We start from the raw sequence: 72,089 nt of genomic DNA on the forward strand, positions 1-72,089 counted from the left end.
ATAAACAGACTTTAGGTTTTAAAAATGTAAGTTTTCTATAGCATGAAAATGGCAATGCTCATGGAACACAGAAAACATTTTTAAAACTATGGCAATGGAATAGCTCTTTGGCTTTATGGCAAAGCATATGCATTTAAATTTACACATAAAAGCATTCATCAAATGTGCTTCAGTTATACATATGCATATTTATGTTTTATATATATAATGAAATGAGATAAAGAATGAGAGATGCTACTAATCAAACTACTACTAAATAAATAAATAATAACCATCCTTGCATAAGCCTCTGAGTGTGTTTTATTTTGATGTTCTGTGATTTTGGCAATATGCAAGAAATCCATCCATGGCTTTTTAAAAAACAGAAAAAAATATGTAAACAATTAAAAAAAAAATTGTTCTGAATGATTTTTTAGTCACTGTAAACTACTTTATTTCCTTTGAAGAATTATCTCTGTTATTAATTACTCTACAGTTATAATTTCTTAGCAGAATTTTAATTTATTCCAAATCACCTGATGTGTAGTCTTCACTAGGTTTATTAACTATCTGCACCTTGCTTTTCAAACTTTTAAGTTCCATATAAAATATTTGTTGCACTTTTCTTGTTCACCAGGATAATAATTTTTACATATGGTAACAGGTACATAGTGTTTGTCTTTTAGGTGATTGTCAGAAATAAATTACATAGAGCTACTACTCTGCTTGCCTTGTGTTAAACCCACAGTAAATGCTAACACTCAATTTGGCCTATGGGATTAAATGAGATAACACACTTAAAACACCATATATAATGCACAGCACAAGATCCATGAAGTAATAGCTTTATTATCATTATTATTATAAGGATTTAAAAATCAGAACTATAATATAAGGATAAATTATGTTTTAATCTTCGTTTACTCTAGTTGCAGAAACCATGTAAATAATACTCCACACAATAGTGAAAGAACTTGTAAATTTTAGCCTAAAACTTCTTCTAGACATATGGTAAACCTCAGAGATGAGATCAAGCAACTGGAATAAAGGTGTTTGTCAAAAATATCTGAGTGGCAGTGGAGAGTTCAGTGGGAGCATATGAAGAAACAAAAGTATCACAGTTGCAATTATCTAATGAAAACTTTAAGAATTATTTAACTTAAATACTTAGCATAATTCAGTATTTGCATAATTGACTCATTAAATTATGCTACCTATAACCCCGCTATAGTACTTGCTAAACACATATTCTTTTTATTCTTTAGAAGTCACTGAATTTGTAATTCACCAAAACACCTAAAAATTAATGAGCTATAATCACTATGTCACTTTCCAACAAGTTTGAAAATGGAGTTCTGGGGAAAACTAATAAGTTTCCATGCTCAATAACATGAGAACATTAAAAGAGCTAATATGTATTCAGTGCTTACTATGTTCCAGACTATGGGTTAAGCATATTCAAGTCTTGCCTAATTTATTTATCTACAAACTTATAAGTTAAGTGTTAGTGTATTTTTTTACCTATAAACTGTTAAGTAATCATATCCCTGGAATCATAGAGCTACGACTTGGATGTAGAATTGAGTCTAAATATTTTTCCAACCCTAAAAACTTCATTATACTGCCCTTCATTATAGTATTTGTAAATGTATATATAATGTATATGTATTTTCTGAAATAATATTGAGTATAAATTCAGAACTTTAAATTCCAATGTATTTACAGGATTATATTTCCTTAATCAAAAATTAGGCATTATATAAACTGATCATGGATAAAGATGATTGAACTCAAAAGGAGATAAATTTGTAAATTTCCAGGTGCAGATCACAGCTACTATTTTAGTTTTTTTCCATGAGGTGGGCTAGAATTCTACTATAGTGATGCATCATTATCAATTAAGTCATGCACCAGAATCATATAATATAAAAATAATCTCTTGTTTCTTATATTCCATTTTACAGAATATTAAAAGAAATAAGAACCTAGTAACAGTAAATAAAGTCAGAATGGCAATATTCCTTCTTTTCTACCTTTCTTCAATAAGGAATATTTGCTATATTGGTGTTTTCAGTTCAATCACATTTTCCTTTGATTTATTTTCTTATCACCTCTCTACAAATTTTCACATATAGAAAATAAGGAAATATAATAAATAAATTTAATAAAGAAATCATGTTTCTACCAGATATAATTATTTGTATATCTTAAATTTATTGTTTTGGATATAGAAAATAAACTTAAATATTCTATATGCTCATTTCTTATCTCAAAGTAATGATGTATCTGAACGCTTATATTTCTAAACACATATGAGATATTAACATGAGAAAAAATGTTCACAAAACAAATGAATTATTGATTACACATTGAGTTCTTTTGATTTCTTAACTAGGAAACATTCTTTCACAATATTCTTGAAATTAAATCAAGCTATTCAACATTTGGAGAAACATTGCCATGTGGGTAAAACGTTTTCTATATATTTGTATTGCCCTCATTAAAGACCCATTTGTAAATGTTTTTACATCATGAAGAAATAAGCTCAATGTTTATTTGCTAATGTAGGTCAAAATGCATATGGAGGCTTCCCTGGTGGAGCAGTGGTTGAGAGTCCACCTGCCAATGCAGGGGACGCAGGTTTGTGTCCTGGCCCGGGAGGATCCCACATACCACAGAGTGGCTGGGCCCGTGAGCCATGGCCACTGAGTCTGAGGGTCTGGAGCCTGTGCTCTGCAAAGGGAGAGACCACAACTGTGAGAGGCCCATGTACTGCAAAAAAAAAAAAAAAAAAAAAAAAGCATAAATGATTCTACCAGGCAAGAATGGAAGGAAGAAAATTTTTGAATGAGTCATTTGAAGATCAACTTGCCCTACTTTGTTGCCTTAGGAAAGTCATGCTATTCTTCTGAAGTATTAACTTGTATTTACTCTTGATTTTGTTCTCAAAGTATATCAATTGGCAGAATTCAATTAAAAACTTGCATTTCCCTTGATTCCTAGAGGTCATAGTAAGAAAAATAAAGCTATTTAACTCATTTTCTACTTTAGAGGTATAAATCATTTTCAGATATTACTATCTACAATGGCTTATTTCAGTGTAATTTTTATCCAAAAGCAAGCAGTGCCCAAGGCCTACTACATAATTTTCAGTAATTTTAGCAAACCTTTGTCATTTTAAAAGATATGCTTTGCTATACTATAAAGACATGTTTTAACAGCACATTCTAGAACTGTCATAATTATGAGGTATGTGGGATTCTAATACAAATCATGCTTGGCAGCCTCTCATTTTTTAAGAAATGGAAATGAGTTTCTGGGTAAAGTATACATGGAATAAAGCATAATATTTAAAAATCTTCCCATGTAAAATAGAAATTTGATTAGTTGATGTTATGTTTAATGTTTGTTGCTATGCAAATTAGCAAAACATAGCCTGCTAATTAAGAAAACGATTTTAAATAAGGTAACCAAGTTGTCAGTTGTCTCAGAGTGAGAATAATTTGGCAAAATTTTTAGCAAACAATAAACTTCACTTTATCTAGTAAACTTGTAGCTGTCTAGGGAATGAGCCTGGTGGATACACAGTAGATCCAATTAACATCAGATAGCAAGTCTATAATATAAGCAAGAATTGTGTCATAAAATTTACATTTATGAGTCTTGCTAGGAGTGGAATGTGTTAAGAATGAAAACACAAAGCCAAATAACAGGGGTGGAATTAGGACTCAGAATTACACTCACAGATATTGTGGTCTGAAGGAAACAGTGCTAAGAAACTTAAAATAGTTAATGCTTTGGCCATGGCTCACTGTTTTAAATTGGTGTTTTGTTTAATTCTGTTTTTCACTGCCTGTGTCTGAGGCAAGTAACTTTGTTTCTTGAAAATATTTAATGTTTATTTTAATAATGCAGGTAACTTTCTTGGATTTGGTGTTTTGGGGAACTGAAATATTGGTTTTCTTCCTGACCTCTAAATTAGTCAAGCTATGAAAATAATCCAGAACAACATGATCATGAGACATGGTAGATACATGGAAACAGTAGTCTAATAATTTACATTGAGAAATATGGACTAGAATATTCCTATTGATTAATTAAGGTACCCCAGGCCCTACATTGATTTTTGTGTGAAGTTACAGTTATAGTGAGGTGATAGATGTCCAGTAGCTCTAGAGCACATCTTATGACCCATCCAAGCAGGGGAGCAAATTCACAGTCCCACCCAACTGTTGAGTATAAGCTCCAGTCCCACTCCATTGAGAAGCATGGACATAGATGCCTAGCAGTAACATAACACATTCTTTTTTTTTTTTTTTTTTTTGGTAAAGGGACCTCTCACTGTTGTGGCCTCTCCCATTGCAGAGCAGAGGCTCCAGATGTGCAGGCCCAGCGGCCATGGCTCACGCGTCCAACCGCTCCACGGCATGCAGGATCCTACAAGACTAGGGCAAGAACCCACATCCCCTGCATCAGCAGGCAGACCCCCAACCACTGCGCCACCAGGAAGCCCAACATAACACATTCTATGGCTCACAGAGGCAAGGAGCCAAGCAAGCAGCCCTGCCCAACAGTTGAGCATGTCCTTTGGCTCCACAAAAACATGAAACCTGAATAGTGACACTGAGCAGCTGTGGAACCCAACCTACAAACCTGCCTATCAGCAGACCCCAACTTATGGCCCTGACAAATTGCTGAATACAGCCTACAGCCTCACCCGGCTAGGGAGCCCATCCAGTGACCCAATTCAGTCTTGCAGCATAGTCTGTGGCCCCACCTGACCAGAAAAAATTTCAGATCACAGTCTGCAAGTCTGCCCAATGACAATATTCAACCAGTGGCCCTGCCCTTTCAGGAAACACAGCCTGTGACCCCTCCTGACCATAAGTGATTTTGGAGCCCTGTTAGTGGCCCCACCTGAACTTAGAACACAGCCGGCAGCCTCACTTGAGTAGGGAGACCAACCAGTGGCCCCACATGAATGCAGAGCCAAGTAGCAAATGCACCTAACTGTGGAGTCCAATAAGAACAACCCCCCAACTTCAGAGCACAGCAGCAGTCTCACCCAACTAGAAACACAAATAGAAAGGCCTGCCTGCCTACACTACTAGCTGACCTGTCCAATATCCCAAGATGAGCTGACTGTTGAAGGTCTTTCCCTGCCAAAGCAAACTAGCAATATCTGGAAGAGATACCACTTACTTTATACATAGATACACAAATACAAGGAGACAAAGGTCATGAAGAGTCAGGTAAAAATAACACCAACAAAGGAAACTAATTAAAGCTCTAATAATTGAGTTTAAAAAAATGTAGATCTATGAACTATTTGCCAAAACATTCAGAATAATCCTCTTAAAGTAGTTCAGTGAACACACAGAAAACTAATGAAATTAGGGAAAAAAGTCTGGGAAGGAAACAAGAATTTCACAACAGAAATGAAACTATCAGAAATACCAAACAGAAAACCTAGAACTTAAGAATACAATGATTATATTGAATTATTCAAGAAAGCTTCAAGAGCAGACTAAAGCCAGGAAGAAAAAAATATATATATGATTCTTAGGACAGGTCATTTGAAATTAACCAGTCAGAGGATCAAAAGAAAATAAAAATGAAGAAGAGTGAAGAAAGCCTAAGTGAAGAAAGCCTACAGAACTTATGGGATACTAACAAGACAAAACATATAGGCATCATGGGAATCCTGGAATAAGAAAAAAAAGTAACATATTTTTTTAAAAAAGAAATAATGGCTAAAAACTTTCCAAATATGGGGTGAAGGTGGTCAAAAGTTACACACTTCCATTTATAAGATAACTAAATTCTGGTGATGTAATGTATAGAATGGTAATGATAGTTAAAAATACTGAATAATATATTTGAAAGTTGCTAAGAGTTCTTATCACAAGAAAAAAAAAATTAACACTGTGAGGTAATTTATGTTAACTAAAATTACTTTTATAATCATTTTGCAATGTATATATATATATATATATATATATATATATATATACATATATCAAATAATTATGTTTTGACCTTAAACTAGCAAATGTTATATGTTAATTACATCCCAATAAAACTAGAGAAGAAAAGAATAGAGTTGGAAGCATCACATTTTCTGATTTCAAACAATATTACAAAATAGTATCAAAATCAGTAGTAATCAAAACAGTATGTAAAATACTGGCACAAAAAACTGGCACAGAGATCAACAGAACAGAATCAAGAGCTCAGAAATAAACCTACACGTGCCAACTAATATTTGATGAGGGCGCCATGAATAACAAATACGGAAGAGATAGTCTTTTCCATAAATGGTGTTTAGAAAACAGCCTATTCTTATACAAAAGAATTAAACTGAACAACTGTCTAACTAAAATTAACTTGAAGTGGATTACAGTTAAAAGTTTAAATTTGAAACCATAAAATTCCTACAACAAAACATCAGGAAAAGCACCTTGATATGGGTCTTGGTAATGATATTTTGGATATGATACCTAAAGCACAAGCAACAAAAGCAAAAATAAGCAATTGGGACTACAGCAAACTAAAAAGCTTCTGCCAAGCAAAAGAAATAATTTTTAAAAATTAAAAGAAATCTATTTGATGGAAGAAAATATTCACAAATTATATATCTGGTAATGAATAATTATTCAAAATATATTGGAACTCACAACTCAATAGCAGTAAACAAATAATCCAATTAAAAACGGGCAGAGGACTTAAATATACATTTTCCCAAAAAATATGTACAAGATACTAACAGGTACATGAAAGAATGCTTAACATCTCTAATTATCAGGGAAATGCAAATCAAAACCATAATGAGATATCACCTTCCACTTGTTAGAATTGCTATTATCAAAAAGGCAGTAAATAACAAGTTCTAAAAAGGATGTGGATAAAAGTGAACACTTGTGCACTCTTAATGGGAAAGTAATTTGGTACAGCCACCTTGTAAAACAGTATAGAGGTTCTTCAAAAATAAAAAATAAACTATTATTTGTTCCAGCAATACTACTTCTGGTTATATGCACAAAGGAAATAAAATCAAAGAGGTATATGCTCTCTCATGCTTTGGCAGCATTATTTATAATAGCTAAGACATGAAAACAACTTAAGCATCCATCAATGCATAGACGGATAAAGAAAATGTGACATATATGTATATATATATATATGTGTGAGTATATATATCAGTACATACATACACACACACACACACACACACACACATATATATATATATATATATATAATGGAATATTATTCAACCATAAAAATAGAAGGAATATTGTCATTTGCAGCAACATGAATGAACTTGAGGGTATTATGCTAAGTGATGTAAGTCAGATAGAGAAAAAATGTACTATATGATGTCAATTATATGTGAAACCTAAAAAAAATCCTGAACTCATTGAAGTAAAGAGTTGACTGGTGGTTGCCAGGGGTGGGGAGTTGGGGAAAGTTAGTTAAGGTGGTCAAATGGTACAAACTTCCAGCTTTAAAATAAATAAATTCTAGAACTTACAGTATGGTGACTGTAGTTTAAAATGCTGTATTGTATACGTAAATGTTGCTAAGAGAGTAGGTCTTATAAGTTCTCACCAAAAAAAAGTCAACTATGTGAGGATGGAAGAGTTACCTAACCTTATTGTGGTAATCATTTTGCAACATAATGGTTTATCAAATCATCACATTTTACATATTAAACTTATATAATGTTATATGTCAATTATATCTCAATAATCTTAGAAAATAATGAAAACAAATGTGACAGACAAGTTAAAATTATCTGACAAAGATTAAAACATTCATCAGAAAATTGTTTCAATGAGCAATTAGAACATCTTAAAATGAATGAAAAAAGTAGTACTGTGGGGCTTCCATGGTGGTCCAGTTGTTAAGGTGCTGTGTTTCCACTGCAGGTGGTGTGGGTTTGATCCCTGTTCTGGGAACTAAGATCCCACATGCTGTGGGGTGTAGCCAAAAAATGGAAAAAAATAAAAGCAGTACTTGCAAAGAAATAAAAGCTGTAAAGAAAAAATATAAATTTTAGAACTAAAAATTGCAGTTACTAAAACAACAGAAAAATAGATGAATGACTTTGACAGCAGAATGGAGGAAAGGCTCTCTGAATGTAAGATAGAACAACAGAAATTACCCAATCTAAACAACAATGAGAAAATAGACTATATATATAGTTGATTGATAGATAGATAGATAAATAGATAGATGATAGATAGATGATAAATAGATAGAGCATTGTTTTCAGGGACTTGTGTGACTACAACAAAATATCTAACGCTCATGTCATCAGAATTTTGAAAAGACTTTAGCAAAGAAGCCTAAGGTAATCTAATTAATTTGTACATTTTTTTTCCCTAAGATACACTCTTTTTCACTCACCTCCATGATAATGTGATGCTATCTTTCTTGCCTAGATCACTCTGAGCTCCCCAGGTTCCATTTCTTTTCTCTTCTCTTCTTTTCATTTTTCTTTTCTTCTCTTTGCTTTCCTTTTTTATTCTCCTCTCCTCTCCTCCCCTCTCCTCTCCTCTCCTCTCCTTGTCTCTTCTCTTCCCTTCTCTTCTTTCCCTCTTCTCTCTCTCCCTTCTCCCCTCTTTTTCTCCTGCTGTCTTATCTTTCTCTCTCTTTCCTTTCCACAATAAGTTCTAATATCTCTACTCCTCACTCTTTATGATTCATTCTAAACACCTTTCTCTAAGAAGTTTGTTTTGTTTCTTGTTTCTTTTGTTTTTTTTTTTTAGGGAGGAAGCGTTGTTCAATAAGGAAGAAATTATAAAAATGATCTACTTTGTTTAAGAAACTATATCTAAAGACAATTCCAAAAAGTCTACCTGTTACAATTGGGTTTGGCTGAATGAAACAGAAAGGCTAAATGACAGCAGTTTGTTTCTTCCTCACATAAAAGAAGTCTAGATGTAGTAAGACCAGGGTCAGTATGGCAACTTTAAGTTATCAAAAATCCAGGCTTCTCTTTTTGTTTTGCTATCTAGTACTGGCTCTTTTGCCTCATTATTACTTCATGATGGATGTTAGTGGTTCAGCCATCTTGTCCGAGTCCCAGGTAACTGAAAAGTAGGGGAAAAGGCAAAAGAAAGGGTTGTGTCAGTGGACTGTGCTCATTTCCTCATATTCAGAAGTATTCTGATAAGTCTCATCCCACATTTAGCCATACTTAGCTACAAAGAAAGATGGGAAATGTACTCTTTTAGCTGGGGATGGGTAGGGTGGAGGGGGGGAGGTTGGTAGAAATAATGCATCTGGTTAGGCAATAACCAGTCTTTGTTACAGGAGGTTTCAAAAATGTTTTGGAACACAAAACATTAATAAAATAATTGAATCATGTCTCAAGTTGAGAGCATACATCAGTACATATTATTACATTTACTCAAATGGATTAGATTTGAGACATCAGTATGAATTCACTCTTTATCAATATGTGTTTATACAGAGGTTAATAAACGCATGTATATCTCCTTTCTCTGTCATCTGAGATGGACTAGAAGCAATGATACTTCGTAGCAATGAGCATACCTAATGATTTGTGTTTTCCAGTTATATGTTTACCTTTGACTATGGTGGTCAACAATTATCTAATCTTGTAAATATAGATTACACAAAGTTATTGAATAAGTTTAATTAACATGCAGTTTAAAAACAAAAGTTGTAGTGAGATGAATATGGAATCAAAGCAAAGTTGGCTTCAGTGATCTTAATGGAAGTGTCATCAAATTACAATACGGTAATGAACACATCTGTCAGATATTACTCATAAGAAGGAGTCAACTGGTCTGTGTGCCTTCTCTTTGGGACAGAACTGAAGACGCTGACAAATATAACTATTACCCTCCCACAACCGTTTTGTTCTCCCAGATTAAACTGTTATCCTCAGGAAAGATAGTATTCCTTGAGAAGATGAGCCTCAATAATGCTGATTTCATTTTTCATATAAATCAAGCATAATCATTTAATTTTACAATTTTACCCTAGAAAGCTTTCAGAAGTGAAGCTTTATCAGATATCTACAGAGATTTATTTTAATGTAACATTTTGGAGGAAGTGGAGAAAACAATGTTTAACAAAAGATATGGCTAATTAGAGCTAAAAATATAATAATATCACCCATTAAAAATTAATTATCTTCATCATTAATAACTAAATGCCACAAAAAAATATAGAACATTAATTAGATGAATATTATGTAACTCATAAAATGTTGTGTACATATTTATCACATTTAAAACATGCTTCAATTATAATGTTTGATAAAAAAGATCAAGATACAAAATTATAAAATATCTTATTATTACAATTATATAAACTATATTTATAGGAAAAATACCAGAATGAAAGAAAGCATCTTAACAGTTATTAACTTTAGATATTTGAAATTTTGTTACTTGTGTTTCTTCAATTTTCCATATTATTTGTCAATATTTTCAATGTATTTATTTAATAAAAATAATTTCAAGTAATTATTGAGCTTTATTTTATATTAGGTTTTACATGTTATTTTTTTAAAAAACTAAATTCTAACAAGCCACATACTTGTCATATGTTCCTTAACTGAAACATCTACTTTATTCTTACCTATGAATTTCCACTGTATGCTAACTAAATAGAATAGATGTATTCTATGAGAGATGAACTTATAAATTAAAAATAACTAGCAATTTATTTTGATTAGTATTTTGCTGTTTGGATTCTTATAATATTTTTCATCAAAATATGTGAAGTCATACAAACAATTCAACCAAATGCAATATTCTAACATTTACTTTTTTGGTAGAATTTGATGGAATAGAAAACTGATATACAGACTTCATTTTATATTTATGTTACAAATGATAAATAAAGATAATAGTATGTGTATGTCCTAACACTACTACAGTGGATGAGCACAAAAAGGTGGCTAATAATATAGCTTCAACATTATTTTTCTAAAACCTTTATTCAAACCCCTGTGATCATCAACAAAGTATAGTGTATGCACTGGTATTCATAAATAGTTTCTCTGTCTGTTTGTCTGGCATTAAGAAAATGGCATTGAGTAGCCAGGCTGTAGAGAGCAGTATGCTTCCTCTGTGCGTGTATGGCTGGGGAGGTGGAGTAGGAGGTACAACAGCATAAAGTTTGCAGTGAAAATTTAGCAGATTCAGCTCAACTGAAATGGGAACTATTATCTGAGGTCGGCCTCATGAAATTTGCACTTAGGGCTCATAGTTCAAGGATGGAAGTAACCAGAGGACCTTATAGAGGATAAAATGACAGATTGGATTTTGCAACATGGAAACCTCTACACTTCATTCAGTCATATTTTAAATGCAATTTCCATAGGGTAATACTATGATTGCATCACCTTCCTATGACCAGGAATAGGCAAGCACATCCTAGGAACAGGTGGAATGGATTGCTTAGCTACCAGATATCAGACTTGATCTGGTAAAATGACAAAGATGATTTCACTTCTTCTGCCCAACAGCACTATGAGGGAGGTACTTTACCCCTATTTAGAGCCGTGTGGCTGACAGGGTCTTGGTCATCCGTCCTGGTGTCAGGCCTGAGCTTCTGAGGTGGAAGAGTCAAGTTCAGGACATTGGACCACCTCTCAGCCCCACATAAAATCAGTCAGCAAAAGGTCTCCCAGAGATCACCATCTCGATGCTATGACCCAACTCCACCCAAAGTACAGCAAGCTCTGATGCTGGGCGCCACATGGCAAACAACCAGCAAGAGAAGAACACACCCCACCCATTAGCAGAGAGGCTGCCTAAAGTCATACTAAGTTCACAGATACCCCAAAACACACCACCAGACATGGTGCTGCCAAACAGAGAGACAAAATTCAGGCCCACCCACCAGAACACAGGTACAAGTTCCCTCCACCAGGACCCCTATACAAGCCAATGAAACAACCTCACCCACTGGGGTCAGGCACCAAAAACAATGAGAACTACAAAATGGAAGCCTGTAAAAAGGAGACCACAAACAGAGGAAGTTAAACACAATGAGATGACAGAGAAATGTACAGCAGATGAAGGAGCAAGGTAAAATTCACCACACCAAACAAATGAAGAGGAAATAGGCAGTCTAACTGAAAAAAATTCAGAGTTATGATAGTAAATATGATCCAAAATCATGGAAACAAAATGGAGAAAATAAGAAATGTTTAACAAGGACCTAGAAGAACTAAAGAGCAAATGAATAATGATGAACACCACAATAAATAAAATTAAAAATACTCTGGAAGGAATCAGTAACAGAATAACTGAGGCAGAAGAATAAATAAGTGACTGGAAGAAAAAATTGTGGAAATAAGTGTCACAGAGCAGATTAAAGAAACAAGAATGAAAAAAATTGAGAAGAGTCTCAGAAACATCTGGGACAACATTAAACACACTGACATTCGAATTATAGGGGTCTCAGAAGAAGAATAGAAAAAGAAAGTGCCTGAGAAAATATTTGAAGAGATGTACTTCAAAATTTCCCAAACATGGGAAAAGAAATAGTCAATCAGGTCCAGGAAGCACAGAGAGTCCCATACAGGATAAATCCAAGGAGATTTATCATCAAGACACATATTAATCAAATTATCAAAAATTAAATACAAAGAAAAATATTAAAAGCAACAAGGGAAAAACAATAAATAATATACAAGGGAATCCCCATAAGCTTAACAGCTGATCTTTCAGGGGAAACTCTGTAACCCAGAAGGGGGTGGCAGGACATATTTAAAGTGATGAAGGAAAAAAAACCTACAAACAAGATTACTCTACCCAGCAAGGATCTCATTCAGATTTGATGGAGAAATTAAAACCTTTACAGACAGGCAAAAGCTAAGGGAATTCAGCACCACCAAATCAGCTTTACAACAAATGCTAAAGGAACTTCTCTAGGTAGGAAACACAAGAGAAAGAAAAGACCTACAATAACAAACCCAAAACAATTATGAATAAGATAATAGGAACATACAGATCGATAATTACTTTAAATGTAAATGGATCAAATGTTCCATCAAAAAGACAAAAACTGGCTGAATGGATACTAAAACAAGACCCATTACACATGCTATCTAGAAGAGTCCCACTTTAGACCTAGGGACACATACAGACTGAAAATGAGGGAATGGTAAAATATATTCCATGCAAAAGGAAATCAAAAGAAAACTGGAGTAGCAATTCTCATATCAGACAAAATACACTTTAACATAAAGACTTTTACAAGAGACAATGAAGGACACTACATAAAAATCAAGGTATCAATCCAGGAAGATGATTAAACAATTGTAAATATTTATACACCAAATATGGGAGCACTTCAATACACAAGGCAACTGCAAACAGACATAAAAGGGGAAATCAACAGTAACAGAAAAATATTAGGGGACATTGACACCCCAATTGCACCAGTGGACAGATCATCCAAAATGAAAATAAATGAGGAAACACAAGCTTTAAAAGACACATTAGACCAGATATACTTAATGATATTTATAGGACATTCCATCCAAAACAACAGAATACATATTCTTCTCAAGTGCACATAGAACATTGTCCAGTATAGATCGTATCCTGGGTCACAAATCAAACCTAGATAAATTTAAGAAAATTGAAATTGTATCAAATATCTTTTCTGACCACAATTCTATGAGACTGGATATCAATTATAGGAGGAAAAAAAACTGTAAAAATTACACAAACATGGAGATGAGACAATATGCTAATAAATAACCAAGAGATCACTGAACAAATCAAAGAGGAAATCAAAAAAATACCTAGAAACAAATGACAATGAAAACACAACAACCAAAATCCTATGGCATGCAGCAAAAGCAGTCTAAGATGGAAGTTAGTAGCAATACAATCCTACCTCAAGAAACAAGAAACTTTTAAAATAAACAACCTAAATTTACAGCTAAAGCAATAGGAGAAAGAAAAACAAAACAAAAAAAACCCCCAAAGTTAGCAGAAGGAAAGAAACCATAAAGACCAGATCAGAAATAAATGCAAAAGAAATGAAGGAAACAATAGCAAAGATCTATAAAACTAAAAGCTGGTTCTTTGAGAAGATAAAAAAAATGATAAACCATTAGCCAGACTCATGAGGCAAAAAAGGGAGAAGACTCAAAGCAGCAGATTTAGAAATGAAGAAGGAGAAACAACAACTGACACTGCAGAAATACAAAGGATTATGACAGATTACTACAAGCAACTATATGCCAATAAAATTGACAACCTGGAAGAAATCAACAAATTCTTAGAAAAGCACAACCTTCCATCTGAACCAGGAAGAAATAGAAAATATTAACAGACCAATTACAATCACTGAAACAGAAACTGTGATTAAAAATCTTCCAACAAACAACAGCCCAGGACCAGATGACTTCACAGGAAAATTCTATCAAACATTTAGAGGAGAGCTAACACCTATCAATCTCAAACTCTCCCAAAATATTTCAGAGGAGAAACACTTCAAAACTCATTTTATGATGTCACCATCACCCTGATACCAAAACTAGATAATGATGTCACAAAAAAAGAAAACTACAGGCCAATGTAACTGATAAATATAGATGCAAAAATCCTTAACAAAATACTAGCAAACAGAATCCAACAGCACATTAAAAGAATCATACATCATGATCAAGTGGGGTTTATCCCAGGAATGCAAGGATTCTTCAATATATGCAAATCAATCAATGTGATACACTATATTAACAAACTGATGGATAAAAACCATATGATCATCTCAATAGATGGAGAAAAATCTTTTGACAAAACTCAGCATCCATTTATGATAAAAACTCTCCAGAAAGTGGGAAAAGAGGGAAACTATCTGAAAATAATAAAGGCCATATATGAAAAACCCACAGCCAACATCGCTCTATACATTGAAAAAATGAAACCATTTCCTCTAAGATCAGGAACAAGAAAGGTTGCCTATTGTCACCATAGTTTCAACATAGTTTGGGAAGTTTTACCCCACAGCAATCAGACAAAAAAAAGAAATAAAAGGAATCCAAATCAGAAAAGAAGTAAAGCAGTCACTGTTTGCAGATCACGTGGTACTATACATAGAGAATCCTAAAGATGCTACTAGAAAACTACTAGAGCCAATCAATGAATTTGATAAAGTAGGAGGACACAAAATTAATATACAAAACTCTCTTGCATTCCTATACATGAATGATGAAAAATCTGAAAGAGAAACTAAGGAAACACTCCCATTTACCACTGCAACAAAAAGAATAAAATACATAGGAATAAACCTACCTAAGGAGACAAAAGACCTGTATGAAGAAAACTATAAAACACTGATGAAAGAAATTAAAGATGTTACAAACTGATGGAGACATATACCATGTTATTGGATTGGAAGAATCAACATTGTGAAAATGACTATACTACCCAAAGCAATCTACGGATTCAGTGCAATCCCTATCAAATTACCAATGGCATTTTTCACAGAACTAGAAAAAAATTTCACAATTTGTATGGAAACACAAAAGACACCAAAGAGCCAAAGCAATCTTGAGAAAGAAAAATGAAGCAGGGAGAATCAGGCTACCTGACTCCAGACTATACTCCAAAGCTAAAATAAACAAGACAGTATGGTACTGGCACAAAAAAGAAATATAGATCAATGGAATAGGATAGAAAGCCCAGAGATAAACCCACGCACTTATGGTCACCTTATCTTTGATAAAGGAGGCAAGAATATACAGTGGAGAAAAGACAACCTCTTCAATGAATGGTGCTGGGAAAACTGGACAGCTACAGGTAAATGAATGAAATTAGAACACTCCCTAACACTGTATACAAAACTAAACTCAAAATATATTAAAACCTAAATGTACGGCCAGACACTATAAAACTCTTAGAAGAAAACATAGGCAGAACACTCTATGATATAAATCACAGCAAGATCCTTTTTGACTCACCTCATACAGAAATGGAAATAAAAACAAAAATAAATACATGGAACCTAATGAAACCTAAAAGCTTTTGCACTGCAAAGGAAACCATAAACAAGACAAAAAGGCAACCCTCAGAATGGGAGAAACTATTAGCAAAGGAAGCAACTGACAAAAGATTAATCTCCAAAATATACAAGCAGCTCATGCAGCTCAATATCAAAAAAGCAAACAACCCAGCCCAAAAATGGGCTGAATACATAAGTAGACATCTTTCCAAAAAAGATATACAGATTGCCAACAAACACATGAAAGGATGCTCCACATCATCAATCATTAGAGAAGTGTCAGAATGGCCATCATCAAAAACTCAACAAACAATAAATGCTGGAAGAGCTTTGGAGAAAAGGGAACCCTCTTGCACTGTCGGTGGGAATGTAAATTGTTACAGCCTCTATGCAGAACAGTATGGAGGTTCCTTATAAAACTAAAAATAGAACTACCATATTACCCAGCAATCTCACTACTGGGCATATACCCTGAGAAAACCATAATTCAAAAAGAGTCATGTACCACAATGTTCACTGCAGCACTATTTACAATAACCAGGACATGGAAACAACCAAAGTGTCCATCAACAGATGAATGGGTAAAGATGTGGCACATATATAAAATGGATAGTACTAAGGCATAAAAAGAAATGAAATTGAGTTATCTGTAGTGAGGAGGATGGACCTAGAGTCTATCATACAGAATGAAGTATGTCAGAAAGAGAAAAACAAATACTATATGCTAACACATATATATGGAGTCTAAAAAAAAAAAAAAAACCTCTGACAAACTTAGGGGCAGGGCAGGAATACAGATGCAGAGATAGAGAATGGACTTGAGGACCCAGGGAGGGGGAATTGTAAGCTGGGACGAAGTGAGCAAGTAGCATTGACATATATACCCTACAAAATGTAAAATAGATATCTAGTGGGAAGCAGGTGAATTGCACAGGGAGATCAGTTCAGTGCTTTGTGCCCACCTGGAGGGGTAGGATAGGGAGGGTGGGAGGGAGACGGAAGACAGAGAGTATATTGGGATATATGTATACATATATCTGATTAACTTTGTTATACAGCAGAAAGTAACACAACATTGTAAAGCAATTATACTCCTATAAAGGTGTTAAATAAATAAATAAATAGAAAATGGCATTGTTTGAAAAATTCATTGAGTATGAAATTTCCTAATCATTGATTTTATGTTGCCTCCACAGCTTCAAAAACTGTAGATACAGTTAGATATTGCATTTAATTACTTTAGTCCATTATTTATGAAACAATCTAATGTGTACACATGAGCACACACACATATTATATATAATTTTGTAAGTATTTTTAATGACTATTACTAAACCAAACAAGGAACTAGCTCCTCAGTTACACAATAAGGTAATTTGCTAATATAAGTAGAAGTAAAAATAAAAGATTAGAAAACAATGATGAGATTATTATTCAAAATAATGGAGCAAAAGTAATTTTGACAGAAAAGCATGATCAAATGTGATTTTCAATATTTTGAAAGTATATTAAAATTTTAAATTTATGTAGACTATCTAATTTTTAAAATTTTAAATTTGACAGAATCTATAATCATATGCATGATTATATAAAGTTTTTGTAATATTGTGGATATGAAAATATATAACTTCAAAATAGCCAGTAATGCTAATTCTCTAATCAGAATATTGTTTTAAAATGTCCTGCAAGAAACAAAGTTAGAACCAGAGTGAAGAGGGTGTAATACTAATTACTAATAGAGAAAGTAATATATATCTCTAAATTAAGAATGAAAGGATGCTAGTTACCAAAATTAGAGAAACTAAGGAAAGAGAAACAAATCCACATAGATTTGGTAGATTTCCCGTAGAGTACAAATTGTGCATCTGCACTCATTAAGATGCAGTCAGTTTATCCACTCTAACCTTTTATTGACAGGATGAAATAGAAATGACATTGCATGAGTTACAAGCCCAGAACGAAAATGGCTTTGCAACTTCTACTCTTCTGCTCTTGGAACACAGCAGCCATGTGATCCAGCTCTGATAAGCCTGTGAGATGATAAGAAATGATGAACAGCTGATGTAATTCCACTGTTGAGGCAAGCATAATACTGCCAAGAAGTTGACTGCAAATACTTAAAGGAACCCAGCTGAGACCAAAGAACTATTCACCCATGTCCAACTCAAACTGCTATCCTACAACATTGTGATTAAGCAAATGTATCTCCTTTTAAGCCATTGAATTTTAAGATTATTTTTTTTATGCAGCAAATGCTAATAGACCAGAAAAAGTTGTGCTATTATTAGGGTGTTGCCATAAGAAAAACCTGAAATATGTGATATTGGCTTTGGGCCTGAGCTATAGGCAGATACCAGAAAGCAGCAGGATAAACTGTTACAAAAAATAGTGAGCTGCTATTAGTGGAGCCTTAAAAAAGTGGTGAGAAAATTTCCAGAGCAGGTGGAAATGATATTGAACCTGATAATTTTAATTGATTTTGGAAAATAATAAGAAAATTATGTTTACTGTATTTGAATATAAACTGTTTAGGTCTGCAAAACTGTGCAACATATAAACTGAGGGCTCCAAACTCCTGTTTCTCCACAGAAACATTGAAAAACTAGCAGAAACTGTCAAACCCAAATTTTGTCAGAATCATGGAAAATAGTCAATGGTTAACAGGAAAGAAGTGAATACTGAATCAATAAAAAGCAACTTGGAAAATTATAGGAAAACTTTGTGGTGTTTCTTTTTTTTTTTTTTTTTAAACATCTTTATTGGGGTATAATTGCTTTACAATGGTGCCTTAGTTTCTGCTTTATAACAAAGTGAATCAGCTATACATATACATATGTTCCCATATCTCTTCCCTCTTGCGTCTCCTTCCCTCCCACTCTCCCCATCCCACCCTTCCAGGCTGTCACAAAGCACCGAGCTAATATCCCTGTGCCTTGCGGCTGCTTCCACCCAGCTATCTACCTTACTACGTTTGTTAGTGTGTATATGTCCATGACTCTCTCTCGCCCTGTCAAAACTCACCCTTCCCCCTCCCCATATCCTCAAGTCCGTTCTCCAGTAGGTCTGCGTCTTTATTCCTGTCTTACCCCTAGGTTCTTCATGACATTTTTTTCCCTTAAATTCCATATATATGTGTCAGCATACGGTATTTGTCTTTTTCTTTCTGACTTACTTCACTCTGTATGACAGACTCTAGGTCTATCCATCTCATTACAAATAGCTCAATTTCATTTCTTTTTAAGGCTGAGTAATATTCCATCGTGTATATGTGCCACATCTTCTTTATCCATTCATCCGATGATGGGCGCTTAGGTTGTTTCCATCTCCGGGCTATTGTAAATAGAGCTGCAATGAACATTTTGGTACATGACTCTTTTTGAATTTTGGTTTTCTCAGGGTATATGCCCAGTAGTGGGATTGCTGGGTCATATGGTAATTCTATTTGTAGTTTTTTAAGGAACCTCCATACTGTTCTCCATAGTGGCTGAACCATTTCACATTCCCACCAGCAGTGCAAGAGTGTCCCCTTTTCTCCACACCCTCTCCAGCATTTATTGTTTCTAGATTTTTTGATGATGGCCATACTGACTGGTGTGAGATGATATCTCATTGTAGTTTTGATTTGCATTTCTCTAATGATTAATGATGTTGAGCATTCTTTCATGTGTTTGTTGGCATTCTGTATATCTTCTTTGGAGAAATGTCTATTTAGGTCTTCTGCCCATTTTTGGATGGGGTTGTTTGTTTTTTTGTTATTGAGCTGCATGAGCTGCTTGTAAATTTTGGAGATTAATCCTTTGTCAGTTGCTTCATTTGCAAATGTTTTCTCCCATTCTGAGTGTTGTCTTTTGGTCTTGGTTATGGCTTCCTTTGCTGTGCAAAAGCTTTGAAGTTTCATTAGGTCCCATTTGTTTATTTTTGTTTTTATTTCCATTACTCTAGGAGGTGGGTCAGAAAGGATCTTGCTGTGATTTATGTCATAGAGTGTTCTTCCTATGTTTTCTTCTAAGAGTTTGATAGTTTCTGGCCTTACATTTAGGCCTTTAATCCATTTTGAGCTTATTTTTGTATATGGTGTTAGGGAGTGATCTAATCTCATACTTTTACATGTACCTGTCCAGTTTTCCCAGCACCATTTATTGAAGAGGCTGTCCTTTCTCCACTGTACATTCCTGCCTCCTTTATCAAAGATAAGGTGTCCATATGTGCGTGGGTTTATCTCTGGGCTTTCTATCCTGTTCCACTGATCTATCTTTCTGTTTTTGTGCCACTACCATACTGTCTTGATTACTGTTGCTTTGTAATGTAGTCTGAAGTCAGGGAGCCTTATTCCTCCAGCTCCTTTTTTCGTTCTCAAGATTGCTTTGGCTATTCGGGGTCTTTTGTGTTTCCATACAAATTGCGAAATTTTTTGTTCTAGTTCTGTGAAAAATGCCAGTGGTAGTTTGATAGGGATTGCATTGAATCTGTAGATTGCATTGGGTAGTAGAGTCATTTTCACAATGTTGATTCTTCCCATCCAAGAACATGGTATATCTCTCCATCTATTTGTATCATCTTTAATTTCTTTCATCAGTGTCTTATAATTTTCTGCATACAGGTCTTTCGTCTCCTTAGGTAGGTTTATTCCTAGATATTTTATTCTTTTTGTTGCAATGGTAAATGGGAGTGTTTTCTTGATTTCACTTTCAGATTTTTCATCATTAGTATATAGGAATGCCAGAGATTTCTGTGCATTAATTTTGTATCCTGCTACTTTACCAAATTCATTGATTAGCTCTAGTAGTTTTCTGGTAGCATCTTTAGGATTCTCTATGTATAGTATCATGTCGTCTGCAAACAGTGACAGCTTTACTTCTTCTTTTCCGATTTGGATTCCCTTTATTTCCTTTTCTTCTCTGATTGCTGTGGCTAAAACTTCCAAAACTATGTTGAATAAGAGTGGTGAGAGTGGGCAACCTTGTCTTGTTCCTGATCTTAGTGGAAATGCTTTCAGTTTTTCACCATTGAGGATGATGTTTGCTGTGGGCTTGTCATATATGGCCTTTATTATGTTGAGGAAAGTTCCCTCTATGCCTACTTTCTGGAGGGTTTTTATCATAAATGGGTGTTGAATTTTGTCAAAAGCTTTCTCTGCATCTATTGAGATGATCATATGGTTTTTCTCCTTCAATTTGTTAATATGGTTTATCACATTGATAGATTTGCGTATATTGAAGAATCCTTGCATTCCTGGAATAAACCCCACTTGATCACGGTGTATGATCCTTTTAATGTGCTGTTGGATTCTGTTTGCTAGTATTTTGTTGAGGATTTTTGCATCTATGTTCATCAGCGATATTGGCCTGTAGTTTTCTTTCTTTGTGACATCCTTGTCTGGTTTTGGTATCAAGGTGATGGTGACCTCATAGAAGGAATTTGGGAGTGTTCCTCCCTCTGCTATATTTTGGAAGAGTTCGAGAAGGATAGGTGTTAGCTCTTCTCTAAACGTTTGATAGAATTCACCTGTGAAGCCATCTGGTCCTGGGCTTTTGTTTGTTGGAAGGTTTTTAATCACAGTTTCAATTTCAGTGCTTGTGATTGGCCTGTTCATATTTTCTATTTCTTCCTGATTCAGTCTTGGCAGGTTGTGCATTTCTAAGAATTTGTCCATTTCTTCCAGATTGTCCATTTTATTGGCATAGAGTTGCTTGTAGTAATCTCTCATGATTTTTTTTATTTCTGCAGTGTCAGTTGTTACTTCTCCTTTTTCATTTCTAATTCTATTGATTTGAGTCTTCTCCCTTTTTTTCTTGATGAGTCTGGCTAGCGGTTTATCTATTTTGTTTATCTTCTCAAAGAACCAGCTTTTAGTTTTATTGATCTTTGCTATCGTCTCCTTCATTTCTTTTTCATTTATTTCTGATCTGATTTTTATGATTTCTTTCCTTCTGCCAGCTTTGGGGTTTTTTTGTTCTTCTTTCTCTAATTGCTTGAGGTGCAAGGTTAGGTTGTTTATTCGAGATGTTTCCTGCTTCTTAGGGTGGGCTTGTATTGCTATAAACTTCCCCCTTAGAACTGCTTTTGCTGCATCCCATAGGTTTTGGGTCGTTGTGTCTCTATTGTCATTTGTTTCTAGGTATTTTTTTATTTCCTTTTTGATTTCTTCAGTGATCACTTCATTATTAAGTAGTGTATTGTTTAGCCTCCATGTGTTTGTATTTTTTACAGATCTTTTCCTGTAATTGATATCTAGTCTCATGGCGTTGTGGTCAGAAAAGATACTTGATACAATTTCAGTTTTCTTAAATTTACCAAGGCTTGATTTGTGACCCAAGATATGATCTATCCTGGAGAATGTTCCATGAGCACTTGAGAAAAATGTGTATTCTGTTGTTTTTGGATGGAGTGTCCTATAAATATCAATTAAGTCCATCTTGTCTAATGTATCATTTAAAGCTTGTGTTTCCTTATTTATTTTCATTTTGGATGATCTGTCCATGGGTGAAAGTGGGGTGTTAAAGTCCCCTACTATGAATGTGTTACTGTTGATCTCCCCTTTTATGGTTGTTAGTATTTGCCTTATGTATTGAGGTGCTCCTATGTTGGGTGCATAAATATTTACAATTATTATATCTTCTTCTTGGATCGATCCCTTGATCATTATGTAGTGTCCTTCTTTGTCCCTTTTAATAGTCCTTATTTTAAAGTCTATTTTGTCTGATATGAGAATTGCTACTCCAGCTTTCTTTTGGTTTCCATTTGCATGGAATATCTTTTTCCATCCCCTTACTTTCAGTCTGTATGTGTCTCTAGTTCTGAAGTGGGTCTCTTGTAGACAGCATATATAAGGGTCTTGTTTTTGTATCCATTCAGCCAATCTGTGTCTTTTGGTGGGAGCATTTAGTCCATTTACATTTAAGGTAATTATCGATATGTATGTTCCTATTCCCATTTTCTATATTGTTTTGGGTTCGCTACTATAGGTCGTTTCGTTCTCTTGTGTTTCGTGTCTAGAGAAGTTCCTTTAGCATTTGTTGTAAAGCTGGTTTGGTGGTGCTGAACTCTCTCAGCTTTTGCTTGTCTGTAAAGGTTTTAATTTCTCCATCAAATGTGAATGAGATCCTTGCTGGGTAGAGTAGTCTTGGTTGCAGGCTTTTCTCCTTCATCACTTTCAATATGTCCTGCCACTCCCTTCTGGCTTGTAGGGTTTCTGCTGAGAGATCAGCTGTTAACCTTATGGGGATTCCCTTGTGTGTTATTTGTTGTTTTTCCATTGCTGCTTTTAATATGCTTTCTTTGTATTTAATTTTTGACAGTTTGATTAATATGTGTCTTGGCGTGCTTCTCCTTGTATTTATCCTGTATGGGACCCTCTGTGCTTCCTGGACTTGATTAACTATTTCCTTTCCCATATTAGGGAAGTTTTCAACTATAATCTCTTCAAATATTTTCTCAGTCCCTTTCTTTCTTTCTTCTTCTTCTGGAACCCCTATAATTCGAATGTTGGTGCGTTTCATGTTGTCCCAGAGGTCTCTGAGACTGTCCTCAGTTCTTTTCATTCTTTTTTCTTTATTCTGCTCTGCAGTAGTTATTTCCACTACTTTATCTTCCAGGTCACTTATCCGTTCTTCTGCCTCAGTTATTCTGCTATTGATCCTATCTAGAGTGGTTTTAATTTCATTTATTGCGCTGTTCATCGTTGCTTGTTTCATCTTTAGTTCTTGTAGGTCCTTGTTAACTGTTTCTTGCATTTTGTCCATTCTACTTCCAAGATTTCGGATCATCCTTACTATCATTATTCTGAATTCTTTTTCAGGTAGATTGCCTATTTCCTCTTCATTTGTTAGGTCTGGTGGGTTTTTATCTTGCTCCTTCATCTGCTGTGTGTTTTTCTGTCTTCTCATTTTGCTTATCTTACTGTGTTTGGGGTCTCCTTTTTGCAGGCTGCACTTTCGTAGTTCCCGTTGTTTTTGATGTCTGTCTCCAGTGGCTAAGGTTGTTTCAGTGGGTTGTGTAGGCTTCCTGGTGGAGGGGACTAGTGCCTGTGTTGTGCTGGATGAGGCTGGATCTTGTCTCTCTAGTGGGCAGGTTCACGTCTGGTGGTGTGTTTTGGGGTGTCTGTGGCCTTATTATGATTTTAGGCAGCCTCTCTGCTAATGGGTGGGGTTGTGTTCCTGTTTTGCTAGTTGTTTGGCATAGGTTGTCCAGCACTGTGGCTTGCTGGTCGTTGAGTGAAGCTGGGTGCTGGTGTTAAGATGGAGGTCTCTGGGATATTTCCACCATTTAATATTATGTGGAGCTGGGAGGTCTCTTGTTGACCAGTGTCCTGAAGTTGGCTCTCCTACCTCAGAGGCAGAGCCCTGACTCCTGGCTGGAGCACCAAGAGCCTTTCATCCACACAGCTCAGAATAAAAGGGAGAAAAAGTAGGGAGAATTAGTAGAAGTATGAGTAAAGAAAGAAGGAAAGGAGGAAAGGAAGGAAGGAAGAAGGAAGCAAAGAAGGAAAGAAAGGAGGGAGGAAGGGAGGAAGGAAGGAAGGAGGGAAAGAAGGAAAAAAAGACAGAAAGAAAGATGATACAGTAAAAATAAAATAAAGTATAATATAGTTATTGAATTAAAAAATATTTAGAAGAAAAAAAAAAGGGACGGATAGAACCTTAGGACAAATGTTGGAAGCAAAGCTATACAGAGAAAATCTTACACAGAAGCATACACATACACCTTCACAAAAAGAGGTAAAGGGGGAAAAATCATAAATCTTGCTCTCAGAGACCACCTCCTCAATTTGGGGTGATTCGTTGTCTAAAGGAGGGAAGGCAGGAAGGAAAGAAAGAAAGAACGAAGGTAAAGTATAATAAAGTTATTACAATTAAACTTAATTATTAAGAAAAAGAATTTTTTTTAAAAAAATCATGGACGGATAGAGCCCTAGGACAAATGGTGGAAGCAAGAGTATACAGACAAGACCTCACACAGAAGCATGCACGTACACATTCACAAAAAGAGGAAAAGGGAAAAAAATCATAGATCTCGCTCCTAAAGTCCACCTCTTCAATTTGGCATTATTCCTTGTCTATTCAGGTATTCCACAGATGCAGGGTATATCAAGTTGATTGTGGAGCTTTAATCCGCTGCTTCTGTGGCTGCTGGGAGAGATTTCCCTTTCTCTTCTTTGTTCTCACAGCTCACAGGAGCTCAGCTTTGGATTTGGCCCTGCCTCTGCGTGTAGGTCGCTGGAGGGCGTCTGTTTTTTCGCTCAGACAGGACGGGGTTAAAGGAGCCTGTGATTCGGGGCCTCCGGCTCACTCAGGCCGGGGGTTGGGGAATGGGGGAAGGAGGGGCACTGCGTGCGGGGCGGGCCTGCGGCTGCAGAGGCAGCGTGACGTTGCGGCAGAGGCCGGCGTGACGTTGCACCAGCCTGAGGCCCGCCATGCGTTGTCCCGGGGAAGTTGTCCCTGGATCCCGGGAACCTGGCAGTGGCGGGCTGCACAGGCTCCGCGGAAGAGGGGTGTGGAGAGTGACCTGTGCTCGCACACAGGCCCCTTGGTGGCGGCAGCAGCAGCCTTAGCGTCTCCTGCCCGTCTCTGGGGTCCGCGGTTTTAGCCGCGGCTCGCGCCCGTGTCTGGGGTTTGCACTTTCAGCCGCGGCTCGCACCTGTCTCTGGGGTTCACGCTTTTAGCCGCGACTCGCGCCCGTCTCTGGGGTTCGCACTTTTAGCCGCGGCTCGCGCCCGTCTCTGGAGATTCTTTAAGCAGCGCTCTTAAACCCCTCTCCTCGCGCACCAGGAAACAAAGAGGGAAGAAAAAGTCTCTTGCCTCTTCTGCAGGTGCAGGCTTTTCCCCGAACTCCCTCCCGGCTAGTCGTGGTGCACTAACCCCTTCAGGCTATGTTCAAGCCGCCAACCCCAGTCCTCTCCCTGGGCTCTGTCCAAAACTGAAACCCGAGCCTCAGCTCGCAGCCCCGCCCGCCCCGGCGGGAGAGTAGAGAAGCCTCTCGGGCTGGTGAGTGCCGGTCGGCACCGATCCTCTGTGCGGGAATCTCCCCGCTTTGCCCTCCGCACCCGTCTCTGCGCACTACTCCGCGGTCCCGAAGCTCCCCCCTCCGCCTCCCGCAGTCTCCGCCCGCGGAGGGGCTTCCTAGTGTGTGGAAACTTTTCCTCCTTCACAGCTCCCTCCCACTGGTGCAGGTGCCGTCCTTATTCTTTTGTCTCTGTTTTTTCTTTTGCCCTACCCAGGTACGTGGGGAGTTTCTTGCCTTTTGGGAGGTCTGAGGTCTTCTGCCAGCCTTCAGTAGGAGTTCTGTAGGAGTTGTTCCACGTGTGGATGTATTTCTGGTGTATCCGTGGGGAGGAAGGCGATCTCCGCGTCTTACTCTTCCGCCATATTCAAGGTCCCCTTTTGTGGTGTTTTTATTTATCATTTTACCACTCTGTCCTTGGCTCACCAATGGTCTTAAATACAGCAATCCATATGCCCAGTGTGGAACCTTGGAAGCTGGTTTCAGAGGGAAAAGCATAGATCCTATTCACAAATTTTAGTGTTCACCTACTCTAAACTTTCTGGGGCTACTTAAAGGACTGATGCAAGACACCCATCTCTGTTATGCATAACTCAAATCTTGTCCTCAAGGAAAAGAAGTGGGCATTACCAGAAAATATGGTAAGGGGAACAAAACCCCACAGTTACTTGCATACAGTTGAGACATACAATAGACTGTCTAAAGCATGGGAGAAAACCCTGGGGAGATATTTTCTAAGGGATATTGGGGCACTCAAATTTGCCTGTGTATACTGTGGAATTTAGAATGCCATGTATATGCCCACAAAAGAACTGAGAAGGTCTTTGTGACCTGAGAAAACCCTATAAGAAATGCTTTATGTAGAGCAGTTAAGAAACAATCACAATGGGGTGAGGAATTAAGTTTTCATCAGAATGGAAGACTAAATTAATAGAAAAAATATCTGGTAAAGTATATCTAAAAATTCTGAATTACAAAAATGTAAATGAGTACCTTACATCTAGTAATGGATATCTTTCATATGAAAAATTTGTAATATTTCCAGGGCTCAGAAACAATGAAAACGAAAAAATCAGAAAAGTATATGAAAGCTAAGTATCTCATATTTCTAAGGGTGGATCTGGCTAGATCTTTGTAGCTTAAAGTTTGGCCTGTAAGTACCTCACATAAAAGATTAAATGCTATGAATAAAACAAATGGTTGGAGATTAAATGAAAGACACCACACAAAGGAAGAATGCTTTAAATGAAGAGGGAGTCTTTTAAACCAATCTCAAATGATAACTGGGGCCTGGGAACCTTGTGGAGTCTGGACTGATTGGGATACTCTGCCTGGACAAATTTACCAGCTTCAGCTATAAAAAAATTCAGATAGTGATTTTTACTAAATCAGATAAGAAAAACTTTAAACGATAATTAATGAAATAATGACAATATTTGCTTTCTGAATCTTGTATCTCATTGAAGTAAATAAAGAATAATTAATACCCCACGAGTATCCCTACACAAAGTTCTGAGGAACATGATTTCACAATAAAAATTCAAAGCACACATAAAAAATTCCCTTCCATGACATGGCAAAATCCAGCAGAGAAACTTTTCTTTGTGAAGAACAGCTTCATAAAAGCTGCATGTATTGGAATCATCTATCATAACATAAAAATAACATAATTAAAGGAATAATACCAATTATATATCAAAAACTAACTGATTCACTTCATTGTACAACAGAAACTAACACAACATTGTAAAGTAATTATACTAAAATAAATAAATACAATAATAAACAATTTCTTGGAATTAAAACCTAAAATTTTTAAATAAAATTATACAATATGCAAATATAGTAAAAAATAAAGATTAAAGCTGTATAGTCATTTGATATATTTAGCACAGATAAAGACAGGTTAACTGAACTAGAATATAGAGTTAAAAAAATAAGCAGATTGTTATGTACACAGAAAAAGAGATAAAAATATGAAAACTGTTGAGACCAAGTTCTCAACATTTTGTATAAGTTCTTATTGCAGAACCTGAAGAAGAGAATGGAGAAGAGGATAATAGGTGGGCAGTGGGAAATTTAGACATGTGAGACCTAAAAATATTGCAAGATGATGAACAATACACATCATCTAAATTGGAAAATGCAATTTTCTCTTAGGAGAAAGGGAGAGAAAGATGATGAGGGAGAGATACACATATAAATACCTTGAGTAAAACTTTAGAAAAGCAAAGCGAAAGGGAAGAACACCAAAGTATCAAAGAAAAAACAATGTAGATGATCTAACTTGGGGTAATAATTAGACTGACAAAGGATTTCTAAACAAACAACAAAAAAATAGAAGACAGAAAACTTGGAAATAATATGTTCAAAATGGTGGGAAAAATCAACATAAAATTGTTATACCCAGTGGAACTATGTTTTTAGGAATAACACTGAATAATGATGTTTTCAAAAAAGCACATATTGAGAGTAAACTCACAATTATAAGATAACATTCACTTTAAAAAGAAAGTAGGGGGAGACCTTCAAGATGGTGGAGGAGTAAGACATGGAAATCACCTTCCTCCCCACAAATACATTGAAAATACATTTACACGTGGAACAACTCCTACAGAACACCTACTGAACGCTGACAGAAGACCTCAGACTTCCAAAAAGGCAAGAAACTCCCCACATACCCGGGTAGGGCAAAAAAAAATAGAAAGAAAAAAAAAGAGGCAAAGGAATAGGGATGGGTCCTACACCTCTGGGAAGGAGCTGTGAAGGAGGAAAATTTTCCACACATTAGGAATCCCCCTCACTGGTGGGGACAGGGGTGGGGAGCTTCAGAGCCACAGGGGAGAGCACAGCAACAGAGGTGCAGAGGGCAAAGTGGAGCAATTCCCACACAGAGGATCAGTGCTGACCAGCACTCACCAGCCTGAGACATTTGTCTGCTCACCAGCCAAGACAGGTGGGGGCTGGGAGCTGAGGCTTGGGTTTTGGAGATCAGACCCCAGGGAGAGGACCAGGGCTGGCTGTGTGAAGACAGCCTGAAGGGTGTTAGTGTGCCACAGCTAGCCAGCAGGGAATCTGGGGGAAAGTCTGGAACTGCCAGAGAAGTAAGAGACCATTGTGTTGGGTAGGCAAGGAGAGAGGCTTCCTGCTCTGTGTGCCCACAGATGGCAGAGCACCACCTAAGCAAGTTCCAGAGATGGGTGAGAGTCATGGCTATCATCTTGGTCCCCAGAGGTGGGCACAGACTGCTACCCCTGCCACTGCTGCCATCAAAGGTCCTGTGTGCAAACACAGGTAACTACCCACACCCTCCTGTGAGCTGGTGCAGCACAACACTGCCAGGGCCCCTAATCCAGGGCCAACTTTCCCGGAAGAACACACAATGCTCCTCAGGCTGTTGCAACTACCCACTGGCCTCTGCCACTGCAGTCAATCCTCACATCCCAATTATAACTACTGTAACCCTCCTTCTGCCTGGCCTGAGTGAATAAGAGAGCCCTAATCAGCTGCTGCTTTAACCTGCTCCTATCTGGGAGGGGAACAGACTCCTGAAGGTGGTTTACACTTAGAGGTGGGGTAAAAACCAAAGCTGGATCCCAGTTGTGCGAAAAAAGAAGAGAAAGGGAAATTTCTCTCTGCAGTCTCAGGACCAGCAGATTAAATCCTCATAACTGACTTGGTAAGCACTGCATCTGTGGAATACCTGAACACACAATGAGTGTTCCCAAAATTGAGGCAGTGAACTTGGGAGGCAAATGTGGACTTGGGGTTTGCTTTCTGTGTTTGAGTTGTGTTCCGTTTTATGTTTATCTCAGTTTAATTTTTAGGGTTTGTTTTCATTTGTGGGTTTGTTTATTGGTTTGGTTGCTCTCTTCCTTTCTTTTTTTTTTTTTCTTTGTTTCTTCACTTTTTGTAAGGGCCTGTATGTTTCTTTGTGAGATTTTCTCTGTTTAGTTTTGCTTTTACCATTTGTTTTGTGGTTCTGTTGGTTCTTTTTGTTGTTGTTGTTGTTCATTAGTTTGTTTGCGTTTCTTTTTTTTTTTTTTTTTTTTCTTTTTCTTCTATACCGTGCAGCTGGCAGGGTCTTGGTGCCCCAGCCAGGTATTGGGCCTGAGCTTCTGAGGTGGTAAAGCCAACACCAGGACATTGGACCATGAGAGACCTCCATGATCCATGTAATATTTATCAGTGAGAGCTCTCCCAGGGATCTGTGTCTTAACACTGAGACCCAGATCTACCCAAGGGCCAGCAAGCTTCAGTGCTGGATGTCCCATGACAAACAACTAGCAAGACAAGAACACAACCATACCCATTACCAGACAGGTTGCCTAAAGCCATACTAAGCTCACAGACACGCAAAACACACCACCGGATGTGGCCTTGCCCACCAGAGGTACAAGATTGAGCCTCATGACCAGAACACAGGCACCAGTCCCTCCCAACAGGAAGCCTACACAAGCCACTGAACCAACCTCACCCACTGGGAGCAGACACCAGAAATAAGAGGAAATATGAACCTGGAGCCTGCAAAAAGGAGACCCCAAACACAGTAAGTTCAACAAAATGAGAAGACAGAAAAATATGCAGCAGATGAAGGAGCAAGGTAAAAACCCACCAGATCAAACAAATGAAAAGGAAATAGGCAGTCTATTTCAAAAAGAATTCAGAGTAATGATAGTAAAAATGATCCAAAATCTCAGAAATAGTATGGATAAAATGCAAGAAACATTTAATAAGGACCTGGAAGAACTAAAGAGCAAACAAACAATGATGAACAACACAATAAATGGAACTAAAAATACTCTAGAAGGAATCAATAGCAGAATAACTGAGGCAGAAAAATGTATTAATGACCTGGAAGATAGAAGAGTGGAAATAACTGCTTCAGAGCAGGAAAAAAAAAAAAAAAAAAAGAATGAAAAGAAATGAGGACAGTCTCAGAGACCTCTGGGGTAACATTAAACACACTAACATTTGAATTATAGGGGTCCCAGAAGAGGAAAAGAAAAAGAAAGGGTCTGGGAAAATACTTGAAGAGATTATAGTCAAAAACGTCTCTAATATGGGAAAGGAAACAGTAAATGAAGACCACGAAGACCAGAGAGTCCCACACAGGATAAACCCAAGGAGAAACACAATAAGACACATACTAATCAAACTATCAAAAAATAAGTACAAAGAAAAAGCATTAACAGCAACAGGGGAAAAGCAACAAATAACATACAAGGGAATCCCCATGATGTTAACAGCTGATCTGTCAGCAGAAACTCTGCAAGCCAGAAGGGAGTGGCAGGACATATTTAAAGTGATGAAAGGGAAAAACCTACAACCTAGATTACTCTACCCAGAAAGGATCTCATTCAGATTCAATGGAGAAATTAAAACCTTTACAGACAAGCAAAAGTTAAGAGAATTCAGCATCACCAAACCAGCTTTACAACAAATGCTAACGGAATTTCTATTGGCAAGAAACATAAGAGAAGGAAAATACCTACAGAAACAAACCAAAACAATTAAGAAAATGGTAATAGGAACATACATATCAATAATTACATTAAATGTAAATGGATTAAATGCTCCAACCAAAAGACAGACTGGTGGAATGCATACAAAAACAAGACCCTTACATATGCTGTCTGCAAGAGACCCACTTCAGACCTAGGGACTGTCTGCAAGAGACCCACTTCAGACCTAGGGACCAACATACAGACTGAAAGTGAGGGAGTAGAAAAAGATATTTCATGCAAATGGAAATCAAAAGAAAGCTGGAGTAGCAATTCTCATATCAGACAATATAGAATTTAAAATAAAGACTATTACAAGAGACTTAGAAGGACACTACACAATGATTAAAGGATGAATCCAAGAAGAAGATATAAGAATTGTAAATAGTTATGCACCCAATATAGGAGCACCTCAATACATAAGGCTAATGATAACAGCCATAAAAGGGGAAATCGACAGTAACATAATAGTAGGACATAATAGTAGGACACTTTAACACCACATTTACACCAATAGACAGATCATCCAAAACAAAAATAAATAAGGAAACACAAGCTTTCAATGACACATTATATCAGATGGACTTAATTGATATTTATAGGACATTCAATCGAAAAACAACTGAATACAATTTCTTCTCAAGTGCTCAAGGAACATTCTCCAGGATAAATTATATCTTGGGTCACAAATTAAGCCTCAGTAAATTTAAGAAAATTGAAATTGTATCAAGTATATTTTATGACCACAACACTATTAGACTAGATATCAATTACAGGAAAAAAAAAACTGTAAAAACTACAAACATATGGAGGCTAAACAGTACACTACTAATTAACCAAGAGAACACTAAAGAAATCAAAGAGGAAATGAAAAAATACCTAGATACAAATGACAACGAAAACATGATGACCCAAAACCTATAGGATGCAGCAAAAGCAGCTCTAAGAGGAAGTTTATAGGAATGAAATCTTACCTCAAGAAACAAGAAAAATCTCAAATAAACAACCTAACCTTACACCTAAAGCAACTAGAGAAAGAAAAACAAAACAAAACAAAAGTTAACAGAAAGAAGAAATCATAAAGATCACAAGAGAAATAAATGAAAAACAAATGAAGGAAACAATAGCAAAAATCAATACAACTAAAGCTGGTTCTTTGAGAAATTAAACAAAATTGATAAACCATTATCCAGACTCATCAGGAGAAAAAGGGAGAAGACGCAAAGCAACAGAATTAGAAATGAAAAAGAAGTAACAACTGACACTGCAGAAATACAAAAGATCATGAGAGACTACTACAAACAAATATATGCCAATAAAATGTACAACCTGGAAGAAATCAACAATTTCTTAGAAAAGTACAACCTTCCAATTCTGAACAAGGAAGAAATAGAAAATATGAACAGATGAATCACAAGCACTGAAATTGAAACTGTGATTAAAAATCTTCCAACCAAAGCCCAGGACCAGATGGCTTCACAGACGAATTCTACCAAACATCTAGAGAACAGATAACACCTATAGTTCTCAAACTCTTCCAAAATATAGCAGAGGGAGGAACACTCCTAAACTCACTGTACAAACCTGCCATTACCCTCATACCAAAAGAAGATAAAGAGGTCACAAAAAACGAAAACTACTGGTCAATATCTAAATCCTAAAGATGCTACCAGAAAACTATTAGAGTTAATCAATTAATTTGGTGAAATGGCAGGATACAAAATTAATGTACAGAAATCTCTTGCATTCCTATACACTAATGATGAATAATCTGAAAGAGAAATTAAGGAAACACTGCCATTTACCATTGCAACAAAACAATAAAATACTGACAATAAGACACTGATGAAAGAAAGATTATACAAAGAGATGGAAAGATATACCATTTTCTTGGATTGGAAAAATCAACATGTGAAAATGACTACACTACCCAAAGCAATCTACAGATTCAATGCAATCCCTACCAAACTACCAATGGCACTTTTCACAGAACTAGAACAAAAAATTTTACAATTTGTATGGAAACACAAAAGAACCCAAAGAGCCAAAGCAATCTTGAGAAAGGAAAATGGAGCTGGAGGAATCAGATTCCCTGACTTGAGACTATACAACAAAGCTATGGTAATCAAGACAGTATGGTACTGGCACAAAAACAGAAATATACATCAATGGAACAGGATAGAAAGCTTAAAGATAAACCCATGCATATATGCTCACCATACCTTTGACTAATGAGGCAAGAATATACATTGGAGAAAAGACAGCCTCTTCAATAAGTGGTGCTGGGAAAACTGGACAGCCCTATGTAAAATAATGAAATTAGAACACTTCCTAACACCATATACAAAAATAAGGTCAAAAGGGATTAAAGACCTAAATGTAAGTCCAGACACTATAAAATTCTTAGGCAGACACTTTATGACATAAATCAAAGCAAGATCCTTTCTGACCCACCTCCTAGGATAATGAAAATAAAACCAAAAATAAACAAATGTGACCTAATGAAATTTAAAAACTTTTGCAAAGGATAGGAAACCATAAATAAGATGAAAAGACAACACTCAGAATGGGAGAAAATATTTGCAACGAAGCAATGGACAAAGGGTTAAAATCCAAAATATACAAACAGCCCATGGAGCTCAACATCAAAAAAACAAACAACTCAATTTAAAAATGGAAGGAAGACCTAAATAGACATTTCCCCAAATAAGATATACAGATTGCCAAAAACACATGAAAGGTTGCTCAACTTCTCTAATCATTAGAGAAATGCAAATCAAAATCACAATGAGATATCACCTTTCACCAGTCATAACGGCCATTATCAAAAAATCTACAAACAATAAATGCTGGAGAGGATGTGGACAAAAGGGAACACTCTTTCACTGTTGGTGGGAATGTAAATTGATACTGACACTATAGAGAACAGTAAGGAGGTTCCTTCAAAACTAAAAATAGAACTAGCATATGACCCAGCAATCCCACTTCTGGGCATATACCCTGAGAAAACCATAATTCAGAAAGACATATGTACCACAGTGTTAATTGCAGCACTATTTACAAGAGCCAGGAAATGCAAGCAACCTAGGTGTCCATCTACAAATGAATGGTAAAGAAGATGTGGCACATATATACAATGGAATGCAACTCAGCCATAAACATAAACAAAATTGAGTTATTTGTAGTGAGGTGGATGGACCTAGAGTCTGTTATACAGAATGAAGTAAGTCAGAAAGAGAAAAGCAAATACGATATGCTAACACATATATATGGAATCTAAAAAAAAAGGGGTTCTGATGAACCTGGGGCAGTACAGGAATAAAGACACAGATGTAGAGAATAGACTTGAGGACGTGGGGAGGGGGATGTGAAGCTGGTCGAAGTGAGAGGGAGTAGCATTGACATATATACTCTACCAAATGTAAACTAGATAGCTAGTGGGAAGCAGCTGCAAATCACAGGGAGATCAGCTCAGTGCTTTGTGACCATTTAGAGGGGTAGGATAGAGAGGGTAGTAGGGAGGCTCAAGAGGGAAGAGATATGGGGATAATATGTATACATAGAGCTGATTCACTTTGTTATATAGCAGAAATTAATGCAACATTGTAAAGCAACTATGCTATATTAAAGATGTAATAAATAAATAGCAATTTAAAATAAAATAAAATAAAAAAGTTGATAATGCAAGAAGGAAGGTCAGAGAGGCTGAGCAAATAGTAACTTTCTAAAACAAAAATAATCATTTATAATTTATGACATAAAATAATAATAAATAACATATAAGTTGGAATGAATAGCTGGAGTTGAAGTTTTAGAGTTAAACTTGCTGTGTGTTAAATTAAAAGTGTACTTTTTTTTTCCACTGTAAAATAAAAGAGTAGAAGTGAGACCTTATCTTAGTAAGAGGAAAAGGCAGGAAAATAGAGCCAAAAGAAACAGAGAAAACTTGAGAGAAACAGAATGGAGAGAACCAATGGCAGGTATGATCCAGATGTAACATTTATTATGAGTGAGATAAATTCATAAAGCCTTTACATTATAGGATGTATTCTCTATTTAAATACTCAATCAGAAATTCATTCTTCTATTAACTATACACTAGTTTTGTATCAGACTAAACTTCCCACTGAGAAACATGTAAATACTTGGTAAGATCAAGCAACAACAACAAACAGAATGTTACAGTCATTGCAGGTTAAAAAAACCACACAGGATTTAAATGATCAAATATGGAGAAAAGGCAGCACAGTGGGGTGATTCACTTTAACCTTTTCATTTGGTGACTGTGTTAAATTTTCACACAGCAGAAACACCACTGAATTTAGTGATACAGATGTTTCTCTCACCAGATATCATTTCTGGCTTTTGAACATGATGTATCTTCTGGACTTTACTTGGAGCATAATCATCTGCTGTGCTTTTGCATCTTAATTATTATATCCACTTCAGTAGGCTCACTTTCTTATGTCCTTTAATCCCATCATTATCTACTACCAGAGAATTTCTGGCACTTTGATATTCCTTAGTGTGAGAACATTGTTTTCTCCTAGTTTCATAGAACTACCTTGGCCGAAGGTTTGGATTATCCTCTAGGTTTATTGCCAGGTGCTAAATCTTTATTGGGACACTGCTCCAAACCATTTACTCTCACATTTAAGTAGGGAGGGAATGCTAGTTCTCAACAGGGAGTGACAGTTTTCTGTGGCAGACTCAGAATTCTAGAATTTAAAGTCACAAGTCAAGGTATCTCCATCCATGTTTCAGGGACCTGTTCTTTCCAGTCCAAAGCTCTGACTTTTATGTACTATATCTGCTTAGGTTAGGATTTAAACTTTCCTTGGAACTCAGCTTTTCTGATGATTAATTATTTGTTCTGATTCTCAGTTTTCTCTGCCTTACTCCTGCAGTTTACAGCAGATTCCTTACATGATATCAGTTAGACAATCTGGCTTTTGCAGCAGACTTTCAAGTGGCAGTTAATCTCTCTCAGATTTGCATTATCTTTCCCTAGTGTATCAATCTAGATTAGCAATAGCCTCCTGAATCCATTTTTCTGTGTTTTAAATTTTACATTACTGTAAGATTATATTACTATAAAATTCACAGGTATTTTATGATTTTCTTTAATTTTTATTGTAGTGTAGTTGCTTTACAACGTTGTGCTTGTTTCTGCTGTAAAGCAAAGTGAATCAGTTATACTTACACATATATCCACACTCTTTAAGTTTTCCTTCCCATTTAGATCACCACAGATCATTGAGTAGAGTTCCCTGTGCTATAGAGTAGCTTCTCATTACTTTATACATAATAGTGTATATATGTTAATCCCAATCTCCCATATCATCCCACCTTCCCCCCTTAGTAACCATAAGTTTGTTCTCTACATCTGTGACTTTATTTCTGCTTTGCTAATAAGTTCATCTGTACCATTTCCTAGATTCCACATATAAGCAAAATTACATGACATTTTTCTCTTTCTGACTTACTTCACTCTGTATGACAGTCTCTAGGTCCATCTATGTCTCTGCAAATGGCACTTTTTTGTTTCTTTTTATGGCTAAATAAAATTCCATTGTATATATATATACCACATCATCTTTATCCTCTCTTCTGTTGATGGACATTTGGGATGCTTCCATTTCCTGGATATTATAAATAGTGCTGCAATGAACATCAGGGTGCATGCATCCTTTCAAATTATGGTTTCTCTGGACATATGCCTAGGAGTGGGATCACTGGGTCATGTGATACCTTTATTTTTAGTTTTTAAGGGAACCGCCATACTGCTCTCCATAGTGGCTGTACCAGATTACATTCCCACCAACAGTGCAAGAGGGTTCCCTTTTCTCCAGAGCCTCTCCAGCATTTATTGTTTGTTGATTTTTTGATGATAGCCATTCTGACAGTGTGAGGTGATACCTCTCTGTAGTTTTGATGTGCATTTCTCTAATAATTAGCAATGTTGACCATCTTTTCATGTGCTTTTTATCCATCTGTATATCTTCTTGGGAGAAATGTATATTTAGACTTTCTGTCCATTTTTTGATTGGGTTGTTTATTTTTTGATATTGAGCTGCATGAGCTGTTTGTATATTTTGGAGATTAATCCCTTGTTGGTTGCTTTTTATGATTACCTTTGCTGTGCAAAAGATTTTAAGTTTAATTAGGTCTCATTCGTTTATTTTTGTTTTTATTTTCATTACTCTAGGTGGTGGGTCAATAAAGATCTTCCTGCGATTTATGTCAAAGAGTGTTCTGCCTATACTTTTCTCCAAGAGTTTTATAGTGTCTGGCCTTATATTTAGGTCTTTAATCCATTTTGAATTTATTTTTGTGTATGGTATTAGGGAGCGCTCTAATTTCATTCTTTTATATGGAGCTGTCCAGTTTTCTCAGAACCATTTATTGAAGAGATTGTCTTTTCTCCATTGTGTATTCTTGCCTCCTTTGTCATAGATTAGGTGACTATAGGTGCATGGGTTTATCTTTGGGCTTTCTATCCTGTTCCCTTGATAGATATTTCTGACTCTGTACCAGTACCATAGTCTTGATTACTGTAGCTTTGAAGTATAGTCTGAAATCAGGGAGCCTGATTCCTGCACCTCTGTTTCCTTTCTCAATGTTGTTTTCGCTATTCAGGATTTATTGTGTTTCCATAGAAATTGTAAAGTTTTTTAGTCTAATTCTGTGAAAAATGTCATTGGTAATTTGATATGGGTTGAATTGAATCTGTAAATTGCTTTGGGTAATATAGTCATTTTCACAATATTGATTCTTTCAATCCAAGAACATAGTATATCTTTCCATCTCTTTGTATCATTTCTTTTATCAGTGTCTTATAGTTTTCTGCATACAGGTCTCTTGCCTCCTTAGATAGGTTTATTCGTAGGTACTTTATTCTTTTTGTTGTGATGGTAAATGGGACTCTTTCTTTAATTTATTTTTCTGATCTTTCGTTGTTAGTGTATAGGAGTGCAAGAGATTTCTGTGTGTTAATTTTGTATCCTGCAACTTTACCAAATTCATCGATTAACTCTAGTAATTTTCTGGTGGCATCTTTAGGATTCTATGTATAGTATCATGTCATCTGCCAACAGTGACAATTTTACTTCTTCTTTTCTAATTTGGATTCCATTTATTTCTTTTTCTTCTCTGATTGCCATGTCTAGGACTTCCAAAACTATGTTGAGTAATAGTGGTGAGAGTGGTCACCCTTGTTTTTTTCCTGATCTTAGAGGAAATGTTTTCAGTTTTTCACCATTGAAAATAATATTTTCTTTGTATTTGTCATATATGGCCTTCATTCTGTTGAGGTAGTTTCCCTCTATGCCCACCTTCTGGAGCATTTTTTCCTAAATAGGTGTTGAATTTTGTCGAAAGATTTTCCTGCATCTATTGAGATGATTGTATGTTTTTTATTCTTCAGTTTCTTTAAATGGTGTAACACATTAATTGGTTTGTGTATATTTAAGAATTGTTGAATCCCTGGGATAAATCCCACATGATCATGGTGTAAGATATTTTTAATATGTTGTTAGATTCTGTTTGCTAGTATTATGTTGAGGATTTTTGTATCTATGTTCATCAGTGATATTGGTCGGTAATTTTCTTTTTTTTTGATATCTTTGTCTGGTTTTGGTATCAGGGTGATTGTGGCCTCATAGAATGGGCTTGGTAGTGTTCCTTCTTCTGCGAGTTTTTGGAAGAGTTTGAGAAAGATAGGTGTTAGCTCTTTTCTAAAAGTTTGATAGAATTCATTTGTGAAGCCATCTGCTCCTGGACTTTAGTTTGTTGGAATATTTTTAATCACAGTTTTAATTTCATTACTTGTGATTTTTCTGCTCATATTTTCTATTTCTTTCTGGTTCAGTCTCGGCAGGTTATACCTTTCCAAGAATTTGTCCATTTCTTCTAGGTGGTCCATTTTATGGACATATATTTGCTTGTAGTATTCTCATATGATCCTTTGTATTTCTGCCATGCCAGTTGGAACTTCTCCTTTTTTATTTCTAATTTTATTGATTTGAGTCCTCTCCCTTTTTTCCTGATGGGTCTGGCTAAAGGTATAGCAATTTTGTCTATCTTCTCAAAGAACCAGCTTTTAGTTTCATTCATCTTTGCTATCATTTTCTTTGTTTCTATTTCATTTATTTCTTCTTTGATCCTTATGGTTTCTTTCCTTCTACAAACTTTGGGTTTTGTTTGTTCTTTCTCTGGTTGCTTTAGCTGTAAGATTAGGTCGTTTATTTGAGATTTTTCTTGTTTCTTGAGGTAGGATTTTATTGCTATAGTCTTCCCTCTTAGAACTGCTTTTGTTACATCTCATAGGTTTTGGGTCATTGTGTTTTCATTGTCATTTGTTTCTATGTATTTTTTGATTTCCTCTTTGATTTCTTCAGTGATCCATTTGTTACTTAATAGCATATTGTTTAACCTCTTTGTGTTTGCATTTTTTTACATTTTTTTCCTGTAATTGATTTCTAATCTCATAGCATTATGGTTGGAAAAGATGCTTGATATGATTTCAGCTTTTCTGAAATTTACCAGGACTTGATTTGTCATGCAAGATGTGGTCTATCCTGGAGAATGTTCCATGTGCACTTGAGAAGAAAGCATATTCTGCTGCTTTTGCATGTAATGTCCTATAAGTATAAATTAAGTCTATCTGCTCTAATGTGTCATTTAAGGCTTGTGTTTCCTTATTAATCTTCTGTCTAGGTGATCACTCCATTGGTATAAGTGGGATGTTAATGTCCCCCACTATTATTGTGTCACTGTTGATTTCTCCTTTTATGGCTGTTAGCATTTGCCTTATGTATTGAGGTGTTCCTATGTTGGGTGAATAAATATTTACAATTGTTATATCTTCTTGGATTGATCCTTTGATCATTAAGTGGTGTCCTGTGTTGTCTCTTGTAACAGTCTTTTTTTTTTAGTCTATTTTGTCTGATAAGTGTATTGCTACTCCAGCTTTCTTTTTTGTTTGATTTTATTTGTTTGTTTTTTTTGTGATACGTGAGCCTCTCACCACTGTGGCCTCTCCCATTGCAGAGCATAGGCCCCAGACACACAGGCTCAGTGGTCACGGCCCATGGGACCAGCCACTCCGAGGCATGCAGGATCCTCCTGGACTGGGACACGAACCCGCATCCGCTGCATCAGCAGGCGGACTCTCATCCACTGTGCCACCAGGGAAGCCCTCCAGCTTTCTTTTGATTTTGATTTGCCTGGAATATCTTTTCCATCCCCCTCACTTTCAGTTTGGAAGTTACCCTAGATCTGAAGTTCGTCTCTTGTAGACAGCATATATATGGGTTTTGTTTTATGTATCCATTCAGTCAGTCTCTGTCTTCTGATTGTAACATTTAATCCATTTACATTTAAGGTAATTATCAACATGTATGTTTCTATTGCCATTTTCTTAATTGTTTTGGGTTTGTTTTTGTAGGTCTTTTTTCTTCCCTTCTGTTTTTGTTCTCTTCTCTTTTTTTTTTTTTTTTTTTTTGCCTAGAGAACTTCCTTTAGCAATTGTTGTAAAGTTGGTTTGTTGGTACCTAATTCTCTTTGCTTTTGCTTGTCTGTAAAGCCATTTATTTCTCTGTGAAATCTGAATGATAAACCTGCTGGAAAGAGCATTCTTAGTTGTAGGTTTTTCCCTTTCATTACTTTAAATATAACCTGCCACTCCCTCCTGGCCTGCAGAGTTTCTGCTGAAAAATCAGTTGATAACCTTATGGGGATTCCCTTGTATATGATTTGTTGCTTTTCCCTTGCTGCTTTTAATATTTTTTCTTTGTATTTAATTTTTGTTACTTTGACTAGTATGAGTCTTGGTGAGTTACTCCTTGGGTTTATCCTATATGGGACTCTCTGCACTTCCTGGATTTGGGTGGCTCTTTCATTTCCCATGTTACGGAAGTTTTTGACTTTGATGTCTTCAAATATTTTCTCAGGCCCTTTCTATGTCTTTTTTTCTTCTGAGACCCTTATAATTCGAGTGTTGGTGCCTTTAATGTTGTTCCAGATGTCTCTGAGACTGTCCTCTTTTCTTTTCATTCTTTGTTCTTTATTCTATTCCATGGCAAAAATTTCCACCATTCTGTCTTCCAGGTCACTTATTCATTCTTCTGCCTCAGTTATTCTGCTATTGATTCCTTCTAGTGTAGGTTTCATTTTGGGTACTCCCTTGTTCTTCTCTGTTAATTTGTTCTTTAGTTCCTCTAGGTCTTTGTTAACCTTTTCTTGTGTCTTCTCAATCTGTGCTTCCATTGGGTTTCTGAAATTTGGGGTCATCTCTACTATTATTATTCGGAGTTCCTTTTCAGATAGATTGCTCCTCTTCATTTAGCTGTCCTTTAGGTTTTTATCTTGCTCTTTTGCCTTAACATATTTCTTTGTCATCTCGTTTTGCCAGACTTACTGTGTTTGTCATCTCCTTTCTGCAGGCTGTAGGATCACAGTTCCTCTTGCTTCTGGTGCCTGCCTCCTGGTGGGTGAGGTTGATCCAGAGGCTTGTGCCATTAATCCATTGATAAGGAATTTGATTGGTGTTGTGGTGATTACAGCCTGCCTTAGATATTGATTGTGGTTTCTCCTTTGCTCTGCAGTCATCTCTGCCCTGTTGCAGGCAGAGTCTGTTCTCTAGTTTTGAGGGTAGAGGCCCCCAGTTCTATTTCTCTGTTGCTATTCTGATCTGTGGTTTGAAGTAGACAGGATTGGAACACACCCCCTGGGAGAGAAGCCACTGAGCTGTCCTTCTTTAGAGCTGCTCACCTGTGAAAGTACTCTGTTGTGTCCCCTTTCACCCACTCTGTGGACCACAATGTATATGTTTTTGGCACTGTTATCAGTCCTGCCTTAAATGTGGTTATGCTGGCAATTGTCCCTGGTGACTCTCATGTGTTGTTTTCACCCAGTGGACTGGTGCAGGTTCACTGAGGTTAGGTCCCAGAGCTGCACTAGTCATGTACGTGGACCCATTGTGGGAGCTATGGAGACAGCTTGAACTGTTGTCTGGCCCAACCCCCACATGTATGTGCCCATAGAGCCCACATCTGCTAAAGCCAGACTCATCCCAGTTGCAGGAGCACTTGTTGTCTTTTTGGATGTTTTGCAGGGTCTGAATTTAGGAAGCTGTCTTCAGGGGTGTAACTCTGCAGTTCATGCAGCTGTGAGGAGAGATTTTAGCTCTTGTTCCTTAGTCATATAGCCCCTAGGGCTCAGCTGTGGTTTCAGCCCCTCCTCTGGGAGAATATCCTACTGGGGTGAGCTATCTGCACCCTCTGAGGACAGTGGGGCATGTTCTGGCACCCACTGGCAGATTTCCTAGTGGCAAGAGGTTTCTGTGCACTCCCAGAAAGGTGGGGCAGCTCCTAGCATCCACTGACAGATTTCCAGACAGGGAGAGCTCTCTTTGCCCTCCTGGGACAGCAGGTGGATTCTGGCATCCACCGACAGACCTCCTGGTTGTGAAAGCTATCCATGCCTTCCTGGGAGAGCAGGGAAGGTCCTGGGGCCTGCTGTTGCAAACTCCATTGGCTGGATCCATCCACACCCCTCCAGGTCAGCAAGGGAACGTCCTGCAGGCTGCCATCTGGATTCCCAGTAAGGCAAGCTGTCTGAGCCATTCTAGGTCAGCGGAGGTGGGTCCTGAGGCCTTCTGGTAGAATTGTTAGCATGTGGATCTGTCCACGTCCTTCCAAGTCAGCAGGGGTGGGGCCTAGCCTCTGCTCTCAGGTCCTCAAGAGGTAGCCAGTGCCCACCTCTGGAGCCCAAGATAGCAGCGGCAACTCGTGCCCTCTCCCACCTGAGCTCCCATAGGTGGTGTCTTATTGCCTAGGTGCTGTGTGTTCACAGGGAAAGAAGATTTTATGGTGATCCCACTCCTTTCCTCATGCACCTCCCAATATGGTGCCTTGCCTCTCTGGCTGGTCCAGGCTTCTTCCTAGTACACTCTCATTTGTCACATCCCAAACTCTTCAGGTTGTTTCAGCACCTAACCCTTGTCCCCTTCCTGGGACTGAGCTTCAGTGTCTGAGCTTCAGTGTCCCACACCCATGCTTACTGACAGAGGAGTGTCTCAGGTTAGGGTGTGCAAGGTGGTGGTGCCGACCCTCTATGCAGGTTACTCTCCATTTTGCCTTCCACAAACCAGTTGCTGCTTTCCCCTCTTAGGCTCTGAAACTCCCCATCTATAGAGTCTAATCTCTCCAATAGTGAGGAGACTTCCCAAGGTGAGGAAAACTTTCCTTCTTCACAGCTCCTAATCCCTTCTTTTTCTTTTTCCTTCTGTCCTACCTGGTTATGTGGAGGTTTTCGTGTCTTTTTGGATGTCTGAGATCTTCTGTCAGCACTCAATAGCTGTTCTGTGTGAGCTGTCCCACTTGTAGATGTAAATATTTTCAATGTTTCTGTGGAGGAAAGTGAACTTTGCTTCCTACTCCTTTGCCATCTTGATCCCAACCATTGGTTCACACATATTTTTAAATGGCAAATATTCATTATCCTACAGTTTGCTTCAGGCAGGAATCCAGACATCGTTTAGCTGTGTCCTCTGCTTAACATATTCTAAGGTTGTAAACAAGAATATAGGCTGGCTGTATAATAATAGCACTTATATGTGGAATTATTTTAAAAATACTCCAAACTGATAAATATAACAAGAAAGAAATAAACTCAAAGATATAGAGAACAAAATAATGGTTACCAGTGAGGAAAAGACAATATAGGGGTAGGAATTGGGGAGGTACTAACTACTGAGTGTAAGGCTATAAGGATGTATCATACAACGGTGGAATATAGCCAATATTTTGTAATAACTGTAACTGGAATATAACCTTTAAAAATGTATAAAAATAAAATTTAAAATAATTAAAAAGAAAAGAAAGTAGGCTATTCTGCAGTCTCATCTGGAGGCTTGTCTGGGGTAGAATCCTGTTTCCTGTTTGCATGGTTGTTAACGGTGTTCTGTTCCTTGTAGATGTAATACTGAGAGCTTTGTTTCAGATAGTTTTACTGTCTCTTGGGTGGAAGATGTCCTCATCTCCTAGAGGTTATCAGCTAGCCTTGGTCATTTGAGGTTCCCTAATATACCACTTGTTTATTAGGGAGTAAGAGAAAGAGTAAAAGAATAAGAGAAAGAGAGAAACACTAGCAAGATGGGAGCAATGATCTTATATAACATAATCATATTATTATGCACATGTAGGCATGTACATAATATCACCTTTGCCATATTCTATTGATTAGAAGCAAGTGGCAGGTCTCACACTCAAGGGGGGGCAGATAACACAAGAGTGTAAACAATAGAATGTGAATATAATAATGGCCACTCTGAGACTCTGCATAATCACTCTTTAATTCATAGGTTTCAAATAGTTTATGCATTGAGCCAGCTTGTACATTTCCTTCCACTGGAATAGTAAAATATTCCAATTAATCACCTTTCAAAGTTTTAACTGCCATCCTGTCTCAGTGGTTGTATGTGCTTCATCAACAATGATGGGGTCTTTGTTGACACTAAGAAGTTGGGCGATTCCATTCCAAAACACCATTTTATTGTGTGTGATTTTGGGCAAATCCTGGCACCGATTTTTTTTTTTTCCTAGGAAACAGATTCTGATACGAAAATCAGAATGCAGTATAATTTTAAGGTGAGACTTTGAGCACAACACACATGGAAGAAAGGGGGAAAAAGCCAGATTGGGTAGAGGAAGAAGACCAGGAATTCTGTGATCTTTCTGCAGGGAGATCTGGAACTGAAATGATCCCTCTGAGATTTTCAATCTTCTGCTAGAAGGCTGCCTTTATACATAAACCTCATTTAATTGTTGGATGTAGGTGTCCCTGGGGTGGAATGAGTTAAGGTGATGCAACTTCCTGAAACTCAGTTAATCTGTCCAGGTGCTAAAAACTGAGGTTATCTTCTGAAAGCACTCCTTGTAACTGGCAACAATCCCTTCCTTAAAGGGAGATTTGTGTCATCTATCTCTGAGTATAAAACCACTACTCTCTTACTCTTCTGAACAAAGAAACGCATTCCACCATTTGCTGGGTATATCGGTTTGTAACAATTCCATAGCTGAATCTCTTCCCAGGAATTTCCCTAGTCTAAAAGAACATTATTTGCTCAGTTTATGCATGGGGCAGCCTGTGGCAATGTTGGTTGAGAGGGGAAAGATGACCCAAAAGCCTCAATTAAAGTTACTCTGAAGATCTGCTCTAGTCCTTGACTTCCCTGTGGTGTTATCTGAGGCCTTTATTGACTAACATAATCCAACTGCTCCTTCTGTCTATTCCGTCATAGAAATTATTCCCAGGAGAACACTACCAAAAACAAAACCCTGCATATATATCTCAGAGTCTCATTGTCTATTTCTGGGGAGACTGACCTAAAACCCTAGCCTTCTGATAGCTTTCTAATTTTCTGTGAGTTCCCGAGATTATAAGCAGTGGTTTTGATACCATGATTTTAAAACTATTTATCATAACATTTCCCTTCTTCCATAGCACCAACATTTTATGACGTTCCTTCCTCCTGACTGGTACCCCATCGTTTTCTCTCTTAGTGACTCCTCCTTGTTTGACTAATTACTAATATTGACAAACTCCTTCGTTCTACCTTTAGCCCCCTTCTCTCTTCTGTGTTATCTTTCTTTACATATAGTCTATATATTGAGGACTTCCAATTGCTGTATATACTAACATCCTGCCTGAGTTCCAGACCCCTATACCCAACTGCTTATTGACAATTATAATTGAATGTTTAACAGATATTTTAAACTCAACATGTTCAAAACATTCCATATGGCTTCCTCAACACTCTTGTGCTTTAATAAAACTGTTTCATTGATAATATTCTCCATCTCAGCAAATAGCATCACTGTCTTCAGTTTCTCATACCAAAATCAAATATGTCATCCTTGATTCCTCCTCTTTCCTTCAATCTCTATATAGAATGCATTGGAGAGTGTTGTCAGCCCTATCGCCAAAATGTAACCAAATCAAATCAATTCTTATAGTTACCTCATCGTCTTTATCCTGGAAGTCTTCACTAAAGATTCTAATTGTTGCAGATGACATGATATTATACATAGAGAATCCTAAAGATGTCATGAGAAAACTACTAGAACTAATCAATGAATTTGGTAAAGTTGCAGGATACAAAATTAATGCACAGAAGTCTCTTGCATTCCTATACACTAATGATGGAAAATCTGAAAGAGAAATTATGGAAACACTCCCATTTACCATTGCAACAAAAAGAATAAAATAACTAGGAATAAACCTACCTAGGGAGGCAAAAGACCTGTATGCAGAAAACTATAAGACACTGATGAAAGAAATTAAAGATGATAGAAACAGATGGAGAGTTATATCATGTTCTTGGATTAGAAGAATCAATATTGTGAAAATGACTATACTACCTAAAGCAATCTACAGATTCAATGCAATCCCTATCAAATTACCAATGGCATTTTTTTAACAGAACAAGAAAAAAAAATCTTAAAATTTGTATGGAGACAAAAAAGACCCCGAATAGCCAAAGCAGTCTTGAGGGAAAAAATATGGAGCTGGAGGAATGAGACTCCCTGACTTCAGACTATACTACAAACTACAGTAATCAAGACAATATGGTACTGGCACAAAAACAGAAATATAGATCAATCGAAGAGGATAGACAGCCCAGAGAAAAACCCACACACCCATGGTCAACTAATCTATGATGAAGGAGGCAAGGATATACAATGGAGAAAAGACAGTCTCTTCCATAAATGGTGCTGGGAAAACTGGACAGCTACATGTAAAGGAATGAAATTAGAACACTCCCTAACACCATACACAAAAATAAACTCAAAATGATTAAGACCTAAATGTAAGATCAGACACTATAAAGCTCTTAGAGGAAAACATGGGAAGAACATTCTTTGACATAAATCACAGCAAGATCTTTTTTGATCCACCTCTTAGAGTAATGGAAATAAAAACAAAAATAAACAAATGGGACCTAATGAAATTTAAAAGCTTTTGCACAGCAAAGGAAACTACAAACAAGGTGAAAAGAAAACCCTGAGAATGGGAGAAAATATTTGCAAATGAATCAACGGACAAAGGATTAATCTTCAAAATATATAAACAGCTCATGTAGCTCAATATTAAAAAAACAAACAACTCAATCCAAAAATGGGCAGAAGACCTAAATAGACATTTCACCAAGGAAGACATAGAGTTGGCAAAGAGGCACATGAACATATGCTCAACATCACTAATTATTAGAGAAATTCAAATAAAAACTACAATGAGGTATCACCTCACACCAGTTAGAATGGGCATGATCAGAAAATCTACAAACAACAAATGCTGGAGAAGGTGCGGAGAAAATGTAACTCTCTTGCACTGTTGGTGGGAATGCAAATTGATACAGCCACCATGGAGAACGGTATGGAGGCTTCTTAATAAAACTAAAAAAAAAATTACCATATGACCCAGAAATCCCACTACTGGGCATATACCCTGAGAAAACCATAATTCAGAAAGACACATGTGCCCCAATGTTCATTGCAGCACTATTTACAATAGCTAGGACAAGGAAACAACCTAAATGCCCATAGACAAATGAATGGATAAAGAGATATGGTACATATATACAATGGAATATTACTCAGCCATAAAAAGGAACAAAATTGGGTCATTTGTAGAGACGTGGATGGATCTAGAGACTGTCAAACAGAGTGACGTAAGTCAGAAAGAGAAAAATAAATATCATATATTAATGCCTATATGTGGAATCTTGAAAAACGGTACAGCTGAACTGGTTTGCAGGGCAGAAATTGAGACACAGATGTAGAGAACAAACGTATGGACACCAAGGGGGGAAAGTGGCTGGGTGGTGGTGGTGTGATGAATTGGGAGATTGGGATTGACATATATACACTAATATGTATTAAATGGATAACTAATGAGAACCTGCTGTATAAAAAAATAACTAAAATTAAATTTTAAAATAAAGATTCTAATTGTTTTTCATCCATCTACTGATCCCCACTGAGAATCTACTCTTACAATGGAGCCAATTTGATATTCTTCAATGATAAATGATATCTCTCACTCTCATGTTTAACACTTCAACTTCTTCTCCTTCACCTTTGAATAAAATTCACATTTCTTTTCACAGCTTACATGGGCTTAAATTAACTACACACTGATTCACCAACTTTGTCTCTTTCCTTCAAGTGTAACTCTGTTTCAGCTCCTCTGGCATTTGTCATATTCCATAATAATACAAGTTTGTATTTAACTTGTAGCCTGTGCCGAGACTGATAGCAGAATCCTAGCATCTCACCTACTCTTCTTCCATTCTGTAATATAGCCACCTGAATTGTATCTGTAACAGGCCTGGCAGCTGCAGATTATGTTCACAATCTCTTTACTGAATTGTGACAAAATTCAGGGCAATGTAAAGCAAGCAGATATAATATATATATATATATATATATATATATATATATATATATATATATATATATATATATCACTTCCTGTCATCTCCATAAAGCTTTCTGTCCTCTGTGTCTATCACATTTTGTACTGCCATGAAATGGTGAAGATTTGTACAACCTTGGGAGCTTGAGGATGACAGAGCCACAAAGGAAGGCCTAGACTACAAATCTTGGAGTTGCTATATGAGAAACAAACTTCTTAGTTAAGCCACTGTACTAGAAATTTGTTTGCTTAGAATATTATTTCCTAACACTTTATCTGACTCTGTCCTTTTTATCATTTACATCTATGATCAAATAGCCTCTTAAATGGGACTTCTGCCCCTTCACCTGCTTTAAAAAGATTCCCATCCATTCACTACTTATTGAAATGATCTGGTTGTTTTGTTTTATTATATTTTGCAAAGACAATGAGAGGAGAAATCTTATTTGCTTTATTCACCTTTGTTAATTTTGCAGTCACAGACCCAGAGTAGATACTCATTTTTTAAAAATATGATTAGATAGTAACTGTCTTTTATTGGATGATTTTTCTAACTTAAAGTAAATAAATTATGTGGTAATTTAAGTAGTCAATTATATTTTGAATTTTTTTATATGCTTAATAGCCAAGTATTAATACCGTGTTTTTGGATGCTTTGCTCTGCTCATATTACTAGAAATATTTAAATATATGTAAAGTAATAGAGTAGGTGGAAAATAGTCAAACAAAAAGTGCATTTCATGGAATTTAGCATTTATTTAAACATGGTCTAATATATTTTAATAATATTTGTTGCAATTAGTTACTTATATGTGGTTTAGAATGTACTAAGTCATGCATGGAACTGGAAAAATATTGCTGGGAACAATGTCACTGTGAGGGAATGTCATAACTTCAGGGCTTATTTTTTCTGGGAGCTTTATAAGGAATTTTTTTATTCTGCCAAAGGACTCAGAATAAAATATTCCCCGGTTTACTGTTATACACAAAAAAGAATGCCTAACAGAGAACATTGATAATGACACACAGAATATAGCCAGAAAACCAAACACAAATGCTAGTGCTCAGATAGAGGAATGAATGAAAGCTACAGTATCCCCAGGTCAATGCTATTATCTAATAAATTTTTCAGTAAATATTTTTCCAGAGGATAATGAGAAAAAGGAGTCTTTCTTTAGAAATCAAAGTTACCTAAATGATGTCTTAAGCAAGAACATAAAGACGAAGAATTCTTCAACTATACTTCTGTAAAAATAATTCTGGAAAATAAATCATTATTCTCTCACATATCCTTTGTTACAAAGAAAACAAAGAAACCAAATGGGGAAAAATATACACAAGAAAAGAATAGAAATTAAGAGTTATCATTAGTTACTCAATGAAGAAAAAGCTGAAGCTGTCTGAGTTGCATTACACAGTTTCTTTACATATATATTGGCATCAAAGCTGCTAAACACAAACATATTTTACAATTTTATATTTACATATATTCAGATAAAATATGTGGAATTATTGTATATAAATATAATTATACATAGGTACTGTAGATAGTTTAAGAGATTTGATGGCTGACCAAAGGAAGAGGATAACCATCAGGTGACAATAGCATACAAAAGTTGATGCTTTGACAGATTTGCATTTATGGTATTTCCCTCACAGCATGAATCTGCCCAGAGGCTGCTGTGGATCTAAGAGGGGGCTTCAGTGTCTAAGCATGTAGCTCGGAAGCACAGCAGGGAATTTCTTTGTCAGACAGCTCTCAAGGACAGCTGTGGCTTGGGGTCTTTATGGTCCCAGAAGCTAGTAATAGTTAGCAGATGTGGGTTGGGTTTTCATGGTTTGTGCAAAACAGGCAGGCTTTATGTGGCTAAAAATCTTGTTTGGCATCAAGATTTGTTAACATAATTAGATGTGTAAAATTCTGAGTTTGGCATCAGTGAGCTTTTGAGCAAAAAGATATTAGTCTACAGCATAGAAACCAGTATGCAGAGACCACCTTTTTGTCTGTTATATAATACATACATATCTCTCTATATTTTTCTATTTATCTATCTATATCTATCTATCTATATCATTATACACCCAAGTCTTATTGCAGACTTATGCTTCAGATATTCTAAACAATTTTTGTTATCTCCGTAAGAATAATAATTTTAAATAGTGTTCCAGTGATTTTTATTTTGAGATATTTGGCCTAGATAGACATTGTGTCATGGCTTATACACTCCTTATAGAAGCATAATTGTCTATATTTTTATGACAATTAATTTGCTGATAATGTCGTGTGTGAAATCTCTAAATCCCCTAAACTTATGATTTTAGTTATAGTAATGTTTTCCTACAAAAATAAGGTAAAATGTTGGAAATTATTTTGGTTCAAGGCATTCAAACTCAGTGCTCTTTGTAGTAACAGAAATTGAAAACAACCAAAATTTCAAACAAGGAGATGGTGAGGTAAATTGTAGAAATAATACATTGTACAATTTGTTCTCATTAAAATTCTTCCTTGATTTTGTAAGTTCCATGAAACCACAGGCATTTTTTGTTTTGTTCACTGTTGTACAAGTCTTAGAAATCACTTTTTACATAGTAGTCTCCCAGTAAGTATTTATCGAGTGATGGATGGCTGCCCTATATAAATTGCATAGAAAAGTAGCCAGTAAATTATAATAAAATATCAAAAGAGTATACCTGTGATTTATGGGATTATACATTATTTTTAATTTTGATTAGATTTTACTTTTAAAAATTGACAATTTTTATAGAATAATCAAACCTCCTCAAAATTACATTAAAGTAATCTAGAAGTGCTAAACCAGGGGTTGGTACAATTTTTCATAAAGGGTAAGATAGTAACTATTTAAGCTTTTGGAATTTATGGTCTTTATTACAACTACTCAGCTCTAGTCTGGTAACATGAAAGTAGCCATAGACAGTATGTAAATGAATTAGTGCAGCTGAAATGCTGTCATCTTCAGTTTCTAGACCAAGAAGGGTTTAAGGATTGTGTGTGTGTGTGTTTGTGTGTGTGTGTTTTCCAGCTTTATTGAGAAATAATTGACATATACAATTATGTAAATTTAAGATGTATGACATATATTGAAGAATGATTACCACAATAAAGTTAGCTAACACATCCATCACATCACATAATTACAATTTGTGTGTGTGTGTTTTGAGAGAATATTTAAGATCTATGCTCTTAGTAATTTTCAAGTATATAATATAGTATAGTTAACTGTAGTCACTATGCTAAATATTAAATCCCCAGGAGTTATTCATCTTATATCTTCAAGTCTGTACAGTTTAACCAACATCTCCCCATTTCTCCCAACCTCCAATCCTTGGTAATTCCCATTCTACTCTATGTCTCTATGATTTTGGCTTTTTAAAAATTGCACATGTAAGTGAGGTAATATACTATTTGTCTTTCTCTGTCTGATTTATTTCACTTAGCATAATGCCTTCAAGCTCCATCCATGTTGTCACAAATGGTAGAATTTCCTTTCTTTTTGGCCAAATTATATATATGTGTATACACACATACACACACACACACACACAAACATATAAAGCACATTTTCTTCATCTTTTCATCCATCAACAGATACTTAGTTTGCTTCCATATCTTGCTATGTGAATAATACTGCAATGAACAGAGGAGTGCAGATATCTCTATCATATCCTGTTTTCATTTCCTTTGGGTACATACACAGAAGTGGGAGTGCTGAGAGACTGGAACAGTTCATGGGCCCTTCAGGGTCCACAGCTGGGATCAAAGTCTGTGTGCTATTACCCAATACATAAGTCCCCTACATGTGAATGAGTACCCTTCCAAGAGCATATTCATAAGTCCAATTTGTTTGTAAGTCCAACAAAGTTAGCTTAGGTACCCAAATAACACAATCAGCTATATGGTACTGTACTGTAATAGGTTTATAATACTCTTCACACAAATAATACATAAAAAACAAATAAACACAAAAAATAAAGAAAACATTTTTAATCTTACAGTACAGTACCTTGAAAACTACAGCAGTACAGTATAACAGCTGGCATTAAGGGGCTGGCATCGAGTGAACAGGCAAGAAGAGTTACTGACTGGAGCGGGGAGAGGAGGTGGGAGATGGTACAGCTGAAGGATCGTCAGCAATAGGAGATGGAAGGCAAGCTGCCATTTCACTCACACCTGATGTTGATGGCACAGGTTCTGGTTCCTTGTTGGATTTATTTCTATCTATCCTGTTGAAAGAACGATCCCGTGATGTCTGGGTAGTAGCTCTTTTTTTTTCTCATCCTAGATAACATGGTAGCACTGGATTGCATTCTGAATGACTGCTGCAACCTTCATGTACCATTCTACCTTCAGTCCTATGCCTCAAAAACAAATAGTGCCTCCTCAAATAAAGACAATTCCCTTGCCATTTCCCGTGCTGTGAATCTCTGCAGTTCTTCGGTTACTTCTTCTTCCTCTTGTTTCTCTTCACGCTTTCTCTAGGTCTCCAATTCCATCAGGTCTTCCTTAGTAAGATCCTTGTGTTTCACAGCAACAGTACTGTACAGTAAACTATACAAATCACAACTACCTGTACAGGAGGAATGCACGTGAAAATGTATGCCAGACACGTGAACTAACTTATATGATTGGACATGCGAATGCAGGTTTGCATTTTGAAAGTTAGCAACTTGAAGGTTCCTATGTAGGGGACTTACTGTATATGGTGTGACTCCTCCTGGGTCAATTGGTATATCTTACTGGGGGCAGAACCAGGGCCAAATGGTGCTGTAGCTGAGTTCACAGGGATATGGAGCGTTTCCAGATCTGTAGCTGGGAAAAACAGTTGATGAGTCAGCTGGCTAGGTGTGAGCCTTCCTTCTTGAAATAGCTCTCCAAGTCTTGGAGTGCACCAAAGTTTCACAATCTCCTTCTTGGATCCCAAAGCCCCCACAAAGTTACTTTTGTCTGGGGATAGATGTCAAATTACTGCTGTTGAGAGAAGGAGCAGGGGACATATTTGACTATCTTGCTGACGTCCCACAAGGTGCTGTTTTTACACCTTGATTCATGCGTGTAACTTACTAGCATCAGTTTTTGATATATTAGCTTATTTTTCTTTTACTGTGATCAAACTTCTTCAGTTAAGAATTAAACCAGGGCTTCCCTGGTGGCGCAGTGGTTGAGAGTCCGCCTGCCGATTCAGGGGACACGGGTTCGTGTCCCGGTCCGGGAAGATCCCACATGCCGCGGAGTGGCTGGGCCCGTGAGCCATGGTCGCTGAGCCTGCGCGCCCGGAGCCTGTGCTCCGCAACAGGAGAGGCCACAGCAGTGAGAGGCCCACGTACTGCAAAAAAAAAAAAAAATTAAACCAAACCAAACATCAAACAGTAACAAGCTTGATATTTAGAAGAATTTCTTATATAATCTATATGGGTTTTTCATATGGGTCTGGCCATCTCTGCTCAATTTGAGACAAACTGATATTTTAGCTCAAATTTCCTGTAGGGTTGCCCAAAACTATGGTGGAGCTCCCATCACTACTTGATTTCTCCTTTGCCTAACCCTGCTTCCTTCCTTTCTCTTCTACAGATGTTGATCCCAAGAGCACTCCTGAATAAGCCTATGGTGCCATAAGGCCTGACTTAGAGGCTGCTTTCCAGGGACCCTAAGCAACAGCACATATTGACTAACTGCCACGCTAGATTAAAACTCTACAGCAGCAGGGACAATTTTTTGTTTAATTTATCAGAATAATTAGCCCCAGCTCAACGGGTAGTACTTGGTAGATTCTCAGTAAATACTACTTGCAGAGATGAAATATTATGTAACTATTAAATTGAGTTGTAGAATATATACTAACTTAAAATGTGTTCATAATTTAAATCTTAGGTAAAAAGTACTTTATAAGATTAGTAATGTAAATCAATTTATAAAATATGTATACAAGTATAACATATATATCGATAAGAAACTATTAACATTGTTTCTGATTGTGGATAATTTCATTTTTTAAATCATCTCTTAAAAATTTCTACAATTACAATTTTTACTATTGGACTATTACAATTTCTACAATTAATTCATTACATAAATGACAGTTGAGTGTCTTTCTATATGGTAGTTTTAGACATTAGATATGAGTGAGCAAATCTGATGACAATTTGGTCAGGAGACAACTGAAGGGTTCATCAATCACATGTCTGCTGTTAGGTCTGAATTGGCTGAATGAGTCCAGTGTTGGTCCCACATTAGTCTCTTTCTACACTTGGCTTCCTCATGTGACTAGCTTGGGCTTTCTCACTGAATAGAGGCTTAGGGTAAAAGGGTATTTTACGTGGCAATTGCTTCCCTCAGAGTGTACAAAAGATTCAGATAGTAGATGCCATGTTTTTTTATGATCAAGTCTCAGGAGTCTTCCAGAATCACATCTGCTGCATTTTTCATCAAAATACGCACAGACAAGGGGAGGGCAGGAATGAACTCTAATTTCCAATGAGGAATGGATTAAACATAGAGAGAGAAGGACTTGATGACTCCCATCCTGGAGAGGAGCGGATACATAACATTTCTGACTATTTTTGCTTAGGTATGTATCCAGTTTTGTTTTCCGATCCAGTCTTAAAGCCTTTTTATTTTGATAATGAGTTTTTTTGATGTACATACTGCTAAGTCAGGTATGTTTGGACCTAGTTCTATCATAACATTTTGGGATACATTTTCCCCTTTTCTATATTTTCTTTAAAATATTTGATATGTAAGGTACTACTTATTTTTGAGGTGTTGAAGATTAATATTCATTTCCTTTCTATAATTTGGAAAGCTTATAATCTGTTTTACTTGTAGTGTTTGCCTGTAAGAAATTTATAATATACTACTATATCTAAATATTAGTTTAAACAAATTTATTCTTGATACAGCAACTTCAGTTACTCTATAATGACTTTCTGTACTGAAGTAGAAAAATAAGTACATTTAATCTATCATCTATTATCACTCTGATGATCATTTCTTGATTCTGGTTGATTACTTTGATATTTTTACTTCTTTTACTTATATGTTTCTATCTAAATAATACATTTGATTTGTATTACTTGTGTCTTCTGCTTTTCCTAATTCTAAATATTTATAGTATTTAAATTTTGTTATTAATATTATCTCCAATATTTAGCCTTATTTCTCTGTTTAAATGGGTTCAAATTGTACTTTTAGCAAAAGTTCTACTTTCAACTGTTGATTGGCTGAGGCTCAAAGAAATTATGTTTCTTTTCTTTGGGCATGTGAGCAAATATCTACAGATTGTCTGAACTGAACTTTAATGACAGCTGTTACCATACCTGTATCATATACTTTTCTCCAAGAACACTATAGGTATATAGGCATTACTCCACTCTCATTTAACATTGAACATTCTTCATAAAATGTCATTTTCTATTAATTTGGATATTTAAGTCACAACTTATTGACACATTTTATTTTCTTTGTCTAATCTTTTAACTCTTATCATTTAACATTATGTTTTGGCTGCTTTGTTATGCTTGATTTTCTTTGTGTGCAACATTTGGATGGATGTGCATAAGAACATTGAAACTAGATTCTTCCAAAGCCCCCAGAATTGATCTTCACCTTATTGCTTAAGTTATTTAGCATGAAAGCACTCACTTTATCTCAATATCTGTAGCTAGCTCTGCAGATCACCTCTATTTTAAAATTTTTTTATTTTATATTGGAGAATAGTTGATTAACATTGCTGTGTTTGTTTCAGGAGTACAGCAAACTGATTCAGTTATACACACACGTATTCTTTGTCAAATTCTTTTCCCATTTAGGTTATTACAGAGTGTTGAGCAGAGTTCCCTGTGCTATACAGTAGGTCTTGTTGGTTATCTATTTTAAATATAGCAGTGTGTACATGTCCATCATAAAATCCCAACCTATCCTTCCTCCCCACCCTTACCCCCTGGTAACCATAAGTTCTTTCTCTAAGTCTGTGAGTCTCTTACTGTTGTGTGAATAAGCTCGTTTGTATCATTATTTTAGATTCTGCATATAAGCTGTATCATATAATATTTGTCTTTCTCTTTCAGACGATTCACTTAGTATGATAATCTACAGATCCATCCAAATTGCTGCAAATGGCATTATTTCATTATTTTTAATGACTGAGTAATATTCTATTGTATATATGTACCACATCTTCTTTATCCATTCATTTGTCGATGGACATTTAGGTTGCTTCCATGTCTTGGCTATTGTAAACAGCACTGCAATGAACATTGGGGTACATGTATCCTATTGAACCATGTTTTTCTCCAAATATACATCCAGGAGTGGGATTGCTGGATCATACGGTATCTCTATTTTCAGTTTCTTAAGAAACCTCCACACTGTTCTCCAGAGTAGCTGTACCAATTTACATCCCCACCAACAGTGCGGGAGGATTCCCTTTTCCCCACACCTTCTCCAGCATTTACTGTTTGTAGACATTTTCATGATGGCCATTCTGAGTGGTGTGAGGTGATACGTCATTGTGGTATTGATTTGCATTTCTCTAATGTTGAACATCTTTTCGTGTGCCTCTTGGCCATCTGTGTGTCTCCTTTGGGGAAATGTCTATTTAGGTCTTCTGCTCATTTTTTGATTGGGACTGTAGCTTTGTAGTGCAGTCTGAAGTCAGGGATCCTGATTCCTCTAGCTCGGATTTTCTTTCTCAAGTTTTCTTTGGTTATTTGGATTATTTTTTGTCTCCATACAAATTTTAAGATTTTTGTTCTTGTTCTGTGAAAAATGCCATTTGTAAGTTGAGAGGAATTGCATTAAATCTGTAGATTGACTTGGGTAGTATAGTCATTTTCACAATACTGAATGTTGTGAATAAGAATTGATTCTTCCAGTGCAAGAAAATGGTTTATCTTTCCATCTGTTTGTGTCATGTTCGGTTTCTTTCATCAGCATCTTATAGTTTTCAGATTACAGGTCTTTTACCTCCTCAGGTAAGTTTGTTCCTACATATTTTATTCTTTTAGATGCAATGGTAAATGGGATTGTTTCTTTAATTTCTTTTCCAATCTTTTGTTGTTAGTGTATAGAAATTCAAGAGATTTCTGTGTATTTATTTTGTATCCTGCAACTTCACCAAATTCATTGATGAACTCTAGTAGTTTTCTGGTAGCATCTTTAGGATTTTCTATATAGAGTATCCTGTCATGGGCAAACAGTGACAGTTTTTCTTTTCCAATTTGGATGCCCTTTACTTCTTTTTCATTTCTGATTGCCATGGCTAGAACTTCCAAGACTATGTTGAATAAAATTAGTGAGAGTGGACATTCTTGCCTGGTTCCTGTTCTTAGAGGAAATGCTTTCATCTTTCACTGTTGAGTATGATGTTAGTTGTAAGTTTGTCTTATATAGCCTTTATTATGTTGAGGTAGGTTCCCTCTGTGCCCACTTTCTGGAGAGTTTTTAATCATAAATTGTTGTTGAATTTTGTCAAAAAGTTTTTCTGCATCTATTGAGATGATAGTATGTTTTTTATTCTTCAATTTGTTGATGTGGTGTATCACCCTGATTGATTTGTGGCTATTGATAAATCCTTGCATCCCTGGGATAAATCCTTCTTAATCATGGTATATGATCCTTTTAATGTATTGTTGGATTCGGTTTGCTAGTATGTTGTTGAGGATTTTTGTGTCTATGTTCATCAGTGATATTGACCTGTAATTTTATTTTCTTGAGTGTGGTATCTTTGTCTGGTTTTGGTATGAGGGTGTTGGTGGCCTCATAGAATGTGTTTGGGAGTGTTCCTTCCTCTGCAATATTTTGGAAGAGTTTGAGAAGGATAGGTGTTAACTCCTCTCTAAATGTTTGATAGAATTCGCCTGTGGAGCCATCTGGTCCTGGACTTTTATTTGTTGGGAGTTTTAAAATCACAGTTTCAACTTCAGTACTTGTGATTGGTCTGTTCATATTTTCTATTTCTTCCTGGTTCAGTACTGGAAGGTTGTGCCTTTCTAAGAAGTTGTCCATTTCTTCTACATTGTCCATTTTATTGGAATATAGTTGCTCGTAGTAGTATACAAATCTTTGTATTTCTGTGGTGTCAATTGTAAATTCTCCTTTTTCATTTCTAGTTTTATTGATTTGAACCCTCTCTCTTTTTTTCTGATAATTCTAGCTAAAGGTTTATCAACTTTGTTTATCTTTTCAAAGAACCAGGTTTTTCATTGATCTTTCTAATGATTTGTCTCTTTAATTTATCTGTGCTCTGATCTTTATGATTTCTTTCCTTCTGCTAATTTGGCTTCTGTTTATTCTTCTTTCTCTAGTTGCTTTAGGTGTAAGGTAGGTTGTGTATTTGAGATTTTTCTTGTTTCCTGAGGTAAGACTACATTGCTATAAACTTCCTTCTTAGAACTGCTTTTGCTGTGTCCCATAGATTTTGGATCATAATGCTTTCATTTTCATTTGTCTCTAGGTATTTTTGATTTTCTCTTTGATTTCTTCAGTGATCCATTGGTATTTTAGCCTCCTTTGTGTTTGTGTTTTTTATAGTTTTTTTCTTGTAGCTGATTTCTTTTTTTAAATCTTTTTTAAATTAAAGAAATTTAACAGAATTCAGGTAGGAATTTTATTATTTATTTATTTACTTACTTACGATGATTCTTCTATTTTTTTTCTTTTAGGTTCTCACTAGTTATCTATTTTAAACATAGTAGTGTATATATGTCAATCTCAATCTCCCAATTCATCCCACTCCTCCTTTCCCCTTGGTATCCATATGTTTGTTCTCTACATCTGTGTCTCTATTTCTGCTTTGCAAATAAGATTATCTTTATCATTTTTATAGATTCCACATATATGTCTTAATATATGGTATTTGTTTTTCTCTTTCCAACTTACTTCACTCTGTATGACAGTCTCTAGGTCCATCCATGTCTCTACAAATGACACAATTTCATTCCTTTTTATGGCTGAGCAATAGTCCATTATATATATGCACCACATCTTCTTTATCCATTCCTCTGTTGATGGACATTTAGTTTGCTTCCATGTCCTGGCTATTGTAAACAGCGCTGCAATGAACACTGGGGTGCATGTATCCTACCAAACTATGTTTTTCTCCAGATATATGTCCAGGAGTGGAATTGTTCAATGATACGGTAGCTCTATTTTTAGTTTTTTAAGGACAATCCATACTGTTCTCCATAGTGACTGTATCAATTTACATTCCTACCAACAGTGTAAGAGGGTTCCCTTTTCTCCACAGTCTCTCCAGCATTTATTGTTTGTAGATTATTTTGATGATGGCCATTTTGACCGGTGTGAAGTGATACCTCCTTTTAATTTTGATTTGCATTTCTCTAATAATTGGTGATGTTAAGCATCTTTTCTTTTTTGTGTGTGGTACACGGGCCTCTCACTGCCGTGGCCTCTTCCACCATGGAGCACAGGCTCCGGACACACAGGCCCAGTGGCCACAGCTCACAGGCCCAGCCACTCCATGGCACTCAGGACCCTCTCAGCAGGCAGATGGAGTCTGGTCCCTGTGCTAATAAGCTAGAGCTAGGATGCCAAAATAGCACTTGCGAGCACCAGTGTCCCTGTGGTAGAGCAAGCTTCCAAAATGGCTGCCTCCATAGTCTATGTCCCCTGAGTGAGCTCCAGTTGCCTCCTGCCTCTCTGGGAGACTCTCCAAGATCAGCAGGTGGGTCTGACCCAGGCTCCTTTTAAATTATTGCTTCTGGGTCCTGTATGAGATTTTGTGTGTGCACTTTAAGAGTGGAGTCTCTGTTTCCCACAGCCCTCCGTCTCTCCTGAAAATAAGTCTTGCTGACCTTCAAAGCCACACTTTCTGAGGGCTTGTCTTTCCATTGCAGGATCCCTGGGCTGGGGAGATTTTGTGGGGCTCAGACACCTCAATCCTTGGGGAGAACCTCTGCAATTGTGATTATCCCCCTTGCCCACCTGGGGGCATAAGTTTTGACTATACTGCATCTCCACTACTTCTAACCATCTTGTCGTGGTTCCTTCTTTATATCTTTAGTTATAGAAGATTTTTTGTGCTAGTCTTCTGGTCTTTCTTGTCAACAGTTGGTCTGCAACTTGCTGTAATTTTGGTGTGTCCTCGTGAGGAGGTAAGCTCAGGGTTTTTCTACTCTACCTTCTTGGCCACTCTCCATGTACAAGACTTTCTGTGATCTGCACAACTATCCACTACCCTTGTTATGTATCATTATAATAGTCTATATTTCTCCTTTCACAGAACATTTTTAATCTTATAAGTTTTAATTTATTACTTACACTTCAATAGAGTGTAAACTCCAGGACAGGAGAGACATTATTTAATGACTGCTTAATGGTTAACATAGTGCATGACACACGTCAACTGATAAGTAAATATTCGTTGAATGAATGATTTTTAAAAGATTCATGGCTCAGATTATCTCTGATATATACAGCTGACTAGAACAGTACACATTTAGCATTCATTGTTTGTTGTGTTGAATTGAATAATTTCTACTCCAAGCTACTCAGTCAAAAGATCAGAAACCTACTAAATACTTTCATATAGATCGCATAATATATTAGTTGTAGTCATGAATGTAAAGGAAATAATGCATATGCTACAAAAAATACAGGTTGAGAGTGTACATATAGAGGGAGATCTGGATCACTCCTTTTCCCTTCCTTTGTCACCTCAACACTTAGTTAACTGATTTTCTAATTTGAGCATCCACCACTGGAGAAAAATTCTTATTGATTTGCAGGGTCACGGCAATCCTGTATTTCTGACAGTTCCCACATATTAGATCAAAATTAAAGTTTATTTTTTGTGATTTTGTACAGGGTGGGCAAGTAGTCTACATACTTCCATGAATTTTTATGGCAGAAAATACTTCCAAAAGCTAGAGTTTATTTTATAAATTCTAGTTATAAATAAGTTTATAAAATAAATTTATAAACCTATTTTCTAAGTTAATATACAGTAAACTTGACTATTTTTGCAGTATAGTTCTATGAATTTAATGCACACATGTATATTCATTTAACCACCACCATAATCAGTATAGATAATATTGCATTACTCCAAAATGCCCCCTCATGCTGTCCACTTGTAGTCATACATCCTCCCACACTCTGACACCACTGATATATCGCTATAGTTTTATCTTTTATATGATTCCATGTAAAAGGAATCATATGTTTCCCTTTGATTCTGGTGTCATTCACTTAACATAATGCCTCTGTGATTCAGATAAGTTGTTGCATGTATTAATAATTCACTTTTTTATTGTTGAGAAGTATTACCTTGAAGAAATTTGACACTGTTCATTTATTCTCCCATTGAAGATAATTTAGGTTGTTTCCATTTTTGAGTGATTATGAACAAATAATTGTAGAGAGTATACTAGGTACTATACATTCTTCTAGCTGAAGAGATATAGTGACAGCAAGGGCAGAAAAGTTTCAATACTCATTAAACTTAAAGTCTATTGAGAAATTAATCAAAAAAAAATTTTTAAGTCAAAAGGTCAAATATGTGGCTTACAGTTTTCTCCAGATGCCAAAGGTTTTCTTCTAATATACTAGAATAATGTAAAAATTCAACCAGAGGTTGAATTAATACTATTGTGTCATTCTTTGTTTCTTAATCTGTATTATCATTATATGCTAACAAAATACAACAGGGCTTGTATTTAGAATCTTGTATAAAGATTTTGTTTCATTTTGTTTTAAGGTTATTGAGTATAATCCATCATAATGGCAGAGGGAGAACTGGGGAACATATGTTTTGTTTAAGCCTTCTTAAGTGATTTCGATGAACACTCTGGATTAGGTTGACTGCTCTAAATTTTTGAAATGAAAACTCAGAGCAACGTTGTTTCTCTGTTGATATATGCAGAGATGTGATTCCATGTGGATCCCATTGTAAAATAGCAGGCGATGCACTGAGAATTCCTATAGGCCCCAAATGGAAAGTGGTAGATCAGTGTCAGCACTGCTCTAACACTTGGTCTCTTACAATGGTCAAGCATATTTTAAATTTCCATTTTTCTATCCTAGAATTCCTTTCCTCCCTAATTTCAATCCTGATACCAAATTGACTGAGAAACTAACTTTAGTACATCAGCCCATGTCTTTCAACAGCTTTACCATCAAATGTGTCCTGGCTATGAAAATTTCCCCTCACTTATTTAAATTAAAATGTACATGCATGTTTCCTATTGCAGTTAAAAATCTCTCTGGAAAGATTCACCTATTTTCTATTTTGCATAGCAATATGAGTTGTGCTATTTAAATTTTATATGTTTAACAAGAAATAAAATGAGCATATACTTAGATTAACATATATAATCCATCAAGCAAGAGAGTAGCCAGAAAGGTGACAGAGCTAACCTGATAGATTAGAATCAATTCAAAAAAGAAATATCATAACATGAATGAGTTTTATCATCACTTAATGTGCTGCATTTTCTCTAAATAACAATATTTTTCCTCAAATGGGATTACAGGTAAGTGACAGGTATAAAATTTGTAGTTCTAAAATGGCACTATTTTCATAGAGCAATTTTGATACAAAAAACTATAGTTTTGACAGAAAACAATAGGGGAAAAACAAAACAAAACAGTTGCATGGCTTTAATGTAATAAAACTGCTTCAGGGGCTTCCCTGGTGGCGCAGTGGTTGAGAGTCCACCCACCAATGCAGGGGACGCGAGTTCGCGCCCCAGTCCGGGAAGATCCCACATGCTGCGGAGTGGCTGGGCCCGTGAGCCATGGCTGCTGAGCCTGCGCATCCGGAGCCTGTGCTCCGCAACGGGAGAGGCCGCGGCAGTGAGAGGCCTGCGTACCGCAAAAAAAAAACAAAAAAAAAAACTGCTTCAACTCACAAAGATGCCTACTGACCTGAAATGGTTAATTCAGCAAATGAGAAAAGTGTCTTCTTTTTTTTCTGTTTTTAAATGTATGGAGTTATTAAGAATAATATTATTGACTTTCTCGGATAAATTCTTTTTACAAAATGGTCTAGTATCTGCTTTTTTTCATTCACAAGTGTGAGGGTAAGTAGGGATAAAGATAGATATATTATTCATATATTTTTAAAACCTTGAAACTTGGAGTTTAAGAAGAATGAGTTCATATGTTCCCTGGCTGATTTATTGAGGTATAATTGACATTTAATATTATATTAGTTTCAGGTGTACAGCATAGTAATTCAATATTTGTATGTACTGCAAAATGATCACTACTATAAGTTTAGTTATCATCTGTCACAATACAAAGTTATAACTTTTTTTCTTATGATAAGAACTTTTAAGATTTACTCTCTTAGCAACTTTCACATATATAGTATTATTGACTATAGTCACCATGCTGTGCATTATATCCCCATGCCTTATTTATTTGTTTGTACCTCTTGAGTCCCTTCACCCATTTGCCCATCCCCCAAATACCCTTCTCTCTGGCAACCACCCATCTGTTTTCTGTACCTATGAGTTTATTTTACTTGCTTCTTTGTTTTTCAAATTCCATATACAAGTGAAATCACATGGTATTTGCCTTTACTGTCTGACTTATTTCACTTATAATATCCTCAAGGTCCATCCATGTTGTTGCAAATGGCAAGATTTCTTTCTTTTTTCTGGCTAAGTAGTATTTCATTGTATATATGTATATGTTGTGTGTGTGTGTGTGTGTGTGTGTGTGTGTGTGTGTGTGTGTATATATATATATATATATACATATCACATATTCTTTATCCATTTATCCATATGTGGACAGTTAGATTGTTTCCATATCTTGGACCTTGTAAATAATGCTGTACTGAACATAAGGATGCATGTATCTTTTTCAATTAGTGTTTTCATTCCCTTTGGACAAATAGTCAGATGTTCAATTCCTGAATCATATGGTAGTTCTATTTTTAATTTTTTGAGGAATCTTCATAGTGTTTCCTACAGTGACTACACCAATTTACAACCCACCAACAGTGCACAAGTATTCCCTTTTCCTCACATCCTCACCAACACTTGATATTTGTTGTCTTTTAGCCAATAGTCGGTTAACAGGTGTGAAGTACAAGTCATTAGCTTCTTATACAAGCTTTTAATTTGAATTTCTTTTACAAAAGAATTATCTGAGCTCCTTGGAGTTCCTTTTAAAATTTATGTACTCAATTAGTGAAGAAAAGCCTATCATCTTTCTGATTTATAATCCAATGAGGCTTTCTTAATGTTTGCTTTGTTTCCATAAATGTCAAACCATGTTAAATAATATTTAAAACACATGTATTAATGACATTTACTGTTGACACATATTTAAATAGACAATCATGACATGATTTAATTATTTCTTGTGGACTTTAATATTTCATAGTGCTTGAATGAGTGTCCCATCTCAAACTTCAAATTTAGTCTAAAATTTTTATGATTCAAATGCAGTTGAATTTTTAAAATCTCAGCCATGCAAACATAACCATGAATTCCACTTTTCCATGGGACTTTAACATACTCTTTCAAACATTTTCATTGTAATATGAACAAAAAAGTTTAAAAAAAGAGATGTGCTCCTAAGTAACTTTTACAATCCTTTATCAAAGCCTTTTTATTTTAGCTGCTTCTTTCCTCATAAGTGTCTAGGGGTCAGCTTCAGTGAGGCAGGTGGAACAACTGAGCTTCCCTCTTAGCACTTCAGCAGGATGACAAGGATTGTATCTCTTTACTATCTCTGGGAACAAGCTGGACGTCTAATCAAACAACCAACCAAACAAACAAACATGCCTTTGTTAGTTTGGTATTTTTTATGATATAAACAAGAAAAAGAATTTGTTCCCTTAGGCATATTTAAAAATATATAACTGCATTTTTTCCTTTTGAAAAAGAAATGTTCAAGTAGATGTTATAAAATTTCATAGTAAACATTCATGAGACAGGAGGTTTAAACCTAACAACATTATAAACCTGAAGTGTGAAAATAGACAAACACACAGCAAAAAAGTTATTTACCATTTAATCACATTGCACACTTGTGACTTTATTCTTCTGATAAAGTAAATAACTACCATTCTAGCTTTTAAGTTTTTGGGTGGTGAGTGGCTACTGAAAATGAAGTGAGGTTATGTTTGGATTGTTTTGGTTGTTTTTAGTACTAAGTGGATAAAGATTATAATAATTACAATTTGGATTTGTAATTGCAATTTGTAGTTGCATAACTTTAAATTTCAGTGTATTTCTTCCTAAAAACATATTAATCTTCCTATGTGTTTACTATCATTATTATCTCATATACCACTTTACAAAAGAGGAAACCAATCTAAGTGACTTGTCTCAGATTATAGAAGCACTAAATGGTAGTGTGAGGGCTTAAAATAGTCATTAGGTCTTTATAACACATTCCCTTTCAAGACACTACACATTTTAGCATCCTTTGAAAATTATTCAATGCATAAACTTATTAGAAATATTGAAAAGCCTAATGCAGAGTGTAATGATGGTCTTCTAAATCCTGCTACTAGGATTATCTCTTGTGATGTTGGTATTATGATTTCTTCTATGTTATGCTTTTGATTATATTTGTAACATATTTTAGAGAAAACTAAGTATTTCAAAGAAGTAATAAAAGATTATGAGTTCTCATAATTCTTCAAGTCTTATTTAATATCAAATTACAAGTGTTATTACTCTCACACTCCTGTTAATTAAGCATTGAGTGATTATCATGTAGAAATAGTTGAATTATCTATACTAATTATTTGAAGCAATTTGAAAATTAAATGCTGCACATCCATTACAAGATATTGATACATCAGGGCACAATGTTTTTAACTGCAAGAGGGAAGTTTGAGACCTAACCCAAATCTCTGAAGGATCATCTTATAACTTTGGTCCTACAATATGGTCTCATTATCAGATTTTTCTTTTTAATCCATACCTCAAGTTTTCTGAAAATAATGTTTAGCTCAGCAGAGATACACATTTGGGCATACCACCACCAATAAATTCATAAACTTGAGGGCTTTATGGATATTGATATATCTTTGTTCTGCTATTTTTAATAGTCAGGCATCCATTCTTAGAAAAAGAATGTAACTATCCTGGGAGAGTCCAGGAATATAAAATATTCCAGCTGCATAAAATATTCCAGGTAACCATTTGAGCAGGAAAAAAAAACATTCCAGCTTACTTTAAGAAAAGGAAATTAAAATGTTCCACATACCTCGAATGAAAAAGAAATGCTGATTTGTGAAATACTGATGTTCCTAAAATTAAAGGAATTCCTTCCTCTTTCTCATTCTCTTTTATAAAAGAATAACTGGTGTATTCTGAAATAACAAATTTCTTTGAAGTGAATTTCTATGGATTCCTGCCAAATATATTAGCACATCTAGAAAATTCAGATTTACAGAAATCTCTCTGAGGATCTCAAATGTGTCTTGAGGCAAGGTCTCAAGATAAACCTTTTAAAGCTTCAGAAACTCCCCATTTCTACCAGAAGCCAAACATCATCTCTTCTGTCAAATATACTACAGACATCCTAGATTCCTTAAGTTTAAAGTAATTCTACAGGTCTGTATATCTCAGTCTTTAAAAGAAACCTTACTTCCAAAGACTGTTCTCTAAAAGTGATAAGCCAATAAAAAGTAAACCTCGGCAGAATATGATACATCCCAGTACCTCTGAGTGTTCAAGTTCGTAGCTCTTTCTATGTTTAGGAAGGGTCTTGAAGTACATTTTATCTTAGTGTTAATGAAGTAGATTCAACGTTGTAAATTTGAAACTTTGGAAATTAACCTTTTCAGGGCATCAGAAACACAAATGCACAAATAGCTGCTAGAATAAATTCCATTATTGAGAGTGTTTATTAAAGTTCCATAGGGTTTAATTCATTCGTAGGAAAAGTTAACGTCTACATTTTGAGAAAATCTCTTTATTTTTACTACTTTTTACTACTTTCCTCCCCCTATTTTGTATTCATTCCACTAACACCTAAAAATACAATTTATTCCTAGGTATGGGAAAAGGCAAATGTATCCATTTGATCTTCTTTGAATCTGTATTGCTTGTATTTCTATATTTATAAATATACGCATGGGCAAACACAACTGTTTACAATTATATTCTGCATATGTTGTGCTTCTTTAAACATACTTAAAATATTCTTCTTATTTTTACAACAAAACCTACATAATTTTCTTAAATTTTGATATATTAATGTTTATAAATAAACTTCTCTGATCCTTTTAACTCATTATTTGTCTTTTTTTCTATCTTTCCTAAATCCATTTTAAAATCCTTAATATCTTTTTTTAGTATACAAATAGCAGTTATATCATTCTTTTTCTACTTAAACTGAACGATCCCCTTCTCTGCTTTCAAATAGTTCCTAAAATACTTAACATGAATTCTTTCCACAAATACCACTTCCATTAAAAATAAACATAGCAGAGCTTCCCTGGTGGTGCAGAGGTTGAGAGTCCGCCTGCCGATGCAGGGGACACGGGTTCATGCCCCGGTCCGGGAGGATCCCACATGCCGCGGAGCGGCTGTGCCCTGTGAGCCATGGCCTCTGAGCCTGTGCATCCGGAGCCTGTTGCTCCCCAACAGGAGAGGCCGCGGCAGTGAGAGGCCCGCGTACCGCAAAAAATTAAAAAATAAATAAATGAACATCGCATAAGTAAATATGTCTTGAGTTTTGAGTTTACTACCATGCCCATTGGAAAATCATAATTCAGGCTTCCCATCAGTATCTCTGGGGAGCTTCACACAGATGAACCATCTCCAGAGGTTCTCATCCTTCTTCCTTATATGCCTCGATTTCTCACATGGCTCAGGGAGAAGTTCTTCTGTCTGCAAACAATGTCTCTACAGGGAAATGAGCACAGATTATAGCATAGGTATCTTTATTAAAATATCCAAAAAGAAAGGAGAAAGAAGGATAAAGGAATTGCTACTATGAGTAAAGACAATATTAGCCAGAGGAAAAATAGTCTGATTTACTGAGATAATAAGTAACAGCAATTATGTGACATCCAGAAATCGGGAAATTGTTAAAAAATACTAGACTAAAATAATAACTTCAAAACATTTCATTTACTATCTATCATCTTAATTCTTTTCTTCCTGAAATATTTTATTGCTCACTATTTTAGATGATTTTCAGTATGAACATATGGTTCACATCATAATTAAAGTCAATAGGCATTAAGATCTGTTTTAAAATAATTATATGCCAGCAAACTTATATGGCATTTAGTTATTTGTTAAATATAGGATTCTCACTGGAATCTCCTTAAATGTATTTTGTAAAGAGGTGTATGTTCTACTTATGTTCCTTTTAGTTCTTATGACATTTAGGAAATCTGTTTTTTAATTCCAAATAAAACACTTTCGATGGAAAAAATTCTTCATTTTGCTCTCTCTCTGTTTTTGTCTCCCTCTTTGTCTCTCTCTGTTATATACATGCTCTACACATAGAAACACTCACATATATCCATATGTATGGATTTGAATAAAATTTGGTTTTAATATTCTTACTTTTGGAAATGTCTTTATTTTTCATACCAGTTTTTCTTCATCCTGTGAGAAAAGCACTTTTTAAGAGACATCATTGTATATGATTCATATATTGTATATTGAAGTTGATTTTCCCCATTATCTGAATTATCATATATCAATATAAAGACAGAGGGTGTTTAAAAGGAGAGAAATGTAGGCAAAACTAATATTTTAATGCTCTCCATAATATATCTAAGTTATCTACACCGTCTTTACTAACAGAATATTGTGTTTTGCTTAAGTAAAATGTTATTTCTTGAATCATTTACTGTATTATATTAAATAAACCATAAACAGATCTAGTATGTTTACCATATGCTAGATTAAACTTAAATATAGGCTACTATACTTTATTTCTCAGGATAGACCTAAACTGCTGCTTTTTACATTTCTAGTTACTCTTTTAGTTATTGTTAGGCTTCTAGAATGCTAATAATTTTATTGTCAAAATGAGTGATCCTGATGATTCAAACTTTAAAGTTTCAGTACATTATAGGATTTAAAGAGAATAGAAACAAGTTATTACATTTTGTCTTAAAACATAAATGATTTACACATGTTTGTGATGTGGTAAGTATATGGAAGAAGATAAGTCATTCTATATAAAAGTATATGTATTGACAGTGAAAAATAATTTTTTAAATTTACCTTATTGAACCATTAGGTTTACATTTTTATCTAGTTGCAGATCTTGAGGATCATGAATGGCAAGTTAAGGATTTGGCAAAAGTCAAAGTTATGTGCTAATAATCCCAATAATATAAACACCTAAACCTGGCTGGACAATTCAAGGTCTCTCATTATCTAGTGACCTTAGAAATATCCCTAAATAAGGTAGAGGTCAAATTGAACTATGTAAATTTCTTTCTTACTGTACAATTATATGATAGTAACAAATACATCTCTAAAATATTGGGATATGGTAATGCTCCAAATTATGATGAGAAGTGTGCTCTATTGCAGAGGCTTGAGAAATGGATCTTGGAATGTAGCCAAAATGTCTTCTATATGTTTGATATTTCTTAACACTCAATTTCTTAAGTTGAAAAACACATTTAAATACCATAATTTATTAATAATGCATCTATCTTTAATATTAATATAATTTTAAAGGTTAAAAGAACCTAAATTTTTAAATATCACACACCAACCTTGGAGTATAATTTATGATCCAAGAAGATATGCAGGTAATATTCTGTCATTCCAAGCATCACCTGAAATACCATCAGCTGTCAAATTAAATGGTACCAGTCTATTAAGTGATAAGAGTCTAGGAGGTTAGTATCCCTCAGACACCTTTTTAAAGATTTTTTAAAATGCAGTGTCTAATTGATCATGAACTAAGTCTTTTTGTTATTTCCGACATTGCAAGATGTTACTGACCTCTATTGCCAACCAGGTGGGCCACTGTTCTATTACATGTTTACCAAAGACAATAGTAAAACAATCATATTTCTGGAAAGTTTAAGAATTTAAAGAAGAGATAGGATGCCTTCTCACACATTATTTAAAAACAATATTAAAGGAGAGCAGAAATACATACTAAATGAATAAAGAACAGTGAAGATAATATATAAGAAAATGGAATATATCATTTTCTACAAATTACATATTTATTCATCTGCAGACTTTCATGTTAATGAATGTTTGCATTTATGTGCAGTAAATAACTTTAGTAGGTTGGTGGGTCTAGTGGTAATTATATGTTTGACTTTATTAGATATCATAAAATTGTTTTCCATATATCATTTTCAATTCACACCTCCCTCCAAAACAGTATCAGAGTTAGAAATACATTTACTCTTCATCTGCGCCAGAACTTGATATTGTCAGTTTTATTTTTTAGTGGTTTTTTACTTGCCAATTAATTGGTATATGGTAGTTTTGATTTTCATTTTCCTAAGGATTAGTGATATTGAGTGATCTTGATGTGTTTATTTGCTATATGTTCATACACATCTGTTTGGTGAAATATCTGTTCAAAATATCTGTATATTTTTAAATTGTTTATATATATATATATTCTGGATGATAGAATATCTATTCCTTTATCAGATTTTATATATTTAAGGTATACAACTTGATGTTTTGACATAGGTATATAGTGTGAACTAATCACTACAATAAAACTAATATCTCTATCACCTCACATAGTTACCATTATCTTTCTTTTGTGTATGTGTGTATGGTTAAGAATACTTAAGATATGTTTTTATTGAAGTATACTGTATTTATAATATTACATTTGTTTCAGGCATCCAACATAGTGATTTAATATTTTAATAGATAATTCTCCATTTAAAGTTATTATAAAATATTGTTTATATTGCCTGTGTTGTACAATATATACTTGCAGCTTATTTTATATATAGTAGTATATACCTCTTAATCTACTACCACTATCTTGCCCCTCCTCCTTTCCTCTACATACTGTTAATCACTAATTCATTATCTATATGTGTGAGTTGTTTCTGTTTTATTATATTAATGCATTTGTTTTATTTTTTAGATTCCACATATAAGTAATAACATAGAGTATTTGTCTTTCTCTGTCTGACTTATTCC

Source organism: Phocoena sinus, chromosome 18 (assembly GCF_008692025.1).
Source record: "Phocoena sinus isolate mPhoSin1 chromosome 18, mPhoSin1.pri, whole genome shotgun sequence".
Lineage (NCBI taxonomy): Eukaryota > Metazoa > Chordata > Mammalia > Artiodactyla > Phocoenidae > Phocoena > Phocoena sinus.